At 53.4% G+C, this 64,768-nt stretch overlaps 18 protein-coding genes and 1 non-coding gene across 19 annotated transcripts; 8 read left to right on the forward strand and 11 right to left on the reverse strand.

Annotated features, from left to right (window-relative positions):
• Positions 1 to 1,578: 1,578 nt before the first annotated feature.
• Positions 1,579 to 2,906, forward strand: D7B24_002239 (uncharacterized protein; the record flags this gene model as incomplete). Its single annotated transcript, XM_028636452.1, has 2 exons — positions 1,579 to 2,026; positions 2,110 to 2,906. 2 exons carry the CDS (start codon positions 1,579 to 1,581, stop codon positions 2,904 to 2,906), a joined length of 1,245 nt encoding a protein of 414 aa, XP_028491354.1.
• Positions 2,907 to 8,381: 5,475 nt separating this feature from the next.
• D7B24_002240 (uncharacterized protein) lies at positions 8,382 to 9,446 on the reverse strand (the record flags this gene model as incomplete). The annotated part of the gene is made up of 1 exon (XM_028636453.1): positions 8,382 to 9,446. One exon carries the CDS (start codon positions 9,444 to 9,446, stop codon positions 8,382 to 8,384), a length of 1,065 nt encoding a protein of 354 aa, XP_028491355.1.
• Positions 9,447 to 10,238: 792 nt separating this feature from the next.
• Positions 10,239 to 11,005, forward strand: D7B24_002241 (uncharacterized protein; the record flags this gene model as incomplete). The annotated part of the gene is made up of 2 exons (XM_028636454.1): positions 10,239 to 10,629; positions 10,686 to 11,005. The coding sequence occupies 2 exons, from the start codon at positions 10,239 to 10,241 to the stop codon at positions 11,003 to 11,005; spliced, it is 711 nt and encodes a 236-aa protein (XP_028491356.1).
• A 383-nt stretch (positions 11,006 to 11,388) lies between these two features.
• Positions 11,389 to 12,876, reverse strand: D7B24_002242 (uncharacterized protein; the record flags this gene model as incomplete). The annotated part of the gene is made up of 5 exons (XM_028636455.1): positions 11,389 to 11,696; positions 11,771 to 12,052; positions 12,108 to 12,219; positions 12,275 to 12,504; positions 12,561 to 12,876. 5 exons carry the CDS (start codon positions 12,874 to 12,876, stop codon positions 11,389 to 11,391), a joined length of 1,248 nt encoding a protein of 415 aa, XP_028491357.1.
• A 1,759-nt stretch (positions 12,877 to 14,635) lies between these two features.
• On the forward strand, positions 14,636 to 14,929 carry D7B24_002243 (uncharacterized protein; the record flags this gene model as incomplete). The annotated part of the gene is made up of 1 exon (XM_028636456.1): positions 14,636 to 14,929. The coding sequence occupies one exon, from the start codon at positions 14,636 to 14,638 to the stop codon at positions 14,927 to 14,929; it is 294 nt and encodes a 97-aa protein (XP_028491358.1).
• Positions 14,930 to 14,991: 62 nt separating this feature from the next.
• On the forward strand, positions 14,992 to 15,681 carry D7B24_002244 (uncharacterized protein; the record flags this gene model as incomplete). Its single annotated transcript, XM_028636457.1, has 1 exon — positions 14,992 to 15,681. One exon carries the CDS (start codon positions 14,992 to 14,994, stop codon positions 15,679 to 15,681), a length of 690 nt encoding a protein of 229 aa, XP_028491359.1.
• A 263-nt stretch (positions 15,682 to 15,944) lies between these two features.
• On the reverse strand, positions 15,945 to 18,286 carry D7B24_002245 (uncharacterized protein; the record flags this gene model as incomplete). Its single annotated transcript, XM_028636458.1, has 4 exons — positions 15,945 to 16,298; positions 16,386 to 16,677; positions 16,732 to 17,149; positions 17,206 to 18,286. 4 exons carry the CDS (start codon positions 18,284 to 18,286, stop codon positions 15,945 to 15,947), a joined length of 2,145 nt encoding a protein of 714 aa, XP_028491360.1.
• A 676-nt stretch (positions 18,287 to 18,962) lies between these two features.
• On the reverse strand, positions 18,963 to 21,433 carry D7B24_002246 (uncharacterized protein; the record flags this gene model as incomplete). Its single annotated transcript, XM_028636459.1, has 4 exons — positions 18,963 to 19,758; positions 19,820 to 19,998; positions 20,028 to 20,379; positions 21,252 to 21,433. The coding sequence occupies 4 exons, from the start codon at positions 21,431 to 21,433 to the stop codon at positions 18,963 to 18,965; spliced, it is 1,509 nt and encodes a 502-aa protein (XP_028491361.1).
• A 68-nt stretch (positions 21,434 to 21,501) lies between these two features.
• D7B24_002247 (uncharacterized protein) lies at positions 21,502 to 22,810 on the reverse strand (the record flags this gene model as incomplete). Its single annotated transcript, XM_028636460.1, has 2 exons — positions 21,502 to 22,695; positions 22,757 to 22,810. 2 exons carry the CDS (start codon positions 22,808 to 22,810, stop codon positions 21,502 to 21,504), a joined length of 1,248 nt encoding a protein of 415 aa, XP_028491362.1.
• A 7,604-nt stretch (positions 22,811 to 30,414) lies between these two features.
• On the reverse strand, positions 30,415 to 31,333 carry D7B24_002248 (uncharacterized protein; the record flags this gene model as incomplete). Its single annotated transcript, XM_028636461.1, has 2 exons — positions 30,415 to 30,491; positions 30,751 to 31,333. 2 exons carry the CDS (start codon positions 31,331 to 31,333, stop codon positions 30,415 to 30,417), a joined length of 660 nt encoding a protein of 219 aa, XP_028491363.1.
• Positions 31,334 to 33,587: 2,254 nt separating this feature from the next.
• On the forward strand, positions 33,588 to 33,875 carry D7B24_002249 (uncharacterized protein; the record flags this gene model as incomplete). The annotated part of the gene is made up of 2 exons (XM_028636462.1): positions 33,588 to 33,676; positions 33,740 to 33,875. 2 exons carry the CDS (start codon positions 33,588 to 33,590, stop codon positions 33,873 to 33,875), a joined length of 225 nt encoding a protein of 74 aa, XP_028491364.1.
• A 1,098-nt stretch (positions 33,876 to 34,973) lies between these two features.
• On the reverse strand, positions 34,974 to 36,563 carry D7B24_002250 (uncharacterized protein; the record flags this gene model as incomplete). Its single annotated transcript, XM_028636463.1, has 3 exons — positions 34,974 to 35,957; positions 36,006 to 36,338; positions 36,402 to 36,563. The coding sequence occupies 3 exons, from the start codon at positions 36,561 to 36,563 to the stop codon at positions 34,974 to 34,976; spliced, it is 1,479 nt and encodes a 492-aa protein (XP_028491365.1).
• Positions 36,564 to 38,340: 1,777 nt separating this feature from the next.
• Positions 38,341 to 38,813, forward strand: D7B24_002251 (uncharacterized protein; the record flags this gene model as incomplete). Its single annotated transcript, XM_028636464.1, has 2 exons — positions 38,341 to 38,519; positions 38,588 to 38,813. The coding sequence occupies 2 exons, from the start codon at positions 38,341 to 38,343 to the stop codon at positions 38,811 to 38,813; spliced, it is 405 nt and encodes a 134-aa protein (XP_028491366.1).
• Positions 38,814 to 39,432: 619 nt separating this feature from the next.
• On the reverse strand, positions 39,433 to 40,472 carry D7B24_002252 (uncharacterized protein; the record flags this gene model as incomplete). The annotated part of the gene is made up of 2 exons (XM_028636465.1): positions 39,433 to 39,978; positions 40,098 to 40,472. 2 exons carry the CDS (start codon positions 40,470 to 40,472, stop codon positions 39,433 to 39,435), a joined length of 921 nt encoding a protein of 306 aa, XP_028491367.1.
• A 4,627-nt stretch (positions 40,473 to 45,099) lies between these two features.
• On the forward strand, positions 45,100 to 46,359 carry D7B24_002253 (uncharacterized protein; the record flags this gene model as incomplete). Its single annotated transcript, XM_028636466.1, has 1 exon — positions 45,100 to 46,359. The coding sequence occupies one exon, from the start codon at positions 45,100 to 45,102 to the stop codon at positions 46,357 to 46,359; it is 1,260 nt and encodes a 419-aa protein (XP_028491368.1).
• A 1,657-nt stretch (positions 46,360 to 48,016) lies between these two features.
• On the reverse strand, positions 48,017 to 49,208 carry D7B24_002254 (uncharacterized protein; the record flags this gene model as incomplete). Its single annotated transcript, XM_028636467.1, has 2 exons — positions 48,017 to 48,823; positions 48,894 to 49,208. 2 exons carry the CDS (start codon positions 49,206 to 49,208, stop codon positions 48,017 to 48,019), a joined length of 1,122 nt encoding a protein of 373 aa, XP_028491369.1.
• A 1,735-nt stretch (positions 49,209 to 50,943) lies between these two features.
• D7B24_002255 lies at positions 50,944 to 51,014 on the forward strand. The gene has a single exon. It is a non-coding gene; the product is annotated as a tRNA-Gly (tRNA).
• A 4,698-nt stretch (positions 51,015 to 55,712) lies between these two features.
• D7B24_002256 (uncharacterized protein) lies at positions 55,713 to 59,883 on the reverse strand (the record flags this gene model as incomplete). Its single annotated transcript, XM_028636468.1, has 5 exons — positions 55,713 to 56,009; positions 56,065 to 56,855; positions 56,913 to 59,504; positions 59,560 to 59,682; positions 59,838 to 59,883. 5 exons carry the CDS (start codon positions 59,881 to 59,883, stop codon positions 55,713 to 55,715), a joined length of 3,849 nt encoding a protein of 1,282 aa, XP_028491370.1.
• A 1,490-nt stretch (positions 59,884 to 61,373) lies between these two features.
• On the reverse strand, positions 61,374 to 62,729 carry D7B24_002257 (uncharacterized protein; the record flags this gene model as incomplete). The annotated part of the gene is made up of 1 exon (XM_028636469.1): positions 61,374 to 62,729. One exon carries the CDS (start codon positions 62,727 to 62,729, stop codon positions 61,374 to 61,376), a length of 1,356 nt encoding a protein of 451 aa, XP_028491371.1.
• Between the last annotated feature and the right edge of the window lie 2,039 nt (positions 62,730 to 64,768).

Below are 64,768 nucleotides of genomic sequence, written 5' to 3' on the forward strand. Positions count from 1 at the left end.
AGTGGTCTTAGCTTCTATATATTTCAGGAAAGAACCCCCGGGGTCAATATACTCACATTTGGGGTTTTAAGCCAGTTCGGCCTGCAGTCTTCCGTAGCATATCGCAAAGCACGTTATTAGATACGAGAGAGCCTGGTCGCGCCACACACCGAAGCCGTTGTTAGAGTTTGGTCTATGACCGTGCCGAAAAGCCGGCCCGGCTGACCGCGGCCAAAGAGGGCAATATCGTGCCAAAGCTGAGCAGCCTTTTCCTTCGGGACAGCTCGAGACCGAGCTGTCAACCTGTGATATTGACAGCGGCTCCCCCAGCAGATATAATGGGGGCCAAAATCAAAACAATGTCTGCATAATGGTAGCTGGTTATTTCAGATCTTTGATAGCTGTGATCAGCGCAACGTCGTGCTCACAAGCAAACCCATTCTTCGATTTGCCACTATGTCCCAGCAGGAATCCCAAATGGTGACTCAGTTCCACCCGTCGGGGACCCTATCCCGATGGTCACCTTACCGTCACAGTTGAATGCAAACGCATCTCCTAGTGATGTATCCCTGAACACAACCGGAGGAACTATCTGTCCATCAGCAACTCCGCAGGCACCTCCCACCGGGTCCCCCACGGATGTCTCTCAGGACGCTCCACAGGTTCCTGACTCAACCTCGCCGATTATTGACAACCCAGATGGTACTCTAGACTCTGCATTAATCGCGTGCCCTCCATCATTTGCAGCAAGCCCAATTACGGCTGCTCAGTCTCCAGCTGCTCTAGACACTCCGCAGACGACTGTGCCGCAGTTGGCTACCCAGACACCCGCCCCTCAACCAACTCCGCATTCACCTACCTCGAGTACCCACGACCAACCTCAAACGGCGCCGGCTTCCTCACCATCAACACCGACTACTTCGCATCCTTCAAACACTGTAACCCCTCCAATTTTTCCAGTTGCCTCTCCTCCTTCCAGTCCAACTATCTCAACAGCTCCTGCGCCAACAGAGCCGCCCGGAACCTTGACAGGTGCCCCTTTTACACCCAATGGCGCGCCTCTTCCGAGCAATGTACCAACAAAGGCTTCCCCAATCCACGCAGCCCTGACCGATGGCCTTCTTTGGTCCGTCCTGTGGGCTATGCTCTTGTTTATGTTTGTCTCATTACTCACATGGCAAGCCAAATCCCTTGACTGGCCGCTTGCCAACCTTTCAATTTCGACAGGTATCTTCCTCTTGACGATCCTCGCTAAGCTTACCGACTGGGCCCTTGACAGTTTGGGAAACCTTGGGTGGGAGAAATTGTACTGGGGACCCATCCTTCACCGGAACGCAACTCTCTTGACACATCTCGTCATGACTTCAGGTCTTGCTGGGTGGTGGGTTGCTTTGCGAAATCCGCCGAAAAACGGATCACCCTCGCCATCCCGACTCGTGAACCTACTTCGGCGAGGCCTTTCGGCGCGATGGCCCCAATTTTGGGCCTTCTGGAGGAGAGAAAAGTCTCGCATGGAAAAAGTTTCTGTATCATGTAAATTGACGGCTACGGTGCAGGATAGCTGTCTGGCTCTTGATACAATTTCCTGGCATAATCATCATGTCAGATGCAAGCCCTCGGACGTCCTACCGTCCTGCCGGCTGGTCGACAGTCAGCGGCGGCATGGGCATTTTCAACTCGAGTGATACATTTCAGGTGCCGGGAGATTATGTCACCAACAGTTACATTTTCAACATGCTGCAAGACACCAGAATGGCCAGCAGCACGGAAGCTATCAGCCATGAATGTCGGAATGATCTGACATGCGAGGCGACTCTCCTCGTTGGTGGGCTTAGGTGGATCGCACCGTGGCCTTATATCCAGCTGCCCAGCGATCTCACAGCGTTCTTGACTCGTGACATGCCTGTGTATCAGCTCGAAGGCAGAAACACTACCCTTGACAAGTCCATCTCCTGGGCGACCAGTGAATGTCGGGTCTACCAAGCCGTGGACAGTGCCCTTCAAATCTGCGCAAAGGACAGTAACAAGGGTGGCTCTATTCTTACCGGTGAGTTGAACCTAGCTCAGCATTGACCTCACCGTGCGGCTGACATGCCCATGTTGGGACATCATGAACTAATTCTCGCCCAGGTATTCGAGCCTGCGACCCAGGGAAGCTCGACGATGAAGGCGACTGCTCACTGAACCCTCAATGGCCAGGGTGGGACTCTTTCGTTGCTTTTTCGTCGACGCTGGATATCTACCGCCTGAATATCAGCATGGCCGCCGATCGCCGTAGCAGTGCCATTCTGGAGGTGACGGACAAAGGAAAGCCAACGAGGCAGGATATCCACCCGAGCGAATTCCTCGACGCATTTGACAACCTATTCTGCCCCTTTTCCTCGGACAACTCGACCATTTCAAGGTACTGTGAGACTGGACAGGTTAGGTCTGATGTTACACTTAACCTATGGATGTTTGTGTACTACAACTACCAATCCGAAGGCTTCGAGAACTCGATAGCCGTTGACACGCTGCGCAACATCTACGCCACGGCGCTATTCCTCTATAATCCTGTCTTCCGCGGTGCCGTCTTCGCTCCCAATGCCCCAGCCTTTCTGCGCACGGCGCAAGAGGGCCTTGCCGACGAGAATTACTTTCCGGGGACCCCCGCAAGGAGGTCGTCCCACCTCGCGCCAGCGCCGTGGACGGTGCTGGCCTTTACCGTCTCCGTCGGATTTCTCATTTCAGCCTCGCTTCTAGCGATTTTCTTCGCCCTGTGGTTTAAGCAGCCCCAGCTCTCGGCTTTTGGACCTCTGAACGCGTTCAAAGCCGATATTGTGCAATTCGGACAGGCAGGAAGCCTGGACTTGGATGCACTGGTGACAGGCAAGACGGACAAAGAAGTCGCTCTGGCGACAGATGGCATACGCATCAGGCTCAGGTAGTCTCTCCAGCAGCAGTTATTCTCAATACAGCACCACAATGAACGGCCAACACATTAATTGTAAATTACTACAACAAAAGCCTTCAACCTGGCTTCATGTTGTTTTCATGTTTGGGCCGGGGCTTTCGGCACCCGTCAAGTGCTGTCAACTGCAATCGTTAGAAGGTGGCTAGCGTCCATTTTACGGGACGTCGTGGTCACTTACAAGTGTGTATTTCTGTTTGAATGAAACTACCTCTACCGACAAGACTTACCATAATAATCCCACATCTCTGGCTGGATGTTTAGTTGATCATGTAGGCTGTAAATGTGTACACTTAAGTAATGTCAAACGCTCTGCCGAGCCGAATATCCGACGTCGTTTTTTGGGCACCAACAAGGCAGTTTTAGTTGCACAGTATCAAGTGTTGGAGGGGCCAAGTGCGGAAGAAAGGTGTGTGTATTGAGAAGCCATTCTGCAGGGCAGGAGGGTGCCTGGCACTTAGCCATGGGAGGCACCACAGCTCAGGCCGTCTGGCACCAGGTGGAGGGCACTGACGAAATGAATGCCACCACCAGCATCAACAAGACGTACGTAGCCTGATGGGAGGCAGTGCATACGTGCATGTGGTAAAACTATTGAACGTGATTGTAGAGGCGGGCCTCTTAGGTGGCTTTGGCCAGTGTGGCCGGCCTCCCGCATGACGCCGCGGCCTATCATGACCTTCTCCTTCGCGCCAACCGTGCTGTTGGCGTTCTGATGACACCCAACCAGTCCTGGCTTGAGGCTCCTCCCCTCTATAAACAGCACTGAGGGACTCTCCTGGACCTTCTGGACGGCGATCGAGATGTTTCCGTCAACATGTCAGATGCCTTGCTCGAAAAAATGGTCTCTGCGCAGAAGTCCCCAGCCATCATATGCGCTGAGAATATCGCTCTTTTGCAATTCCTCCACGATGTCCCAACCCAGCCATCCAACAGAAGTCTCCTTGAGCCCGTGAAAAGTGATGACCAATTGCCTCTTTCACTCGAGCACGAGCGGCAACTCACGGGTATCCTAGCGACACTCTCTTCGATTCGCGAAGACGTTGCCCTAATTACCGCCGTTGCCATCCGGCAGCTGAACACGCCTGGCAAACACCATCCGACCTCACTAGAAGTTCTTGTGGCAGTGAATAAATCGAAGCCCTCGGATGGAGAAGACTATCTGGGCTCAGTGTGTGATGGCTTTCGGCGTATATTTGACACACTCTCCCACGCCACCAGAGGTCAGTCAAGCTCCAGGCTCAACTGTTGACGTTTCTCACACACCGGTGAAAGAAAACGATAGCCAGCTAGAGTATCGCGTGTTCACCGACATCGTGTCCATCTGCAAGGAGCGTATCTTGTCACGCCTTCGCTTCGGCAAGCACAAACGGGGAAAGACGAAGGCGCCCCTCAAAAAGCTGCTGCACGACATGTGCGATGCAGTTGCCTCATATAGCTCAAGTAGCCATGGTCACAAACGAGCTTTCACAGATGGAACCCGACGACTCATAGCGGCTTTCAACCAGTTCGAGAAACACCAGACAGACGCAGAGCTTCTGTTACTTGTTGAGGAGGTGGACACCTGGACACGAATGGGAGACTTATTCGATGTGTTTCGCGGGGTCCCATCCTCAGCATTGAATGGTGCTTGCTGCGAAGATTACCGAAGGATTTTCAACAAGATTGGCCAGTACCGTACCGCCGCTCGCCGGCTATACCGTCTAACCCGAAAGGTCGACGCCTTGCGCAGTATTACGATCAAGCCCGTCCATCTCGGGCCTAGTGCTTTCATCCGTCCTGACACGACAGGATACATTCCATCTCTTGTTGACACACTAAGCAGACTATCGGCCAAGAAGACGAAAAAGGGCCTCGCTGCCACGTTGTGCAATTGTATGGGGAAAGCCACTCTCTCGGCAGAGCATGACTTTATGCAAAACACGTTCCGGATTCTCGCCGAATCTAGAATCCACGCTGAAGTCCAAATATTAGTGTATTTGAAGAACCTACCTCCCAATGAGCTCTTTACCACCAGAGTGATTCAGTCGATGAAGAAAGCCTGCTTTTTATGCAACGAAATATTGGCACTTAATAGGAGCCCCAGCGTTCCAAAGAGTCATGGACGCCTATATTCGGGATGGAGACTGCCCGCACTGCCGGGCTTGAAGCACCTTCAGCTCCAGCTCAATGAGTCACTCCAGCGACATGCTTGTAAAAGTATTGAGAGGGTGTTACAGAAGAAGCAGATGATGGCCCTAGTCCACCCTGTTGAGAGCACTGCCCTAACAGTATCGGAGGTCACAGTCGCAGAGGCAGAGACTTTAAGTGCTGTAGCGACATCCTCTGAGCCTGGGGCGCTGGCACAAGGTCAAGGCCGCAAAATTATGCTAGATCCTGCTGAAGATGATGCTACAGACGCATCATCTGCTTTATCTGAGGCGGGTTTGGTCACAATGGCGATGACAACTTCCCCCAGAGACAAACCAAGCAGCATTTCTCAAGACGAAACGAACAGGCGTCAGGATCAGCAGCCCTCGTTTTCTTTGTGCCCGGGAGATACGTCCTTGATCCACAAATTCGGGGAATCGGAAATGTCGATTGAGTATGCTGTGGCCCCAGATCATCCAAAATCAAGCATTCCACTGGTATATCACATCAGGCAACTAGACGAGAAAAACGTCGGCACATTGAAGAGCCAGAAGACGTGTTTCTTTGATGTCATGTCCCTTGACAAAGGTTCTGAAGCCACACTACCGGGACATTCACCTTTCTATATCGGTATGAACGATACTGTCGTCGAGTTGACTTTTCACGGTCGCGATAGGTAGTGTCTTGGTGCCAATCTTTCTTCCTCTGGCTGCAGGTGGGAATGTTACCTCTGTTTCGCTTTGCATATCGCGCATCGGCCAGTAGAAAGGGCTTTTCAAGATTGGGATCAAGCTGGCCTTTGTTACCTGCTAGAAATTATGCTCCTCTTAAGAATGTTGAGTGGTTGATTCTGCCCTTGGCGGAAGGAAGCGACCTACGCACGTTAAATTTCGTTGAACGAGTCTATGTCAACTTCCCCTTGACAAAGCTTCAAGGATTTGTTGACTTCTGCATAACACGTGATCGGGCCGCGTAACTGGTTTTGAGCTTGGGCTACGACATGCAGCAAATGGAAGGGATGAAAGCCCTTCAAGCCGTTATTTATGATGATTCGACCTGATTCAGGTAGATCATTGTCAAACCAGACCTTGGCTGTAGATGCTTTTGTAGCTATCAATGAAAAGCTCACTGCTTCATCACAGCTGAGTGTTACGTCTTTTGGGGTGTGTATGGTTATCTGGCTTGGTCTTCCGAGTAACAGTGTTTCTGGACGAGAGATTCTGGTTTTGACATGTCCTTGTGACTGTGTTATACTTAGCAAGTACAGGCTTTTGAAGTTAACGGAGTATGCCGAGTTCTCTTCGAAGTACTGCGGCTGGCGCAAATGCTGTGTTTATGACTCCCTGTCGGGAGATACTTCCGGAGCCAAGGAGCAGGGCGATGGAGAGGTAGTCTTGGAGTCTTCGAGAACCCAGGCCTTATAGATGAGGGCTACGAAGAGCCAGACTTCAAATGTATTCCAATCATCTGCTTGGTCAATACATAATTGGGGATAACACCTGTAGAGGACCCCTTCACACTGCGCATCCCGCTGCTGTGACACCAGGACCAATATTTGCCTTCCTGAAAGGATAAAATCAAGATCTCATTATTAAAGATATGCAGGAACTAGCCTGTTTCACTACTCACCGAATTCGACACTATTTAGTCTCCCTGTCCTTTGAGCTTTGATGGAAAAATGATCACAAACGCAGCCTTTGTGAATCTAAGAGGAAAGCATATTAGAATGGACTTTCAATCACATCCACTAGCAAGGCTGTCTTCTTTACTCTGACTTTCCCTTAGCGAAGACATGTTAAACTTTCAGCAAGGGCAAAAGGCTCCGACTACTACGCCAATGATGACCCTAGCCAGCACTTACGCATTAGGGGAAACAGATCGCAGGTCTCCGCAGTCGCTGTCATCGAGATTCGCACGGAACCTTCCGTGAGATCTGTTTCGAAAAAAGCCTTCGGCTCTGCTGCTTGACTCGAGGGTTGCATTGAACGAAGTCAGGTGATTGGACATCGTTTTCATTTTACCCGGCGTTTTAGGTTTCTCGTTCCCGGAAAGGATCAGCAGAGCAGCAGTGGCTCAGAAACACGACGCACGTGCTTGTCTAGACGCTACTGGACTCCAAGAATCGAGCCGCGATACACACTGTTCTTAAGACGGCCTACCTTCCAGTGGCTTGATCCAAGCCGAATCCTAGCAAACAGGTGGATAATGCCACAAATCCAGCCTGCCAAACTCTTCAAAATGAGCGGTTAAGCTGACATGAGCGATGTTACTCACAAGCTCGTAAGTTCAGAGTCGCCAGAGCAAGTTGATCATCGAGTCATTTCTGCTAGAAAGTAGAACTTAGTGTCTTTGATTGCGTTCGCGAGGATGGCATTGGGCTTTCAGGGACTCAGCCGGGGTCAAAGAGTGTGTATATATAGCCCTCCCACGGCGTGTAAACTCTTGTTCTACTTCCATCATTAAGAAAGTCGGATACACTAGAACCAGACACTAGCCTCTCCAGATTACTTGAACGTCATGCAAGGACCTTGGATACTACTGGCCCTGGTTGCCACCGCAATGGCTAGCCCAGCCCTTGATAAAGGTATGGTTATCCTCCAGCATATCATACATCGCTGTGCTAACTAGACAAGATCAGCGGGGAGATACCTGCAAGAAGTTTCAGATATGGGCTTCGCCCTTGGATCCCAGGTTTGCACCTCGATGGGCGGGCTCGGCAGTATGTTGTTGTGCATACGACAAGTGCAAGTTGACCGCCGGCTCGCTCATCGTTGCCAAGGCTACTCTGAACCGATTTGGGACGGGGACATTCGTCATGACCAATGGACAGGTTACACAAAACGACCGTGTGGAGCGGGGAAATGTCGAATACTCGGTGGGCGTTCAGGGTGCCTGCGACCCGGATCACTTCGGCTGAGGGCTGTCTACAAACAGTATGGCGGTGGTTGTATGAACGTGGCACAAGTCTCTATCGACGGGTATTTTACTTTCTCGGGAAATCCCTCGCTAAAGTGTGGGAAAAGACCATAAATCATTTTGGATATATAAATTAATCTTGATATATACCGACAAGCCCTGTATGGCTGATGGCGGTGTGACGAACAGAACATCGTGGTAAGGAGTTGGGGTGAATTCATTGCCTTACGACTATCCGTCGTAACGCAACGTCAAACTCTCGTCTAATGAGTTCATCATGATTCGATCATTCGAAATGTCCTTCCCAGTATTTTCGTTCCATTTCCCTTCGCTCCTGATGATGCTGTTGAAGAAATCCTGTGATCTGTACTTGAAGGCAGGGAACAAACACACAGTTGTCATGAGCTCACAGCCCCTCGGCCAGTTCACGAATAATCCTTCTTGCTCCTTCCCTTGCCTCGGCGACAACCTCACTCGCAGGCTTTATATCCTTGACGAGCCCGACGCCCGCGCCTGCCCATTTGCCAACCATGAATTTCGCATCCTCCTCGCTCCACCCAGTCTTGAGTCTCTCTCGGCTCTCTTCCACCGTCACGCCACCCTTCATGTGCTCCCGATGGATATCACCAACAATGGCACGCCCATCAAAGCCGGGCTTCCACAGACCATTCGCCGCCAGTCGGTCATGGAAGGGCGTCTTCCAGGTACTGACGCCCCCGTCCGTCGTCTTGACGACGAGCGCCTTGTACTCGTCAGCAAATCCGGCCTCAGGCGTCGCGATGAACCGCGTCCCCATGACGACGCCCTCGGCCCCCAGCGCCACGGCAGCCGCAACACCGCTCGCCTCGACGATACCGCCCGCCGCCACGACGGCGACGTGCCGGTCGGGGAACTCATTCGCCAGCAGGGCGCGCACCTCGGGCAGCAGCGCCACGACACCGCAGCCGCGCTCAAACTGGTGGCCGCCGGCATCCACACCCTGGGCAACCAGCACGTCAGCGCCATCCTGGACAGCCTCCCGCGCGGCAGCCACGTTGCCGACCTGGACAAAGACGCGGATCTCGGCCCCGTGCAGCGCGGCGATGATGGCCGCGTGCGGCTTCGTCTCGGGGTGGGGCGCGAACAGCCAGGCGGCGGCTACGCGGTGGCGCGTCAGGATGGGCAGTGCGTGGGCGGCAAACTGCGGCGCCGTCTCGTGGGCCGTGATGAAGCCGACGCCCAGCGGCAGGGGCACGGTCGGCGGCAGGTTCAGGCGGACGCGGGCTTCGGTGAGGCCGTTGGCGAGGTCTTTGAGCTGGCCCGTTTCGGCCGAGGCGGCGGACAGGTCGAAGCCTGCGCCGATGAAGCCTATGCCGCCGGCTTTTGTGACCTCGGTGGCGAGCGCGGCGTTAGCGGTGATCATCATGGGCGCGTTGATGATGATGGGAGACCTGGCGTGGGGGAACCAGGGGAAGAGCTTTGAGGGCGCCATGGTACGTTGATGCGATGGCAGATCTCTGTGCGCCTACGTCGGGGAGGAATGAGGTTGATGATTCTGGTTTGAACGTGATGACTTGGAAAGTTGTCTCTGGTCTTGGGACGGTCGAAGTCGAACTTCAGTAAGCTGATGGAAGCGGGGAAACAGAACCTCGGATATAAAGTGAAGAACCAAGGCGCTGAGTCAGGCTTCGTGGTTTGCCATGACGAATTCATGGCCAGTAACATGAGGGCACCTGGACCAAATCGGACATGCGGGGCCGATCGACATGAGACACCAGCATCTCTAGAGTTGCAGGGGGGATATGAAGTTCACCCATGTGGTGACCCCCAAATATTCAATCTTGAAGCATCTATGAGTGCATCTCTTGGCTTGTCAGGGAAGAAATGCTTTGGAATTTCATACCCAATCTTCCACGTCAGGCCTGTGTGTAATTCAAAGCTTCATAGGCAATCTTGTCCTGTGAACTGGTTTCATCAAACGTAGTACACAAAGAAGCTGTAGCCTTTCTTCAAGATGCCCATGCGGCAGATGTAGACCTTGTAACTCATTCTACAGCAGCACGCACATCCAAAGTAAGGTGGCCCTTTCTCACATCTTCTTTGAGCAAGGCAGCGATCTCTCACGACGACTAAGCGACGACTCAGCAAAACCTCTGCGCGGCTAATATCTATGTATTGCCCTTCTACAGATATTTCCTTCCCACGACCTTTATTTCCTCTCGTCGGCTCTTTCACCCCTTACTAAAAGCTAACACAACTCTCCTCACGACAGTACCCAGCAGCAATGGCTTCTCATCAGGCCACCGTCAGCGACGAGCTCGAGAACTCTTTTTGTCTTGCTGACTCTCCCGGACAACTTCCCAAGTCTCTCCAGCAGCTCATGGAGTCGTCCCACCCGCCCTTTGAGTCCCCTCAGCAGGCCCCCAAGTCTACCCAGCAGTTCCTTGATGCTCCCGAGCTTCCTGAGGCCGCCCAGTGCCCTGAGTCTCTCAAGCAACCTGCCGAGGTAGCCGAGCCCATCTGCATCATCACCAAAGCCGCCACCAAGACCTACCACAAGCGCCAGAAACCCGCTCGCCAGACCCGCAAGCAGAAATTCGTCGCCGCCAAGAATCGCCACGGCGAGGCCGCCCGCGAGCGCAAGAACGGCACTCGCTTCCACGTCACGCCCCTGAGTGAGTATCCCCACCATCCCTCCGAAGAATGCCCCAAGGTAGTCTCCTGCTTACAGTGACGTCCCCAACAGGCCTGAAGCAAAAGTTCCCGCCCACCTTCAACGAGGACTACGCCGTCGGTCTCTGGGACACTGACCGCAACCCCCGCAAGCTTGGCTTCAGCAACAAGAACTGGCGCGTCTATCTGTCCAGCATGCCCCTCATCAAGCTCCGCAAGGGTACGTTTGCACTTGACACGCCGCCTCCTTACTCCAAGTTAAGGTTAGCTAACCGTGCAAAAGAGAAGGAGGCCGAGGAGGAGGCCGAGAAGCAGTTGGAGGCGGCCGAGGAGGAGGCCAGAATGCATGAGTTCGCTGTCGCTCTTCTTGGTCTTTAGGCAGCGGCGTTCGTCCGTGTTTACGGAAGTCGAGCTACTAGTAGCTGCGCTGTTCTACCGTTCTTGAAGAAGCAGAGGGGATGCGGTTGCTCTTTCTGAACCCATCACTGCGCGTCCTAGGGAGAATAAATACATGGGAAGATGGCTTGCCCTTCGTCACCATGATTCTACGTTGCCTGCGTTCCGCACTGGTTGTACACACAGTCCTTGATTTACAAATGTTCATGCTAACCTTACCGTACTTAATACTCGGCTGCAGCATCGAACACAGTGGAGCAGATCATCACCTTTCGCATTCAGGGTCTTATTTTAGATGTTTTAAACAAACCCGATGACCCCCAAGTCCAACATGTTCGCGAAGCATAGACCGCCCTATACCATCATTAAGCAGCGCGCAGCATCGCAAGGACACCCGCCCAGGTCTCCCGAACGGTGGGCTGGATCTGGCTGGCAGGCAGAGAGAAGCCGTTGGTGCCCTTGTCGCGGAGCTCAAGCGTGTACGTGTAGGTCGACTTGGCGACACCGTGGAGGTAGTCGGTGCTGTCGCCAGTGGTGGCATACAGCGCACGGCAGGCGTTTCCGATGGTGTAGGCAGTTCCAGAGACGGCGCGGATGGCGCTGGCGCCGCGGGAGGCCATGGCGGAGAGGGCCGAGTCGTCGGGAGCGACAACGGAGCAGCTGTAACCGAAGGCTGTAGCACATGTCAGCAGTAGATCTCGACGTTTCGGGTGTGAGGCTCCAGCGCAGCTCGTGCACTACACTTACGCCAGAGGATGTACTGTCCGTACGAGTGGAAGTCGATGTAGAACCTGATGCCACGGCCGGCGGCGAGCGTGTCGACCTGGGCCTTGGCACCTCGAATCTCGGGGGCATCGGCGGCAGCGCGACCCTTGAACGTCTCGGAGCAGGGGTCGGTCGAGGCACCGCCGGTGACCTCCCACTTGTAGGGCCAGTTGCGGTTGGGGTCGCGGCCGACGCAGGAGGTTCCGCTCAGGGTCTGGCGGTTCTTGCGCCACAGGCGGTTGGTGGTCTGGGTGTAGACGAAACCTGCTTCGTATTAGACTGATTCTCTGCTGATCGCTTCTTGCTGCAGTAGACTGACCGTCGGGGTTCAGGACGGGGATGATGTAGTAGTCGAACTTGTCGACGGCGGCCTTGACGCCGGTGTCGGTGGCGTACTTGGTCAGCAGCTGGTAGGCCATATACTCGGTGGTCTAATGGAAACCAGTCAATAACGTGCAGGAGAACCCTTGGCATGGCAGAGCCTACCATCGTGCTGATCCACTCGCGAGCGTGAACGGTGCCGTGGAAGATGACGGCCGGCTTGGAGCCCTTGCCGCCGCTGCCCCAGATGTGAATGCCCGTGAGAGCGCGGCCCTGGAACGAGGAGCCGGTGGTGAAGATCTCCGACTGCGTGGGGAAGCTAGACTGGAGGTCGTTGAGGAAGGTCAGGTGGTCGGCGTAGCTGTGGTAGGTCGTGAACCACGTCTCGCTGGGGACTGTATCAAGCATCAGCAACCAGATCCATCGGGTGAATTGACCGACCGAGTCCTACCAGCATAGAGGGACGCCGTGTCCTCCTCGGCGAAAGCAGCGCCAATATCTTCGACGAGGATGGTGGTGTTGGTGGCGAGGCGCGAGACGGCGTCTACGTTTTCGGGCGACACGACAATGTCGAGGGCCTCGTGAGAGCCAGGGTTCAGGACGCTGGCAGCGAGCTTGCTGATCTGGTGCCTCGCCTCCTGATCATCTTCAGGCAGATTCACGCGAATGCCCTTGAAGCCGGTGTAGTCGACCTTCTTTGGCTTGGGGAGGGCTGCGCCGAAAGCCAGAGGCAGGAGGGCGAGGGCGGACAGGACAGAGGCCTTCATGGTGGCGACGAGACGAGACGAGACAGGACAAGATGGTTGATTTCTTGGTGGCGACAACTAGATCTGCTCTCGCTGTGAAGACGCCGAAGTCAGCTGCTTTATAGCGTTGAGAAGGGTGGCCGATGGCGTTCAGCTCAGATGTCGTGCCTCCAACGACAACCTAATCGTCGAGCGGGATATTTGGGTTCAGCATCCAGGTGCCGCGGGCATCACATCGCAATGCGGCAGGTGTTTAGAGCCAGGTCGGGAGCTAACCTGTGCGGTGCAACAGTGGTCGCAGGTGATCTTGCCAAGGGCGGAAGCTCCCTAGTCACACCATCGCGTCTTGCCCAAAGAGGCAGCTCACGAGCTTAATCGCCGGCAGTTCGCTGCCGGTCGATCCCCTGATTGTCGAGTGCCTGGAGCACCTGGAACACCCAGCGCCTATTGCTCCATCCTGTGGGGGAAGGCGCTACAGATGTTCTGGTCTTCTTCGATTGCATGGCATCATGAGGGGCCGTCCCTCGGCCTCTGGCGGTTGCATCGCGACATGTGCACCAGGCCGGGCCCTTGCTGCACGCTGCCTCTTATCTCTGAGTTGCATCAGATGCTGCTATCCGCCTCAAAGGACGTGGGAGATCTTTGGTTCGTCATGCGTGCGGCTGCAATGTGGATTGACTTGCCTTTTCAGGCCTCGGATCCTTTCCCTGGTTGAGGCCCTGAAGTTCGGTGATGCCCGCAATGATGCCCTCCATGATGATGCCCGCGATATGATGCCCGCAATGAGCAGATGCCCCAGTATCAGCGCAACGGCTTTGACGACCCTTTTAAGAGTACTGTTGATAATGTGTCCGATTTCAAGTTCTTAGATGTCTTGCCTTCAAATCAAAGGCCGCCGCTCAAATGCCCTGTCCAGATTGAAGCGCACCGGTAGAAGTGGGCAGAGGCGAGCCAGTCGCTGAAGATGTTGCGTGGGTTTTCTCCGTTTACACACTGGGACTCGTGAGTTTGAGCAAACTGGACTCTTTATCGTAGTATCAAGGCAACTCATTTCTCATCACCTCTCCAGATGTTTTCATGCTCTGGAATATGCTCGTGCATCCCCTAACAGTAGCTATCTTTGACAGGCATTTGGCTATTGAGCATCTGCCTGTTGAAGCCACGACGACTTGCTTTATTTAACGTGTATTCCCTTACATATTCATGCCAAAAGACACAATGGTTTATACCCAAAAAACATCCGAGCGAAGGCCGCGTGATCAAAGGTCATCCAACGGAAAGGTAGCATCCTGCCAAGCCGTGTCAGCTTCCCACCCCAGGTATCCGACAATCAAACGTGCCGCAATAATACGCGTGCATATGATTTGATCGTTCGCATTCATCACGCCTGCGGGAGCTACTCGTCAGATCTTCCACGTTTAGCCGGAATATGCGAGTAAGCTGCAGATTGTCTGACTTATTTGCTGTGTCCAGTCTCTTCGTATGAGATCCCAATCTTTGAGGTCATCTCCATGCACGTGATCCTTCCTCGCTTGGGTCGTTTGTCCAAGGTTGCAATTTTGTATTTATGTACATTAAGTGTCCTCAAGATGGCATTCGCGGAGTGTCGAGTACCGTCATGGTGGAAGTGATGATGGATTCAAGGTGTCTGCTTCCAGATGACGCGATCATCTTGATCTCTCCATACCACAGAGAGTTGTTAAAAGGCACGACTGCCAATCTCTGCAACTGACGAAAGCATCCATCACATCTAGCACCAGAGACAAGTACTGTTCAAAACATGAAGCCCCTCGGATTCATCGCTGCTCTTGCTGCGCTCGCATCGGCTGTGCCACAGCCCCTTCAATACAGCTCTGAAGCACCAAGTAGCGACCGCCTCAGCAAGCGGGCCACTCTCTGCGGACCGCAAGAGTACCTTGAAACATTCTGGTTTCTTGTCAAGAATGGAATCTCGGAAGCAGCCCCTGACGACGGCTCCCAGTGCATTACTGTCGTGGGTCAATTCGACTCGCTGCTAAGGTGGTCCACGTCCTTCACGTGGAGCGGCGCCTCATCGACGCCCAGGTCCTACTAGCGTGCCGATCGCTGGAGGTTCCAAGTAACCTCTTTGTTCGAATATCATTTCCTTGCGACCAAATGGAAGTGGAGGCAAGTGACGAGACGCGAAATGTACATCCTGGTCCCCTTGACTCACAGGCCTTTTGCAGTTACACGGGCTCCGATGTCAAAGCCACAGTTCTCTTCGATATCACTGGGGGTGGGAACGGCGCACCGCTGCCAGGCTCATTATGTCGAACCGCCACTCCAGACTGGAGTCTCCAGGTATGGCTCGGCAAGTACGGCGACGTTGCCCCTACCAGCACCACGGGCTCACCGATCATCATCGCCAATATTGGCAGCCGCACCTTCGACGTCTACAAGGGGACCAAGTCCAGCCTCACCGCGTACACCTTTGTAGCCAATACGGCAGCGACTGAATACAGCGGCGATGCCATCGACTTCGTCCGGTGGCTCGTCGCTAACGAGGGTTACACAAACAGCACTTGTGTCTTCTCCTTTTCCGCTGGCACGGAGATCTTTGAGGGGACGGATGCCACGTTCAACACAGCCCAGCTGTCTGCCGAGCAGTTCATCCGCCCAGTTGCTGAGCCGGTTCCCCCTATAGCGACGACGAGAACGACGACGTACGTCCCGACGCCGACACCGACTGCTACTTGTGTGCCAAAGTGGGGACAGTGTGGCGGTATTGGGTACGTTGGACCGACATGTTGTCAGGCTGGAAGCACCTGCACTTTCTATAACGACTGGGACTCGCTGTGTAACTGATGGTGGCATATGGTAAACGTGGTATCTATGCGTTCGACGTATTTGCAGTTCGCAGGTTCACGCCAGATGGGCATGACTAGAGACGCGACTGGTTCTTAGCTGCAGGAGACAACTCGGGCAGGTGTTCATAGAGCTTCGAGTCGAACTGTTCAGGCAGCTTCCAGCTAGTTCGACCATTCAAGTTCATCCCGGTAGATAGCCCCGGGCTTGTCTCGATGGTGCCGAAGTGGAAGAGTCTCGCAAGTCGCCGAATCGCTTGAACCCTATGCAGCGGGCATGTTTTCTGGCCTCAGCCAGTCAAATGTATCCAACAGCTCAAAGTTAAAGTCCGCCTGCGTCGAAAAGTCGAAATCGGCCATCTCGAGACCCGGCGCACCCTCGGGCGGGGGATTCAGCGTCTGGTCGAGCACGTGCTGCACGAGTGCCCTGCAGTGCGCGCAGAGGTTGCCATTGGGGGCCTCATCGCCAACCCATTCGAGGAAGCCAACGAGCAGGCTCAGTTTCTGGACGATGCGTGAGCGATCTATGGACGGGTTGCTGGGGTGGGTGCCGTGGAGAGTGGGCTTGAGGAGCTCGAGGCAGAGGATGCCACCTCCTGGCGCGGCGAAAGCCATGACCTGCCAGTGTCAATAAATAATCGTGTGATGATCAGAGCCTCCATGGTGTGTATGAGGAAGGAGCGTCATGGTATTGGGAAAGCTTACCAGCCACTTCAAATCTGACTGTACGATACCCAACCGATCCATGTTTGTCCATGTCATGAGCGTCGTGGTGACCATGTCGAAGCTGACCGAAAGGAGCTCGCCACTGCTGTTGTGCCCCCGACGAACAAGCAATCTCTCCAAAAAGAAGAGATTTTGCAGGTACTCGAGGCGGATGATGATGCGGCTGTACAGCGTGGCCATCTCGAGGGATGCATCCTTGATGTCGTCAGGTTTGAGGATCAGAACATCAGGGAAGCTGGCCCAGATCGCCAGATGCTGGGCCTTGATATTTCTGTGGCGGCCGGTTAGTTTGCATGTTTCACGGCGCGCAGGATTTTTGTCTTACAACAACGCCTCGATCGACGTAGTGCCATTTCCCATGGCAATCTCCATAATCTCATCGCGGATGCTCGCCATCTTCACGCGTGCTCTGATAATGGTCGTCGGATACAACGCGCCCTCGGTATTCCATCCGTTTGCGTCCAATGCTGACACGCCCTTCATCATGGTTGCCTCATCCGCCAGCAGGTACTCGTCTCGCAGGTCCAGAGGTGGCGGTGTGCTGAAGTATCTCCGACTGATCATGGGCGGCCTGCCGACAAAGGACGACACAACCTTGTCAATGTTGTAAACGCAGTAGAACAACCTCCTGCGGGTTTCAGACGCAAGCGATGGGATGTATGGCTCCGTGTTTGTCTCGGCATGCAAGCCAAGGAACGTCATGAGCGAGACGCTCTCGGCGTGGTATTGCCAGCAGGACAAGCCTGGAGGGTCATGTCATTACTTTCCCGAAACCCAGGGTGAAAGAATCGAAACTCACTTGCATCGCCCGCAGAGACGGATTCGAGAATCATCCTCTTGAAGAAGACATACAGAAGCATCGTGTTGCCCGACTCGGAATGCGCCCGCGCCAGCTCGGCGCAATTCTTCAGGCACTGCTGGTGCATCTCGTGCTTTCTCGTAAACCCACAGCTCATCGAGCCGACCGGGCCGAATGGTTGCTGGGTGTAGTCGTGGACGATGGCGCCCATTCTCCAGTACGTGAACAAGACGCCGAGCGTCTCCCACCGAGTATTATGACCAGAAAACTGGGCGGCCCATTTGACGGGATCGCGTTCGTTCTCGGAGAAGGGTCTCCTCGTGTTCTCGCAAATGATGTGGGCGAGCTTGGTGAGCTTGACATCGTCGCGGCTGTCGTCAAAATACTCTCCATACGCCTTGTACAGCGCGTTCAGGGTCTTCAGCGCCACAGGTTGGGTCCAGCCGTCGCAGAGGTTGTAATGGGCTTTGAACAGGGACCGACCTCGCCTCTCGTCGGGAATATGGCGCAGGACGACGAGGCACGTCTCCAAGACGGCAGGAGCCAGCATCTGGCTGCGCCGCGTCTCTTTCGGGTCTTTCCGCGCTTCAAAGTCCAGTGATACGGTGACCGTTTGCGGGTGAAGGAGTGAGAGGTTGCTGCGCGCTTCGTCGTAGATGCCGCTGAATGACGTGAAGCCGAGGAAGCCAGGCGCCGTGTTCACGGGCTGGGGGCTCGCATTGTCGGGTGTCTGAAAGCCGTAGACGGCGACGGCATCTTTCGGCACCGACACTGGGCGCGTGACGACTGCAATACCTGGTGTCGAAGTTGGCGATGGCAGCCGGGAACTGCGAGGTTCGGCTTGCGAGGTGCGATGCACTTTGACCAAGGACGCGACCGGGGGCGGCGATGAAGTTTCTCGAGAGCGCTTACGTGTTGGGCTCTCGATAATGTACTCGCACGCCTCTGGGTTCTTTCCCTTTCGACACCGGCTGCAGACGGGTTGGCCATGATCACATCCTACCTTGCGCTTTCGGCATGGCTCGCAAGCCTGGGCGCGACCGTTCTTCCGGTATAACAGCGAGCTCCCCAGAGGGTCCATCGAGATGCTTCGTCTCGGCTACAACGCCACGTGTTTCCGAGACCGAGAAGGCGACCTTCAGTGCAGCACGACTGCCACGAGCTTGTCAGTCGTGACTTTGGTGTGGTGGTGAGAGTTCCAGTGGGTGGTGGAGATCTCGGTGTAAGATTTGGCCAAGACGATTTTTGAGCCGAGCTCGGCTCGACCAGAGTCTCCACTCCCGAGTTTTCGCTTCCACGTGAAAAGGCCCCAATATTGATCTTCCATGTCACAATCCGAGAGCGTAGCGGAGGGTCCCTGATTCTTGCCAGGGAATCGAGAACTATTCAATCACATTATTTCTGGCTTGGGGGGTATGTGATTGACACTTCCTACTAGCGTGGTCGTCATTGATCATGGCATCATGATTTGGATGCCAATACCGTCGAATCCAGGGCCACTATCCAATCCATGGTCATATCAGCGTTGCCCGGCCTGATATCAGGTCAGCTGCTTCTCGAGATAGCCTGGGACGGACAAAAGAATAGAACAGAGTATTCCTAAACACTAACGAAACCTTGTCCAGACCCCTCCACAATTACTTCATAAACACGAACGAAACCTTGCCCAGACTCCTCCACAGTTACTTGGCCACTTCTTCAATTCAAACAAGCCTCCTCCTGAGGTGCCGCGGCGGCCAACATCCTTCCACCCACCTTCAACGGCTCAGGTTCACCTTGGCTCCATCCCGACCTTTTCTGAACCGCCAGTCCATCACAGCGACGTAGGGGGAATCTCTCTTGACAATTCCGCCGCGAACAAGCTGCTGCGACTCGAGGTCGAAGCAAGGACGGCCGTCAGCCGTTTTCTTGTCGTTGTCTGCGCAGAATGGGTGCAGCGTCTTGTCCGACATGAGGCAGAACATCTTCTCCTTGGCGTTGGCAAAGTCGGGCCCGCGCGACGAGTTGCTGCTGCAGAGATAAGCGGCGCTGTTGCCCGCGAAGGAGTCAACCACAAGCCAGTTGAACGGGTTCTCCGGTCCTAGGAGATTCTGGCTGGCTGAGGCAGGATCGCTGGCCGTCGATGTGCCATTCAGGACTGCGGCCTCATTTCCTCCGTCCTGTTGGCGTTTCGAGTGCCGTGGCCGCCCTTTACCTACGTCTAGGTATACTTCCTTTCCCCAGGGTCTTCTGAACAGGCTCTTCACTCGGCGACTTTGCGGGCAGCTGATCACGGATAGCCGTTGGTATTTGTACTTGTTACCTCTTGCCACAGATTTGGCTCGTTGGTGGTTCTGGTAACGAATGTTCCTCATCTCGCACTTTATCCAAGGCTTCTTCAGGGTGATCCGATCACCCGCGTTACGACGGGCTTTCTCCATAAACTTGGCAAGCGTCTTTTCGTACTCGGCTCGGGTAAAGTTAGATGCATGCTGGGGTGTTTCCGATTTCTCGGCGTCCTGTTCGAATTTAAGTTCGGGATTTTGCATGACACGTGGGTAATGTTTGATATGGCTGGTACCGGACGATCAGCAGTGATCAAAGACTTCGTTACCACAAGGGCTAGGAGACTTACTGCCGATAGCCCACAATATTCGCCGTGTAAATATCGGGGTACTTGTGCGTTCTGAACACGGCACTGTCGGGGTCGCACGTCCTGTGGAACGTCTCCCGGAAGGGTGGCATAAGGTAGCTCTCTTTGCCATCTCCCGTTGCGCCTGGACTCTTCTGCGGCTTGTAACTCGGCCAGTGCATCTGAACCCGCTATTAGGAGACTGTTTCACGTGAGAGCTGCTGATCCAGATGCATTTTGGCTCGTAACTGTCGATCCCTGCGAAGCCCGCGCCGTGAAGTCCGCTGAAGTACCAGTCCTCGCCGCAGAGCTCGCCGGTGTCTCCTGTCCACAGGTACCCGCCCCCTCCCGGCATCGTCAATGTCGCCCATGCCACGCAGACAGGGACCTCGCCGCCGTTGAAGACTGTATACATGGCTTGTTGGTCCCTGTACATGCGGGGCTGCGCAGAAGCGACTGTGCCTTCATGGTTGACCTTGAACTTGTCCAAACTCAATCTGGAGGCCAAATCACCTTTGAACTGATGGTAGCCGATGAAGTCGCCGTTGGTATTGAACAAGACACTTTGGTGACACGGTCAGCGCTGCTTCCACGAACAAGTCCGGTCCCCTTACATGTTTCCCAATACACCACTGGCCTTAGACTTGATGAATTTCCATCCCTGTCAGGCTGGCTCATGCCAAGGCCGATTTCCAAGACTGTCTTGGTGTCTCGTGGCGGCGGCTTGAAGAGAAAGTTTATTCCATCACCGCCAGGCCCGTAAAATGCAAACAAGCCCAACCAGGGCTAATAGTCACGAGGAATTGTGGCACCATGATCTGCGACTGGCCTTGGTCAATCCAAAGTTGGGATCACGCCTTGTGCTCGTGGGCGTTTTCTCCCAGTGCTGGGTGAATCAGAGACTTCGAGACAAACTTGAACGAGAATGAAGGCCAATCGCGGACGCGAAAAGTCAAACGATTCCTTATCTTTTATGTACTTCGCGCCCGAGAGAACCGCCAGTACTCGACTATCCGCTTGGTCGCTTTGAGGCAGCTCAAGCGCTGCTCCGTGCACACAAGATTTCGGACTTGGATGCAGAGTCGAAGTGTGGTCCCGTTGCTTTTCTTCAATTATGCATCCTGGTAGGCTCGCAGTGTTTAGACATGATCGACTTGTCCACCTGCCGTGTGCCATCCGGCGTACGCGATTTGGTCACATACATTCTCTGTCCATAGATTAATCGATATCATGACGAGCAGGTTCGCAAACAATACATCATGATAAAATCCTAAGCTACTCCCTGCCTAATCGAAAACAAGGGGAGACAGCGGTCGCGCAAACCAAGGCACGGGCAAGCCAAATTGTAAAACGCGTCAGCAAGAGTGTGCAACACCAAAAGCGCACCGTCGGCGCACATTACTCCAGCGTATGGGAAAGTAACTGCCTGATGTACATTAGGTTGCGGACTTTCTCAGCGTCAAGACTCGTTGTGTCTTTGACCTTAGGGAATTTGCCGATGGCGTCAACGCGGTGGCTTGCGGGGGCTCCAAGCATAAGAACAGGGCGTTGCGGTTGCAGGCTGTCCAGAGATTCAGCGGCTTTTCGTTCGGAAGAAGCTTGTTTATTGGAGAACATTCTAACTATAGCCGCGCATAATTCGTTTGAAAAGGCTCCGAGGGCTCTTAACTGACCCTTGCCAGGAATCAGTCTTCGAAATCGCCGTCCTCCAAGTCGCCGTCCTCCAAATCGCTGTCCTCCAAATCGCTGTCCTCCATGCCGTAACCAAAATAATCGTCATCTGGTTCGTCCCAAAGCCTGCGCGCTTCCTTCCTTCGCTGCTCGGAGGGTCGGTCGCACCACGGGCCGAGCCAATAGGCGTCGGCGTATGCGTCCTCGAGGTATCCCCACAACCGGTTGACGCCCACATCTTCGAGCAGCTCCTCTATCGTGCGATCGCGGCCCTCTCCCGACTGAAAGGTATCGGTATCCATCATGTCCTCCATCTCGGCTTCCGAATCGAGTTCGGCGCACAAGCATGCATCTCCGAGAAGGTCAAGAACACCCTCGGACCCTGACCACGCAGCATACGAGTTCTGCAAAGTCAGGGCCATTTCTTCCCACGATCCGAGCGAGTACGTTTCGACAACGCTGGACAGGGCCTCGTCTGGGTCGAAGAGGTCGAACATGAAAGAGGAGTTGGCCCTGTGGAGCTGAGAGCCGAGCTTCTTAGCATGCTCGAGATGAACCTCACCAGCAGTGGTCAGGTCGTCGGGCGGTAGTTGTTGGTACAAGGAGGACAGCGGGCTTCGGAGTGTGGCCAGCTCGATGGTGCGCCAAAGATGCTCTGGGAGTTTGCTGGCGGCAAGAACCTTGCGGCAAACTTTGAGGTTGCGAATGTCGACGACAAGTCTTAGTTCGAGAAGCAATAGAACATTTAAATGGTCCAGTGATGGAAAGCGCTCGCTGATGAAGTCGGGCTCGCTTAAGATGCTGGCCTCACTGGGAATCAAGTAAGGCGCGTCCGAGTCGGCCCATAGGTCGTCACCAGGGCTATCAAGGACTGACCACCACCTGATAAAGTCGTGGCACTCCCGATCTAGGTCGAGCCGGAGCATGATGGCTGGAATTATGTCTCTCAAGCCCATGTTGTCGCTGCGAGATAGCTTCAACATGTCCAGCAGATGCTCGAGAGCCTGCTGCACGCCATCAAGGGTGCCCGTCGCCAGAAGGCAAGGTCCTGCCAGCTCAAATCGAGCCCGCATGTAGGCGCGCGTGGAGTAGACCTGCCAGAACTGACCGGCATGCGTCTCGAAGGCATTGGCCGGAGTCACGATGTCCTCTGTGGCATTGCGAATGGCAAAAGCCTCTTTCTCCACTCTGGCGCGGGCTCGTTTGATCTTGTTGCAAAGCGCCTTGTGCTGGGTACGATCCACTAATTGGTGTTCGCGACTGCAGTACCTCACCGCTTGACAGCCACCACATCGAAGAAGACGAGGTCCGGTTGCCGGGCATTGTGGGCATCGATGACATAGAGAGCCGACAGGGCCCTTGAATCTGGCCTGATTGTTCATGATACTCGGGTTTGTGTGCGCTGTGCTGAATATGAAGTGTTCAGGTTGCTATGATGATGATGATGATGATGATATATTTAAACGCCTTGAAATCCCCTAGGGGCAAACGGGCGCCTGCGCGTCCCTATATACTGCTCATATAAATGAAATCCTGCATTCCAGCTGCCACTAGGATTAGAGACCCCTCGTGGCCGTGGTCGCTTAGGGACTCTAATAACTCTATATCGAGTTTTTCTATATTATGTATTGTATCGGGTGCTAGGTTGTCTATTATTATTAGGTCGGCTCCCTGCTAGGCGTTAGCGCCTCGGGAGAGCTATAGTAATAGCTAGGGGTCTAGTTAATAGTTATATCCTTATTTAGTATCTAGGGTAAATCGTGCTAAGAAATGTTTAGTATCTAGGGTAGATCGCACTAAAGAAATCCGAGTCTCTAGTTAACTTAATAAAGGATTCTTAGTTAGTACCGAGTATCGTATTAATATATTATCGTTAGCCTATCTATAGCGGGTTCGACCTAGGGCGGGTCTTCCTATAGAATAGTAGGTAGTTAGGGGTCTTATCTTTACTATAGGAGTAGGTCGTTTTAGCGTCGGTATATCCGAAGCGTGAATAGTATTTCTTAAAGTCCCTATAACCTATCCTAGCCATTAGGAGGTAGTATAGTTCCCCTCTCTTAAGGGTATCGAGTTCTTTTATAGGTTTTATTATAGCTTTTAGGTCGAGCTCTACGTAAGTAGCGGGTTATTCTTTTTCCTATTAGTATTCGTATTCTAGGCAGTACTACTTCTATAAGAGCCTCTTAACGTAATTAAAGGTTAGGGGGGGGTTTTCCTTTAAGGTTTCGTTAGCCCCTTTCTTCGTAAGGATATTAGCTAGTTCGTTACTACGTATTCCTATATATCCTAGGGACTATCTCGTATTAATTAGTATAGGGGAGCTAAATATAAGCTTCTTAAACTCGATAGCGGCTTTTTATAAGGATATTAAGGGTATTCCGTTTAAGTATTAGATTACTAACGTATTATCGAGGTATACTATTATAATAGTAGTAGAGTCGTCTATATATAATAAGAGGTACTCTTTTAAGCTTACTCTCGCTACTTTAATTTCTATATCGAATACCTCTACTTTAGGTAGCGGTTAGCTTCCTTCGTATATATATTATTCGTAATTACCTTTAAAGATCGTATAGCCGAAGCCCGATAATCTCGCGAACTAGGAACCGTCTATAAAGACGAGGAGGTATATTACGGGTAAGGACTCGACTTAATAGTTAAAATACTTAGCTATTTCTTCCTTAATATTAAGTATCGGAGCTTTTATATATTCTCTAGGGAATAGAATTAATCTTAGGAATTAGGGGATTATACTTATAGTAATAGTAAGAATAGTAGGCTATAGGGAGTTTCCTCTATTACGGAGGGTTTTATATTAGGAGACGTAGGGGATTAATAGGTATATTACATCTAAGGAGCCGATCCTAAGGGCGTACTAAGTATAGGCTATATCTAGTAGTATATAAACTAGAGGAGTACTTAACTCTCTTAGTAATATTAATACTAGGGTAGTCTTCTATATAGGTAGTACGCTTCTAATTATTAGATTAACTACTATTTATATCTTATTAATTTCCTTTACTAAGCTATTCTAGATAAATAGGAACTCTCTATTCTTCTTAAAGGCAGCGGGCTAATAGGGCCCTAGATATTAGATTTCTAATCTATATAGTACTTTAGGTAGTATTATAATATATATAGCTTTACGTATAGCTTTAAGTAAAGCGCTACGTATTACTTTATTTAGCCTACGGATATATCCTACTATAGATCGCGCTAAGGTTACCCTTTTCTCGATATAGTACTTAAAGGATAGGGCCTTATTAAGCTATATACTTAGTTATTTTATAGATATCTAGGTTAGTATTATTCTATTATTATAATTAATTATTAGTAGGTTAGAGAGTCGGCCTTTAGTAAAGTATATAATTTCTATTTTATTTAGGTCGAAGTTTACCCTATTATCTTAGCCCTATTAGAGTATCTTATTAAGGATTCTCTAAGCTTCTTTCGTTATATCTTTTAATATCTTATTTATATAGAGTATTACGTAGTCGTTAGCGTATTTAAACCTATAGGCCCTTATATTTATATTATATATCGGCTCTATATATAATAGGAATAGGATCGGGGAAGCTAGGGATCCCTATAATAAACTATATTATAAAGGGAGTATTTCTATCGTAAATCTTTCATAGCGTACTTAGGCCGTTCTATAACTAGTAAAGTAGGATACTTATTATATTAGGTTATTAAGCTAGCTTTATTCTCTAAGGTAGTAATAGAGTCTATTCTTAAAGACTATATTAAACGCTCTTTTAATATCTATAGTAATTAATATTATTACTTATTTTCTCGGGAAAGCGGCTTCGATATCGTATATTAGCGAGGCTATAATATCGTTAGTTAATCTTTTAAGGAGTACTCTAGTAACTTAAGGGTTAAGTATACCCTAGCTTATAATAGCCTAGGCGATTTTTCTAGTTAGTAAGCGTTTAAGGCCTTTACTTATTATTAATAGGAGGGAGATTAGGCGCTATCCTTTATAGCTATTAGCGTCTTTATTTAGTTTTAGGATTATTATTATATCGGCTTACCTATATCGTAAAGGGTAGTACCCTAGATCGAGGTATACTTAGTAGAGCTTATAAATAAATTCTTATATAGCTAGCTAAGCTATTTATAGTATATTAATCGTAATAGTATCGTACCTTAGGGATATATTACTAACCCCTATAAAGGCCGCTTTCGCTTCTTCCTCTATTATAGTATTATCCTAGGCTAATATTCGCTCTAGGTATATAGTAGTATTAGGGCTAATATTAGTTTATATATCGACCCTCTCTATTAGCTTCTTATATAGGAATCTAGCTTTATTAGCTAATATTAATACGAATATATCTCTATTTTATAAAGGGGGGGAACTAAATTAGGTCCTTAGTTTCTCTTAGCTTATTACTTTATAGAGGTCTTAGTCTATCTCGATCCCTTCTACTTAGGTCGACTAAAAGGCTACTTTAGCCTCTTTAATTACTCTATAGAACGCCTTCTTAATAGTAACTAACTCTTCGAATAATACCTTCTCTTTCTAGAAAATAGTAAAGACTTTATAACTCGTAGTATATTTATTATTCTATTATTACTTATATTATAAGGGCTTATTATTAATTAATAAAGTATTAATAGCGGCCTATAATAAAGTATTTAATATATTTACTATTATATTTAGCGCTTAATAGGTTAAGAAATCGATTAGAAAGGTCTAAGTATTCTTTATAATAAATTCTATAAAAATAGGGGTATTAATTATTATAAGTCTTCCTTTAAGGAATTATCTATAATCTTTATCGTAAAGTATTATAGTAATAAGTATTACGTAATTAGATAAAGTATAAAAGTATAGTACTATTTACGTCCTAGCCCTCGGGATATTAATAATATATAGGTCTATTATTAACCCTTTTAGGTTTATATTATCGTCGTCGTAATCTAGGTTTTAGTCTTCTCTAGGACTATTATAGTATCGTATAGTAACTCCGAGGGTATTTAATACTTATAGTAGATAGAGGTCTATCTAATTCGCGATAGAGGTAGCTACTAAGTATAGGGATACCCTTAATTATTAGTTAATATACTATATATTAAAGTCGCTTAGTATAAGGTAGCGGTCGGGTAGGCTCTATATCTCTAGGAAGTTAATAATATCGCTCTTTCTCGTATCTCTATAGATATATAGGAGCGTAATACCTTAAACTTTAATATAGTAGATATCTTAGTATAGGGGGTCTATAAAGTATAGGGGTTTAGGGGTATTAAGAGTTTTCTTAACGTAGGTAATAATGCGAGGTCGAGTATTAAGAGAATTCTAATTAGTGATTAGGGAATATATATTATAGTTAGGGTTAGTCTTCGTTATATACTTAGTAATTAAGGTCTAGGGTTTTTAAATTACGACGATATTAGCTTTTTCCGCCTTAGCGAGGCCTAGGGCGATATCGTAGCTCTCGTTACTTTTATTAGTATTTACTTAGAAGATCTTAAGTTATTATTTATTTATAGATAGGTAAGGTAATTAGTAGGGTACTTAGGAGTATCTCGTAAATAGCTTCTAAGTTATAGGGGATATCGCCTAGAATTATAATAGCTTTATCTTTATCGATCCTAAGGTATATCTCCTTCTTAGGTACTAGCGTTATTAGGGTCGTAATTAACGTAGTCCGGTTATATACGTAGGCTATATAGGTAATCTCGATACCCTATTATTAGATCTATCGTCTCTTAGCTCTCGATAATCTAGAGAGCCTTCCGTTCTTAATACTTAGTTTAACGGGGTACTTATCGTAATTACTCTCATATAAGCCTAAGTAGTTAATATATTACAGTAGCTCTATATATCCTTCTATAGGGTATTTCCCTCTATATCTTATATATAGCTATTATCTATTATAGGTTCTAGCGTACTAATTATAATAGTTATTATAGTATAGGGGTAGCTTATTCCTACTAAGCTATCGTAAAATTAAGCTATTAAAGAGTCGGAAAGGGTTTATAAACGTATTACTATCTAGGAAAGATATTATCTATATCTACTTATCCTCTAATATCATCGCTTACGTTACCCGGTATTATATAAGTTCTCTTAAAGTAGCTATCTTTACCTCCTCCCTTATAAGCGAGTTAGTATCGATATCCTAATTATTATAATCGGTTAGTATTCTAAGGACGTTCCGAACTATATATATAGCCTAAATCTTAGGTCTCTTAATACTTATTATATTAAACTATTTAAATAGCTTAGTATTATTAATAAGTATAGTCTCTCTAATTCTATTAGTTCTCGAAGTAATCGTAATACTAATCGGAATCCTAGTTACTTAGATAATATCCGTAACCTAGAGCGAATAAGACTAGATAATATAGCAACGGATAATTACTAAGTCGATACTTCTAATAGCCTCTAGGAGTCGGATAAGGATCCTATCGTTATAGGGTTAATAAGGGGAGGGTTCTATATTATCGGTATTCTTATTAAGTTTAAGTAGCGTATTTCTACCTCGTATATCTCCTTTACCTATTATAGTCTTCTAAGGGCCCTTAATCGTTATACTTTATTTTAGGGCTACGGGGGCTCTATATAGGATACCTAAGATACCTCGGTTCTTATCGAGTTAATTCTTCCTAGCGATATTAGCGTAGGTCAGTCTAGTAGGGGGGGGGGGTTATTATTTATAGCGTTAGAGTTTATTATACTTTCTAGTAATAATATCCTCTAACGTTATCGCTAGTAATCTACTATAGTATCCGATTATAGTACTATTTATCTCATCGTAATTAAGGTCTTCTAGGGTCCTTTCGATATTATCGATAAGAGCCTTACCGATACGTATATATACTAATTATACCTTCCGGAGCTTTATAATTTCGCTTATTATAGAGTTTTCAGGTAGTTACCTTAAGGCCTAAGGCTAGCTACTAGTTACGTTAATAGCGGTTCTTCTCTACGTAATAAGAGGTATAGGAGAGCTCTCCGCGACGCATTTTCTCGGGGATCTAAAGGGTATTAAAGGAGGGCCTTTAGAAGTAGTCTAATTAGGGATTCTGAACTATAAGGTCCTCTACGCAGCGCTAAGGGCGCCTACGCGCCTCGTAGGAGTCTCTAGAGGAGACTCCCCGAGTTCAGAGGATATACTAATAAGGGGAGATAGCGGTTACTAGCTAATAGATAGGTCTAGATAAGGGGTTTAACCCACTTTTCCAGAAATTGAGAAGTATAAAGGAAGGAAGGTTGTTCAGGTTGCTATGGGAGTGTGGAGTGATGCATAGGGGGGGTAAGGTTTTGGGTGGCCATACGATTTTGTATCGCCTGAGGTTATCACGATTACCTAAGAAAACCAGGAGGCAGGAGGGCCCGGGGACATGGGCCATGGGGTGCAACTGCCGGGCAGTGTGACGCTGGTGCCGAATATTCCTCTGTTTAAGGTACGTACCTCAAGGTGGTATCTAGGTAGGTAGGTAGCTACTGATATTCTTTACACCAAACTCCATGAATGCCTTGTCAAGGGTCAGTGCGTTTATATAATAAAACCCCCTCCCTCTTCCATGATCCTTTTCAAAACCCTTCAGTTAGCAGCATCAAAGAGACAGCTGTCCACGCGAGTTCGCAGACTTCAATGGACCCCCACATCGGGCGCTCCGGCACCTTGCACCTCATCTGCACCACGCCACGCACCACTGCAGGGGACGAATGGCTGCAGGAATGACGGGCCGACATTGGTGCGGGACAAGGTTCATACTTCGCAGAAGCCATTCCTATCCGTTGCTGTCATGGGAAAACAGTACCCCCTACGCGGCCAGACAGCAAATCAGCAAGAAGGCAGCCGAGGTTGCGCGGTGGGTGCCCGATGCGCCTGCTGGTCAAATTAAACGAACTGGGCGAGTCGACGGTATTTGATGCTCATGCGGGTCACGGCGCCACGAGGCCAGGTCTGGAAGGGGCGAGGTCGGCCTGTGAACAGGAATTGATTGTCGCGTGTATTATAGGAAACACCCCCAATGGAAATCCCCTCCAACAGCGTCTTTGACACTATTTCGTCCGCTCTGTTCGTACAGGTGGTTGTGAAAACACATCTGAGCACAAACTTCAACCCCTTCGTGGCCACACCGTCAAGCAATGCCGGCCTTGTCCTTCAAAAAGGTTCCTTCTCTTTCCCCTTGGGTTCTGCTTCTTCGACTTCTGAAAATAGAATGTTCTGTTGCAAGTCTACGCCATGGGCTAGCGTGCACAGGTCGGGGTTGAAAGCAAATCCCTCCAGGCACTCTGCTTCTAAATTCATTAAGACAGCACTGGACTCATCCTGGCCGTAACCATGGGAGTCCAGAAACTGACTTGGTGTGTTTTCACCGCCGTCATTGACGTGGATAGACTCGCCAGCAGCGAATCGCGTGTTCTCAGCGGTTGTGCTGGGGGGTCCCACTTGTGAGAACAGATCAGGGGATGTGGTTTGCGGGACCCCTCCGGTTTCCTCAAGTGATTTGATGAATACAGAGAATTTTTCTTTCATGACTGCCCTGCTGACGTCCTTGATGATTTTCCGAACAGAGAGGCTCATTCTCAGGCTCGCTTGGTAGTCTGAGAGCTTTCGGTCGATTTCATAGGGGACTGATTCAGAGAGATGACCGTGCAGCAACTTGAGGAGATCATCGTTGGGTAATGTGCTGGTCACTGGCACGTCGCAATCTATATCAAAGTCAGTAGGGTTTTTGTTACCACCTTTCGTTGCCAAGCGAGGTAGGTGTCGTACATGGTGACGGTACCTCGGCTGAGTTGGGGAATAGCAACTTCCACAAATTCGTCCAGAGCTCATCGTCTGGCTTTTTTTGGTTCCCAACTCTGCGTTTGACCTTTCTCTCGGTATCCCTACTGATGCCAATCGATGTGCCAGGATCAGGCACTTTTTCGCATAACGGCTCGTGACAGAGATGTTGGTCTAACTCCTCTGCGAATTTGAAAGTTTCAAAACACCGCGGGCAGCGCTCATGCACATGGTGGGCATAAATGTGTTCCCTGTATTCTGTCAGTACCCCGTCTCGAAGTTGGCAGGTAAGTCTGTGGAGTGGAGACTCGCGGCAACATGGGATTGCATACTTGACCCGCCGCACGTTTGGCCAACTATTTTTGCAGGCTTTCGGCAGCAGGTTAGGAGGGTATCGTTTCGAAAATGGGCAAGCATAGATTGCATTGCCTTCGCCCTTTTCGTACAACTTCGGACGTTTGCCATGTCCGTTATCCCGCCCCTTATCGATGTCCCGACCATCGGCCCCACCATGGCGCCGTTTTCCGTTGTCGGCTCCGCCAGCACCGGAGCCGCTCGAGAGCCCCGCGCACTGGAAATTTCCACTGCTATTTCCTGCAGGCGTGTTGCTGCCGGTGGTGTCGCTCGCCACGGACTTGACCCAGGCGTCCACTCCGGACGGGGTCACCGACGTCTGCTCTTTGGCCAAATCGAAGGGGTCGGGCTCGGATTCATTTGATTTGACTTCGTCTCCGTACATGTAGTCGTCATCCGACTCATCTGTTGTATCAGACATGATTTCGTCGTGGAAAGCTTCTTCTTCAGAATCTATCTCCATGGGGGCAGGAACAGACGATGCACGGGTTGCCGGGGAGTGTTCACGGGACGTTGCCACTGGGTCGCTTGCAGATGCCGTCTCAGACGTGCGCTCGGAGCTCGTGAGAGACGCTCCAAGTAAGTCATGATTCCGTGCATCTGTTTCGAAAAGCATCGGCACCCGATCGGCGGTGGGCCGCGGGTCGCTGGAACTACCACTGGGCTCCACACGGGCTTCCTCAATGATGCTGAGGGTTCGGCGTCTTTTGGGCTCAGAGCTAGGCGATCGATCGCTCATTTGCCCTTCAGTTCGACTTCTGGTTGGCATGGACCTCGTAGCCACAAGAGTACGGCCTGTCCGCCCGAAAGCTCTCACGACAAGCCCTGCCTCAACGGGTCTGCCCTGGATGGCGGAAACTTTGATGATCGGAGAAACAATTTCCATGGCTGGAGTGCTGGTTTTGCGCTTAACAGGAAGGCTCAAAGATGAGACTACATTGAAAGTTTGCTCTGTTGACTGATTTTCAACGGTCACGCCAAGAGTGGCTAAAGCGTCCGGAACGTCACTCATATTGACGTGTTGATCCAGTTGACTACGTCTCCCCCGAGCCTGCGACGAAGCAAGACTAGGTGGTCGAGGCCTTCGAGAACCCTCGTTCTCCTCTTGCAGATGCTGTTGATCGCATCGACCATGAGGCTTGGCCCGTGCAAGACGGTACAGGAGCTTTTGCGCCATGCTGTTCGACGTAAGTGGAGTGTCATTGTCTCTGACATGATGTTGATCTGCAAGAACAACCAGCTCCGATATTGGCTGTATGCCGTTCGCGAACGGAACAACGTGACAGCTGCAATCAGAAGATGCTGCAGAGGCCATGGTTGAAGCTCGCGATGGGGAGGTAAAGACTTCGGAGACGTCGGTCTTGTCTGTGCAGTGTGTCGACCGTCGTGTGACCTGGCTAAAAGTTGACATGTAAGACGACAGGCTGAGGACTGAATCGTTACGACAAGAAAGCGAAGCTGCCATCTTCGACGTTGCAATGATCACAGGCCCGATGCCGGCGTTGACCATATCACTGCGAGGGGCTTGATCGGTCTCGATTCTGAGCCTATATCCTAGTCTGCTCAGAACATATCCTGGAAGACGATGAGCAAGGAATCATGGCAACAGGACGAGAAAAATACCTTTGATCCTCAGTGAATCGGAATCACGAAACATATCTTCTGGCCCGGCAATGATCGTTGTAGAATGAGACAGGTCGACACACGGTCTCGAGATATCAACCGCGACAACTTCGGGCGAGACAGGGAGAGCTTGGGCGGCCTCACCTTCGCCGTCCGTCCTGCCCTCAGTACAAGTATCCCTCATTGGAAGGTCGAACGAGGTAGCGGCTGATGGACGCCTTTCGGATGAAGTCGATTCCAGGTGCTGGGTGTCTTCCTTTGGAAGTCTCGGGGTTTTCTGTTGGCTTTCGGAGTGGTTTCTGAGTGAAGAGCTTGGGTTGCTCTCCTCAAGCGCTTTTGGCGACTTGGCCGAGATGGTACGGTCTTGGGTAGTAGTCATTTCCACTGGGGGCGATGGGGCAGATCCTCCTGTCGCAGAACGCTTTTTGATGCTTCCCCAAAGAGATCGTTTGTATTTAGACGTCTTAGATTTGAAACGGTGTCGGAATCCTTGATTCCGGGTTGACAAGCCCTTTTGATGCCTTCGGGGTTGTTGTGGATCGGCAGGACTGGTGGCGGTGTCCATCATGGCAGACCTCTGTGCAAGGTGACCATAAGAGTGTAAGCGAAGAGCCAAAACAAGGAACGTACACGCTAGAGCTCACTGGTATTTTTAGCTTGCCAGATGTGTTATTATACTTAATTGATTCGGTGAGCGCTGATGGTTCTCTGACAACGGGAGGTTTGTGGCGCCCCGAAATTGATGGATGTGAAGGTTGACAACTTAGTGAAGAAAAGACGAGGAAGATAAATGAAGACACGGGCCATCGAGAAGAGCCATATGTGGTTCGCGCACCATTCTGTGCCAGGCTGCATGGAATGCGCGATAGACTGGGCGGAGGAGCCTGGCCAACAGGCCCAGGGTGCCTTGCTGCACAATCAGTGAGATCTACTACACATCCTGCTAAACCTGCAGAGCCAAGACTTTTGTTTTGCAGGAGGTGCGAATCTGGCAAAGAGTTGTGGGAGACTCGCAAAAAATCGGCGTGGCATAACGGTGCTGCCTTTTGCTGTGCTGTCTTTTCCTCGACCCGGCACTAGTACTCGACTAGCTTTGCAACACGCTGCCATGGTGCCATTCCCACGATCGCAAATCTCACTGTGCTTCAATGACTCTGCAAAACCGCCTTCAAAAGATCAAATGGACCTCATAATCAGGCATAAAAGAAAATTATCATGGTGTCCAGTGTCATGTTCGGTTTCTCTCCTGATCATAAACCATCATCATCACCATCTGCACAAGCATCACCATCAGAGCCGGCAGCTTTTGCACAGGCATCCTCCCCGACAGACCACCACGCCCACACATACACCCATTTTCTACTTTCAACATGCCGCACAAGACTCCGCGCAAGTCCGCCCGCAAGTCCTCGCACAAGGCTTCCAGCCACACCGAACTCAACCTCGACGCCGTGAGCGAGTAAGCCCCCTTCTTGCGTGCCGGGGAAAGGCAGGGCTCCCTCTCTGACAAAGCGTGATGCAGCCAAGGTGTGGGTGACGCCCAGGTTGCCCAAGAGGCTCCCCCCAACAGTGCATCTATGGAGCGCTACCTACAAGAGCCGAACCCAGTAACTGCCAGAATCGCCCTCGGTGGTGGTGAAGAGGTGGAGTGGCGTTAATATAGGTACTTGATTGGCGTCTGGTGCACAGATGGGGCGGCTAGAATGAGCCAGCTCATGAAAGACGGCACACAGGGTGCTGGATGGTGAGGTCGGGTTCAACGGAGGCCTCATCGCCTCGTCGCCTTGACAGCTCGGTCGAGGTAGATCCCAGGGGATATCACGGCGTTGACTCAAGACGGGGGTGGGCGCACGATGACGATTGTGAGTTAGAATGAGGTATCGGTATGCACCGCCATTGAGATCAAATCGATACCTTTCGTTCCTTTCTTGTGCATCTTCACTGCAAGCGTCAAAGATGTACTTATTAGCAAAAGGCTTTCTTTCTTTCTTGGGAATCAATTGGACATTATGTATCCCCACTTGTCCCAGGACACCTGACATTGCCGTACGGCCGAACCTCCTGCCTGCATGCCCCCAATTGGACGGTTCTCGCTGGTCTGGCTTGTCTGTAATAGACCTAAATGGCCGTCTTAGCAGCTTTAAGGACGTGCCGTCGTGGGTAGAGAAGCCAACACAGAGTTGCTTTCAAAGGACTTTATGGTGATCAATCAATTTCCTGTCTATGTTAGAGTTGTATTAGATAGACTTCACTTCTTACGTAGGCCCTACCCAGAACTTTGGCTTTGCCTAAGTGCCCGACATGGTGATGTTAGTGCTTGATTTAGAGCAGAGTGACGAGGTCTTCCACACGTAATCCACAGGCAATAGGATATAGATAAGGGGCCGGAATCCATTTAAGTTCTGGCCCTCTGCAATCCTTATATAAGAGTTCTCATAGTCCTTGGCTCCCAATCTGCCCCCTTGCTAGGTGGCACCACAGAGCCACATGACAGGTAGATCCAGTCGTGTCCGCGATGCGAGCTGATTGTGGAGTACTCCAGCCTACGTGCTCTCTGTGATCGGTGGGTCCCCGTTCACTGGTAGCTCGATCACATGGCCCATATGCAACATCAATGCAACATTTGTTTATCCAAGATGGTGGTCAATATATACAGGTGAATCCTAAGAACAGGCATAACGTTCCTATGTACACGCGTCTCAGCCCGCGCCGGGGATCATCACACCAAGGCACGGCCATACCAATCCGCCTAGCATTTAAAGGCACTGCGAGTACCAAGCGTTCTGCGCCTGGCACGTGTACGGCGCAGCGCAGACCTTGGGGCCGGTCCAGCCCTGGCCGCCGCACTGGCCCCAGCGGACCTGGGTCGGGCCGGCGGGCGCCGTGGTGGTGGTGGGCGGGGCGACGGTGCTGGTCGTGGTAGCAGGCCTGGAGGTGCTGGTGGTAGCGGGCCTCGAGGTGCTGGTGGTAGCGGGCCGGCTCGTGGTCGTGGGCGCCGGCGGGGCGACGGTGGTCGTGGGCTGGGGGCTGCCGTAGAGGGCGTTGACGCGGGCGGCGTGCTGGAAGACGAGGGGCTGGGCCTCGGCGTCCTCGAGGTAGATGGTGAAGCCGTCGTCGTGGTTCTTGCCGTACGAGTAGCCGCCAAAGCCAAACTGCCAGTAGAGGTCGGGCATCTCCTCGCGCAGGGAAATGTCCTGCCAGCGCGAGAGGACCTCGACGCGGCCGAAGGGGCTGGTCTGGCCGAGGTACTCCTGGCGCTTCGAGGGCGTGAGCCAGCCGTACTCCTCGTGGATGACGGGCTTGCCGGCGGCGCGGGCGGCGACGGCGTGGTCGACGATCCAGGTATCGGTCCAGGCGGGCGTCTTGGACCACCAGTCGGGGTACGAGTGGAAGGTGCCAAAGTCGACGTTGGGGAGCTCGAGCTCGGCGTCAAAGTCGTTGCCGTCGGAGCCGTTGTACGCCCAGTCGGAGGAGGCGCGGTTGAAGTGGCCCTCGGTACCAGTGGTCACGAGATGGTTGGCGTCAATGGACTTGATGTACGTCGACATCTCGTCGAGCCAGTCGATGATCAGGTCGGTCGTGCAGGCCGGGCCGCGGGGCAGGTTGCGGGTGCCATCGGCGCCGCAGCGGGCCTCGTTGGCCACCTCCCAGGCAAAGATGGCCGGGGAGTTCTTGTAGCGGCCGACGACGGTGGAGACGTAGTTCTTGAAGGCCGTCTTGATGGCGGGCAGACGGTAGAACTGGGGAGATTAGTATGGAACCACAGAGAACCTGAGGGCAGCACTCACATCGTCGTGGTAGCGGCCGCCGCGGTTGACGGTGTAAACATCCATGCCGCCGTAGTCGGCCCAGTTGTTGGTGAGGGCCAGGATCAGCTTGATGCCAGTGTCCTCGGCAGCCTTGACGACAATGTCGAGAAGCTTGAGGTCGATGGTGACGGTTCCATCGGCGTTGAACTTCTGGAAGATGGTCGCCTCACCTCCGGTGCCGTAGCGGGGCAGGCCACCAGAGATGGTCGTGGCGTTCTGGTCGTGGAAGGCCCAGGTTCGGATGACCTTGAGGCCAGCGTCGAGAGCGGCGTCCATGCCGACGACGACGTCCGAGTAGTGGTCGGTGCCCCACTAGTGATGCTCATTAGTACCTTACAAAGCCATGGATCAAGTCTAGCTTGGAGGCTTGCATACCACATTGAAGGGCCAGTAGTAGGCGTTGCTACCGGCGAAGATGAAATCCTTGCCGTCGACCTGGAACTTGTTGCCCTTGGTCGTGGCGAAGCCGGCAGGCACCTGCGCAGCGACCTGCTGGCCGGCGAGGGCCAGGGCCAGAGCGAGAATGGAGGAACGCATTTCGACGGTGAGAAGGATGTCTCGAAGAGTGGTGGCTGTTCTCCTGGCTACGAAGATGCAGTAAAGAGATGCTCGCTACCAGTCGACGCCCATGCTGGACGGTATTTAACATGGCCTTTGCCCACTCTTCGTGAGGGCATTCAGACCAGAAGGGGCAAGCCCGGAGACGGATGAGCCGGACCCCTCGAGCGTGGCCGATCGCCAAGCCGAGCGGCGATGGGCCGTCATCCTGCTTTCGGGGGGCACGGAGGAGGGCGGCCGGCTTTGGTAGACTGATGGTGGCGGAGTATGAACTCAACGGGGACTGGCGAGCGACTGGGGCTATCGCTTGGTCCCGGATCTGCAGGGTTGGCGCAGGCTCCATGCTCTCGGTGGGGATGAGGCCATGAGGGGGCGGTCTTGGCGCATCACGGTGGTGTGGTGGCTGCTATGGGGTTGGGCGATGTTGGTAGGACAGTCATTTGGGCGTCGACTCCACCAGGGATCGGGGATGTTTGGTCGAGAAGGTTCAGATGAACGGGTTTCTTATGGGCGGCTTGGTGTCGATCTTGCGATTTGTCTGATCGTCTGTTTCCAGACAGATGGGAGTGTCCATTTCGTAACCGTTTTAGTTTTCCATCCTTGAATGCGAACATTCAAGGCTCGCATCGGTATTCGTAGCAGGAGGTAGGTAGCTAGTCCACGATAACCTTGGCGACGATTGGACATCGTGACAAGTTTGCAGGGGTATTGACTCATGTCGGGCAAGGCCCAGAAGGGACAGCGGGAGAGGCCGAATTGGCGAGTGAAGCCGATTTGCGCTTGGTACAGGCAGTACTTGCGAGATGAGGCAGTTTGCGCTCAAAAGCAGGCTGACGTCGCTGAAGCAGAGAGGCGTCTTGGGAATGGAGGGCGTTGATGAAGTATTAGTAGCCGGGTGCCCCCCCAGGGGCCTGACATGCCAACCTCGAACCATCCCACCTCGGATGCCCATCAGACACGATCCAGATCGGTGTAGCCCAGGGTCCTTGAGCTTATCGTTGGTAGCGAAGTTTGACGGAGCAGATGACGCTGCATTGGCTTGCCATTGGGCCGGGACACCTAGAGCATCTGGGATCATCATGCTCGTTATCGTCGGCGGCAGGATCCGTCGGACAGGTGGATAGGCCGTCGGTTAGGCAAAGGGACCGTCGGACAGTAGTCGAGAGGACGGGAGTCTGGACCCTGGATCCGATGCGTCTGGGGAAGGATGGAGCGGAGAAAAATGCTGGCGTGTGACCTGGTGCCTGGCGGCCGCCCGGTGAGGTTCGGTCTGTGTCTGGTTGGGCGGGTTGGCGGGACGTTCAGGGCATCGTGGGCAGCCCCAGCAGGCCTCTCGACAGCCCAGGCAGGCCCTCGAAGCTGTATCCGGCTTAGTGGGTTCGGCTCAAGAGGCCCGCGTCCCCTTCTGGGTTAGCGCTGCCCTGTCAAGATTGCGCTCCCCGCTTCGATAAGAACACGTGGAGATGTTTGGCGATGCGATAAGAGAATAGCGCGATCCGCGAGGCTCCAGATGCTGAAGAATAAAAGTGCCACGCCGCGCTGACGCCTCGGCGTGGAAGGGCTGGCGTGTTCTGGAGCTCTGCGACTTCGACTCAGACTGCGACTGAGACTTGCGACCGTGCACCATCTGCCAAATTGATCGTCGCCATCGCATAACGACCCCTCATTTGCGCCAATCTACCACCGACACTCTCGATAGTACCTCCTTTTACTACCCTCATTGCAACCCTTCCCCGCCCCCGGTGCCACAGTCAAAATGGTCGTCGCCCTCCTCACGAACGCGGCCAACCGCGCCATCGACATCGCCAACACGCTCGAGCCCCTGCAGCGCATGGGATTCCTCTGGACCTGGTGCCTCGGCGGAATCCTCTTCGCTGTGCAAATGTCCCAGATTGGCGAGACGACCCAGTGGACCAAGCTGACCCGTGAACAAACGTGCGTGCTTCTTCTTTCTGTCCTGCCAGCCCCGGTCCAGCGCGAGAAACCAGACTGACAGTTCGCAGACCCTACTGGCTCACCTTCTACGGCTTCCAATTCGTCATGCTCACCTTTGGCGCCTTCCCCGTCTTCCGCGACCGCCTCGACGGTCTCTGCTTCGGCTACGAGGAGAACGTTCTCAACGGCATCCTCATCGGCTTCATCACGCTCGAGGCTGCCCTCGTCTTCTACGCCACCTTGCACTTCCTCACCCGCGGCGGCCGTGTCGCCGCGCAGCCGAAGAAGGCCTAGTCGGTGGACGATGATGACGATGCATGCGATGGTCACGACCATGACACCGGATGGGTAGACGGACAAGTGTGACTAGATGGAGGGTTGCTGTGGTCGACGAAGATCGATGCACTCCCTGATCTGGGCCTGTTCATAATTGGAGATGACTGAATATACAGATCTCATACTACATGGTACCTTGACGTCTGCGAGCCTGGATGCGTCGTGTGCGCCAATCCTCTAGTACTTTGGTTGGTCGACAATCTCTATTGTGCGTCCATTGACATGGTTACTGCTACATGACCGACTGCGACTGACTCGCCTGTTGGGCGTGCAAGTTCATCCAATGGAAGCGTGGAAATACATGGCGCTATCGTACCAGAACCCCAGCCAGCATCGTACTCCCATCAACGGCTCATCAGAACTTGAACGAGTCGCAATGATCCATTTGGAACACCATGTATGCTTAAAAGGCTCTGCAACCAGACCGCCAGACGTTATCAATATACGCAATGGGGCGGCCTGATATTTCCTCTTCTCAAGATTCGACATACTAGCGAACAGCTATTAGATAGAAGACAGCCAGATACATCATGAATTCCGTGTCTTTGAGTTCAGCCTACCCAACCCTTTATTGCGGCTACTGGCAACCGGGGAGGTTGCTGAGAAGGACAGCAATATCGCGGTTCCTGCCCACATTCCTCAGCGGCGCACTTCGGTTATTAAACAGCAATTCAACCAGCCCGACCGTGATATCGTTCATCGCACCCTCAACCCTCCTGCCGTCCAGCGTGCCAAATATGGCGTCCACCCGAGGCTGCGACGCCGCCGGGACCCGATACGCCGTCAGGAGCAGCGGTATGTCGGAAAAGGCGTAGTGTTTGGTGCCCCTCATCGCCGACTGCATCTTGGCGCCCTCGAGGTTGCCGTAAAAATCCTCCCAGAACGGCACCGGCGCCGAGTCGTTGCCGATGGATTGGGACACGAGCACGAACGGTTTGCCCTCGAAGCCTTCCGCGTCCACCGGGGGGAGGATCGGGCCGTCGAAATTGATGCCGCCGACGACGCGGGCGTCGCGGTGCGCGGCGGCCGCGGCGGTGGCACCACCGAACGAGTGCCCCGAGACGACGATTCTGTGGGGGTCAAAGGTGCCGGGAAATCTTCCAAAGAGGAAGTCCGTGAGCGTCTTGTTGGAGAGTTGGGAGATGAGGAAAGCTCATCAGCAGTTCGGACCTGGGTACATCAACCTTTGTGTTCCTCTTGTGTCTGCTCGCTGTAGCAGTGGTCTTTTGGGCTGCGGATGACCTCGAGTCCTTCCAAAGTGACTGTAGAATTTGCTAGCTCCGGATCAGATGAGAATGCAGCGCTTCCGTCCGGGAACTCTACCACCGCGGTCTCGTAGGTGTGGTCGAGCACTAAAATAATATGACCCAGGCTCGACAGCAACCTCGCCATCGCACTATACATGAACCTTGTACCGCCCAGACCAGGCGAGAACACAACCAAAGGGAATTCCTCTTTTTCGGCGGTTGCATCCAGGTCTACTGTCGAGATGTTGCAGAATGCCATCTCAAAAGACGAGACCATCGCTTGCGGTAAGCCGAGCAGCTCCGCAGGCCTCGCAAAGACGCTGGCCGTCAGAGGAGGCATGTATGGCACTACCTGCGACTCGCAAGCCATACTTTGATTCGATTGGGAGAAACACTGAGGCCATGAACCGGCGCGTTGTATTGGCCTCGGGCGCGAACGGGTCAATGCGATTTTGGTCAACGAGCTCGATATGCTCGATGGCAACGCCGTAAGGACTGGGTGGCTGGGGAACTTGAACGGCCCTTGCAACCTCGAAGACGAATATAAAGCTTAAAAGAAGCATTCTGATTTTGTAGTGAGAGTTGATTTTCATTTAGTTGTCAAGGGTGTTGTTGTTGGTATTGGTCCCACTGGTGCTGTTCGAGCTCGTGCTTCTCAAGCCATCAATGTCGTTGACCTTGTGTTCATCCATCTTTCCAGCAATATATCGCACAACATGATGTGATTGTTGAGCTTTCGCAATTCATTCGGTGTCAAGAGTTTCAGGCTGGCATGTCGCAACATTGAGAAGCTAGTGGTTGATTCGTAATGCTCAGCCACTGAAGGATCACGGCGCCGAGAATGACGCCCTCGTTGAAATGACCTTTTGGCAAAACCTGAACCCCCCAACCCGTTCACCTGCTTCATTCGGCATTCTGTTGCCTGATTTCCTTCATCATGATATCATGTGCGCACCACCGGTGGTTTGCAGCGAGGGCGTAGCAACAACACGTCACTGCTTCTCAGCACGGAGGGCCGCGCAAGCTCCCACGACTTCTTGCTGGAGAAAGCGCACTCAGATACCAAAACCCTTTACGGAGAATCGTTAGGGTCAGGCACGCGTGGCGGTAGACGCGCAACCCGAGAGTGTGAGATCATATGTCAGATCACGGCGTAGGCAAGTTGTGATAAGCCAACACGTCACTAAATGAGTTCTTGCAATCAACAAAACTGCAGACTTGAAAGAGTAGGCCATTTCTTGTCCTGCCTACGATTGGTGGGATGCAGGTTCCCAGGGATGAACATGATCAACGCAGGCACCAGACTATCTTGTGCAAGGGAAGGCAGGAAAGACAAGGTTTTGCAAGCCCAACGACATCTTGATGAGAAGTCAATTTTCATAGGAGCGGGGTTGTAACAGCAAGTCCCTAGAGATCAGTCCAATCCAGTGGCTTCTTTAGCCTTCCGTCGTGGACTTTCACGTTTGTCACTGTTACGGGCTAAACTCGTTGACGTTGTAGAAGCCTGGAGCCTACGCCGTTCCCCTATGAATGCAGCCCATTGAATCAACGATGTTGGTCCAACAAGTATCTTTTTGACTCGATTGAATAGCTGCCGTAAGGCACTTATGACTGTTTGAGGGCTGCTACCGGTCTCTTCGGGGCCGACGTAACAGTCATCGACGATCGACTTGACCATACTACTACTGTGAGATCCCAAAACCGAAATTGAATATCAAATTTGACCACCCGGCATCAGTAATCAAAATCGCACGGCTTCATTTCTTCGAATCTTTAGCCCAATAACGCGCCCATTCGAGACACTTCACTCGCTTCATCACTCCTGTCATGCAGATTTCGGGACTCGCATTCAGTTGGCTTAGAAAATCCAGACTTACAATTTCTCTTTCTCATGTAGCTTTGTAGCTATGTCCTTTGCCCGACTCTTAATCGTCGTCGTACATGTATATTCTCTGAATGACGCAGCGCTCTACGTTCAGTGAACTTTTTTCCAAGGTCTGAAGTAACCAAAAGAGAGGACTGAGCCCAGCGTGGAAGAATTTATATGGTAGTCTAATGGATCAAGTCTCAGGGAAAGGCGCCGACTGCCTATCGAGAGACCCTGAATAGACAAACAATTGATCCCTCACTTGGGGTGCGAAGCTTCTTTGACACTCTTGAATCTCTTAGCAAGGTCCTTCTGGAGGGCCGGTCGAGTAATAGTTCCGTTTATGGTGGCTTTATCCTTTCAGTCGCCGAACATGTCTTCTAAGTCCAGCCTCTTTTAGTTTCTGGCAGAACTTCAAATCCCTGCAACCTTCATGGCCTAAAGCTGGATTCACAGTACAACCAATTTCGAACTGTGCACAGAAAAGGCATCGTGAAATGGGGCATCTTCTCAACTGTTTCACAGTAGCTTTCGATTTTTACACCGCATGGTCAGTGCTCCAAGTCCTACGATGATTATCCCACAGTACCAGCTCCTACTCATCGGCAGGGCTGCAGAGTCACTCTTGGCGCCATCTGCCGAGCTTTGGTCCGTCCAATTGCTTGAATCGACCATGTGAATGAGACTAAAATAGATGGACGCTCAGAATGAGGGCAGCAGCATGAAGGTCGTGGTGCGCCACCTTGATCGCCCTGTCCACTCGTATCTGCATGTGCGTGAACAGACAGGAAACAATGGTGCATATTGCGCATCCCCTTGCTGATCATGCGGCGGCTTGCTCATGTACTCCGCGATGCTGCTCTTCGCATGCATCTTGGGTGTGGCATCCATGATCCGGCAGAGACGAGGATATATCGCGACAGCGGAGTTCAACTGCATCGGTGCAAACATCGGCTGATGTCGAACACCAGCCCTTTTCAGCCTCGGGTCATTGCTGCGCATCTAGCCATGTGTCTTGCGAAGCATATTACAGGTCTCCCAAGTGGCGGCAGTTGAGGCGACTGTCATGAGAAACGCACTTCTCACTGTGTACCAGATTGCTAGCCTCCCTCAGAAGCAGCGTCTTGGCTGCTGCACAGCAATCGCGTCTCCGAGAAACCGCCTGATCGAGCCAGCGCAGCACGGCGAAAACAGGGGGACACGGCTGGTGCTGCTTGCGGTGTTCCTAGAGTGGGTGGGCGCATGACACAAGCGTTGACACAGGCTCACACAGGCGTCGACACGGGAGCGCAGAGTTCAGGTCCGTGGGACGACGGCGGTCGTTGAGTGGACCAGACGCCGCGGAACACACGGGTACGCGTGTCGGGTTCCTCGTGTGACGTTGATTCTCGCGATCGGCCATTTGTCCCTTCTTCCTTCGCGACACGTCATTTTCGAGGGTCTAGGGAGCCCCCTCCCCCTCCGCCGTATGTTGTCAGTGCCTATTCGCGTATGGTGGGGGCGCAGTCGCAGGCGCAGAGGCCTAGATGGAGCTGAAAAGCGGAAGACGGAGGTTATGAGCGAATAGAATGGCTAGAGATGGCAAAGTGCCGAACAGGCGACAGGGGGCGCTGTTGTGGTCATTGCACATGTAGCAAACTGGAGGAGCCGCATCCATGAGTGAGACGACGGCGTGCGATGAGACTTTCCGTCGAGGTCTCTCGAAGCTTTATGCCTTGGCACTTTACTTGCACTTTGCCATGGGCTTCTTCTGTCATGCCGAGATGGACAACCGTGGCAGTGCGTATCCCTGTGCTCGCAGGCTGGACTGCCGATTGGGTTGCAATTGATCTTCGTTTCCAAGGGGGGCCAAGCCAGCGTCCCATTTGCAATCTCTCCCTTGTCTCCTCCACTTTAGGCCCCCAAATGCCAGGAGGATCCTATGGATCACTCTCCATTTAGAGTGCGAACGGAGTGGGCCATGACTGTTGTTAGTGAATGTTTTCGTTCAGGCTTGGCGGGTCATAATCTGGCCACTCTGCCGAAGCCTTTGACCCAAGGAGCCCAGGAGTTGGGATGCATGTCAGATTTTCCGCACACGGCCCCAGCCAGGCGGGAAATGTGATAGGGGCCACGCAAACCTGCCGGAGATGCTGAGCTGGACCGAATTGAGTTGACGGACATCATGCTAGACGGACGTTTGCCAAGTGATGCGGGCCGCGCTCACGCCTGGACAAGGCTGTCCTGGGATCTATTCTATATGGAGTCCTGGACTTAAGTTTAGGCTCCAGCGATTCGACCAGGACGCCAGATGGAGGCGAAAGCAGGGAGCCATACAGACTCGGAGCAAAACAGCATGCCGAAGCCGTTCCTAGTACACATGTGCGACCACACGGGCTGTACTTGGTACGGACAGAGGCATTGATTGACAGCCGTCGCGACACCGGATCTGTCTGATCGGCGTCAACATCTGCCCTTCGAGCAGCATAGCCTAGGCTGACTTGTTTCGTCGAGCCCAAGCCGACATCACTCCGGCCCAGAGCTGACGACAACAAAACTCCCCCAACCCACGACAAGAGAAACTCAAATCGCATGCATCCACCTCTCTCGCAACGTCCCCCTAAACGGCAGCCTGGAGTACCGGTGGAGCACTGCCGTGTTTTCCACATGGCGGAGCCTGTTGTTGGTCGTTGTTTGCGTGGCCGAGCCTCCCATTCCGCAGTGCGAAGCATGTTTCTTCGTCTGTAGCCCGCTTTCCACTGGCCGCCTCGCCCGCACCATGCCCGAAATCCTGCTGCCTGTCAGGTGAGACGACCATAAGTGATACACTGCGGTACTCACAGTGTGACCACAACTGTTGACAGGAGCTGGTTCTACGCCTGTAGCTGAGCTGGCTCCACGCCTGTCCTCTTGCCGGCTGCCATGGACGGTCTGTTGGGCACATGGCAGACCGTGCCATGACGGAGGCTTTGTTACGTCTTTTGATGTCGATGTCCCCCCCCCCCCCTTCCCAGCTGTCTGGTCTTTCTTCCTGTGCTACACATTTCCCTCTGTTTAGGTGCTCGTCTGTTCCGAGGACGGCTCGTATGTATTGCCCTGACTTCTTGCGGCCCATGACCCTTGCGAGCCTGCTACGCCCCCTGGCATCGACATGTCACCGAGCCTCCAACTGCCATTGCTAGATGGTGACGAGCCCCGCGGCGAGTACGAGCCACTACACCTCAAAGGCCGCCCCAGCAGACCCCGCGAGAGGAGCCTTCTCTGGCTCAAGGCCATTACGACCGCCGTCCTCGTTCTCATCGCCATCTTGGTCTTCTTCTTCCCAGACGACGCCCGACACTACCTTCACCTCCCGCCTCCCTCCTCAGGCCATCACACGCCAACCCGCGACCGCATCCAGGACATTGTCACGTCCATCATCGGCAGCGCGCCCTCGCCACCGCACAACACGACGGCGGAGACCATCCCCAACACGGCCCATTTCGTCTACATCCTCCAAGACCCCGACGCCGACTTCCACTTTGAGTTCAGCCACTACCTCGCCATCTACGCCGCCGCGCACCACTGGCGCCCCGACACGCTCTACTTCCACACCAACGCCCGGCCGGCCGCCCTCGACCGCGCCCGCGCCGGCACGTCCGGCCGCTGGAACGCCCTGATCCTGAACCTGCCGCGCCTCACCGTCCGCGCCGTCACCGTCCCGACGCACGCCGGCAACGGCGTCGCGCTGACGGGCATGGAGCACAAGTCAGATTTTGTGCGCGTCAAGGCCGTGCACGAGCTCGGCGGCGTCTACGTCGACTGGGACGTCCACGCGCTGCGCGACCTGGCGCCGCTGCGCGGCGCCGGCTTCCGGGCCGTCGCGGGCCGGCAGAAGGAGGGCGACCTCAACAGCGGCACGTTCCTCGCCGCCAGGGGGAGCAGGCTGACGCAGCTGTGGATCGAGGGCATGAACGCCGCGTACGACGGCCAGTGGGAGACGCACAGCAACGGCGTGCTGACGGCTGTTGCGGAGCGGCTGGTGCGGGAGGAGGGCGAGGTGCTCATCGTCGAGCGGGAGGCGTTTGCGCCGGGCGGGTGGGGGACCGGGGATGTCGCGGAGCTGTTTGCGCCGCATTTCGGCGAAAAGTCGAATCTCGACGGGAAGAGGCAGGGGGACGAGCTGGGGGTGTTTGACGAGGGGCCCGGCGTTGTGGGGAACAACCCGTTGTGGGCGCGCGACTGGTCTTTTACGTATCTGCTGCATGCGTTCCGCCCGGGCAGGGCGAGCAAGAACCCGTGGGGGTTTGAGGCTATAACGCCGAGATATGTGTTCGAGAGGCAGAGCAACTTTGCGAGGGCTGTGTATCCCGTGGCGAAGGACATGTATGATCGGAAGATCATCCAGCTGGATGACTCTCACGAAGGGTGAGTGTCGAGGGGCAGTGTATGAGCGTGCACAGATTGACTTATATACCCTCTTTGAATCAAGCGTGTTCTTTCAATTACTTTTGGCTTTATTTCGAGTCTTATGCTATGGTGATGAAACCTCACAGGCGATGACACGATGGTCTTGAAAGCTTCATCCTGATCCAGACCGCCCAGACATCCTCACTCAACGCCAACGCCGCAACAAATCTCCATTGTGTTTCTTGAAGTAGAGGAAGAAGCATAGTCCATCGAACAGATTCGTTGGGGAAAACGGCAGACAAGCACACGTCGGTTCAACATCCATCTCAGCCCGCACACATGAAGTACCTGCCCACGCCATTGTAATGTCATCACTCGCATAAATCGTGTCTGGAAATCAACTGCATGCGTGGCTGGGCAGGTATCGAGCTCGCAAATTCTCCCATGCCCTCCCCAGCAACGGCGTGCGCCATATCGTGAATCGCCATGGCAAGCTGTGCCGCGTCGCATCAGTCTGACTGCTCGAGCTATGGCGCCACATAGCTCAAAAGGAACGCAGACCGAAGAACCAGCTTGGGGGACGGGTCGAGGCTCGTGAAAAAGAGGGCCGTGGGGTGAATCCCCCACGCTGCGTCTTGTTGTCTGCGTCCGCTGCCCAATGTGCGCTGACAGAGGGTCGAGAGCCAGGAGACGCCGTCTGTGGGCTTTGCGGTGTGCTTGAGGGCGTCTGGCTTGTGATTTCGTTGCCGACGACAAACGGCAAATCACCAGGCTTGTGGTCTTACTTGAGACGCTATTATGTCTCGTTTCTTTAACGATTGGTTTATTTGCGCTTTCGCTCGCATACAATGTTCACCTGCAGCGTGGTTGTCTCTGGTGTTGTGTTGTTTTTGAGGGTGTGCTCAGAGGTTGAGGAGCCGCTTGTTCGAAATGAAGCGTGTCAATCTAGTCTTCCATCATGTATTGCAGACTATGTGGCTAGCAACGAGACTTCTCCTTCTAGAAGGGTGGTGACATCTATTGGGTTGGTGGTGTTCCGCCGAATGACGACAATGAAGCGTTGCCGCGACTTCAACTGAAGGCTGAGGTGGGGACATGGAACCAACAACAGAGCGACACTCCGCTTGCGGCGCTCAGTCTTGACGGGCGTGGATGCGCTGTGGATTTGTATAGCCGTATTGCGCCGGCCGGATGAGCGAGGACATGTGGTCCAAGAGGCCGAAAAAGAAGGGGAACGGGAGAGAGGAGATGCTGTTGTTGTTTGCATGGCGAACGACATGCGATGCGTCACCTGGATAGAGTTCTTCACCATGTTACTCAAACGTCAATACGGTGCATCTGGTGAATCTGGTGAATCTGGTGAATCTGAGTTGTCGTCTCATTAATTTAATCAAGCGCAATGCAGCAAGATATGACCATAGCCTTCGGCAGGAAAAGTCATGCTCGTGCTACGCTCGAATGGTTGCTCCCCTGCGTCACAAGAATGGCATGAGGCACACTGCATCGCACGAATCTCACGAAATTGAGCAGCGGGCAACGGTAGCAAAGGCAACTTCAATAGTATCATCGCAACGCGAGCGTCTCGCGCTCTTCGTCATAAGGTCATGATAAACACCAAACGCCATGCCAACCCCGTTGTCCGACCATGTGAGTGACGCAGTTCAGAGGGCGCGCACTACTCAAACGCCCTGAGCCAGCCCCGCGTTCGAAGCGCTCTCGCCCACCTTGACCTCCTCCTCGGGCACGCCGACGCCCACGCTGCCGGCGATGCTCTGCGCGCCCATCGACGCAGCCGTCATGCTCCGCTCCCTGTCGCCGCCGGGCCTCTGCGGCGCGGGGCCCGCGCTCGTGGTGCCCCCCGTGGTGCTGACGTTCTCGCTGCGGCGGCGCTCGCGCACCAGCCGCTCGAGCTCGCGGATGCGGCGTCTCAGCGCTTCGTTCTCCTGCAGCGCCGTCTCGAGCTGCTCGCGGTGCAGCAGCGTCTCTTCGTAACGCACGGTGCCAGGAACGTGGCTCGGCGACAGCGGCTGCTGCTGTTGCTGCTGTTGCTCCTGTCCAGCCAGGGTCGCGAGGCTGCCTGCGCTCGTGGCGACCTGCGGCGGGACGCGCTGCGAGGAGGGAAAGTACCCCGGGCCTGCGATGACGTCGGCTGCCGCCGGCGAGGTGCCGGCGAGGCTTGGGTGCGAGGCAGAGCTGTTCTGGCGCGAGAGCGAGACACCGGGGGCTGACCGTATGGGGATCGAGGTTGTCGAGGCGTTGGCGGAGCCCATGGTTGCCATGAGGCTGCGGGCGCTCGTGCTTGACGAGGTTCGGTTGTGGCGGCGGCCGGCCGTCGAGAAGCTGGCGCCGGAGAGGAGGCCCGCGTCGACGGGGGGTGTGGGTTGTTCGGTGGCGGTGTTGCCTGTGGAGGTTGACGACGCGTTCGAGACGGTCGAGGCATTATGGGCGGCCCGGAGTAGCTGCAGTTCGCGCGTCAAACGATTGACCTGGGAGCATGATGGTTAGCGGCATGATGCTCGTGACAACAGACATGGTCTGGGGGACGGTGGAGCGTACAACGGCCTCCTGCTCTTTTTCCAGCTGAATGTGCAGATCAGCGGCTGTCAACGGCCGTGGATGACGCATGGGTCCAGGACCCGACACGACACCAATGTCGGATGGAGCTGAGACATTGGCCGTTGTCGGTTGTGGTTGGCCTGGGGGAAGGTGCGGTGATGGGAGCGAGGCATTGGAAGCGCGGCGAGGCTGGTTGACGGTTGTCTGGTTCGAGGGCAGAATGTCTAGGGTGTGAGCGGGTAACTGATTTGATGACGGTCTTCGGGAGCTGGTCAGCGCGTGTGGCGACGCGGGTACCGAGTTGAGGTCAGGCATCGTGAGGCAAGGCCGGCGATTGATCAAGGTGGCGTGCTATGCGGGGAGAGCAGTCGCGGGGGTCGGCGATGTCGTGCTGAGTGATTCGGCTTGTCGAGTTGCTCTCTCTTCTGCTATGATGCGAAGTCACAGACAAGGGACGCGGTCTGAAAAGGCAATGACGACGCCAAATGGGCACGAAGCGGGAAATGGATGGTTGGTGAAAGCAAAGGTTGTTGCAAGCAAAGGTTGTTGCAACCAAGTCAGTCGGTCGTTGGTCATTCACGAGTCGAAGCTCTTTCCCCACCTCGAGCTCGGGTCCCACCACGGCACTGGCACTGGCACGGGGCAATGACACCCCGCCATGGCCGTCCTGATCCTTCCTCCCCTTGACCCCTTGACCCCTTGACCCTCACCAACCACCTCACTGGAAATGATGAATGGCGGTGTTTTTGCTCTGCTTCCTGCTCTATTCAACCTGCCCCTATCCCCCCACCCCAAATTCCCGTGTGCGACCCTTGGCCCGACGGACGACCCTACTATGATCACAACGCTCCTCTCTTCACAAAGCCACAGCCCGACCACCCTGACCACTCTTTTACCCTCGAAACCCTACCGTTGCCTTTTCGCGATCGCCTCTTGTGCCATGTTCTGTCCCCAGATGGATGGACGGAACTGTGTCTCGCGAACCAGACCATATCAAACGGGAGCTGGACTTGGCCAGGGGCACGCATGATAGTTTTGGAAACACGGCGCATATGCGCGAGAGAGAACACACGCAAGAAATCACCTAACTTGAAGAGCCTCCTCGACGAAACCGTTGGGCAGATTGCTCGGCGCAAGCTTCAGCTCACGGAGGCCCGTTGCATCCGTTTTCCTGGTCTTGAGGTAAGCATGTTGATCGGTCTTGGCTGTCCATGACATGACATAGCACCATGGTACATTTTCTGCACCAGCCCGGCGGACATGGCAATACAGAAAACACCCATCAAGCATGAAGTCTTCCCACGTGGTAACGTTGCTCATGCTCTGCATCCGACCTCCTTCGACAACTTCTTTGAACGAAATGGCTTAAAGTATCATCGTCATGACGAGAACATTCAAGCTGGAGAATTGGCCAGCGATGGCCATAAAGGCTCAAACTACACCCCTCATTTCTGTATATGAAATGAATGTCATTTCCTTCAGGCATCATGAAGGCCCGGCCGACGTTGACAAGCCTGCGTACGCCTTCTCTGTATCGCATCGTAAGGGCTGGTGTATTGAAAACAGGCGTAGCTCATGATGATAACCACACCTGACCTGTTCAACCGGCGCCCATCCTACCGTCATGCGAGACCGGCTTGGACAGAACCATGAGTGCAGCCATCGTACACAAAACGTGGCCGACTTAATTCTTGTAGGCGTTTTCCATGATCCGCACACTGGAAACTACAGTGTGAAGAGTGCTGTCATCGGTGTAGTGCAAGCCTGACACTGGAAGAAATCCTCATGTCCCGCAGGACATCCACGCCGCCGGTGTCATCTTTCATCAATGGTACTGGCTCCGGTGCTAGGTAGAGGACCATCCGGAGCGTGCCACGGTACGAGAAAGCCATTGAAGATGAAGCGAGCGACTTTGTGCAATGGAGCCCGTTCACTGTCCGCTGCAGAATACTTGCATGTATGGATGCAGGCACCGAGGAGAGTGGTGCCTAGAATGTGGAGCCTGAATATCAAGCTCATAGAGCACAGTCAGAAACACCTCTACAACCAAGCGTGAATGGTTTAGTGGTAAAATTCTCCGTTGCCATCGGGGAGCCCTGGGTTCGATTCCCAGTTCACGCACAGCATTAATCTTTTGCTTTTCCTGGATATGCATTCCGGGAGACCTTTTTGTCGTCATGTCTCAATGCTGTTAAGACACATCCAATTGACAGGAACTCCAGCGCACATCTTGGAGTGCCAGTCTGATGCATTTACATTATGACGTCAGCTGACACGCCTTTGTTCCTGTTGACCGCACGCGTCAGGTCTCTTGGCGTACCTAGGTATGGTAGCAGGTAGCCGGCCGGTGGTTGGTAAGTCTACATGTCACATTATCCTACACGCAGATTTATGACGTCCCCCCCTGGTGCACCATGGCTCTGACGTCCCTCTGGCTGCGCTGTTCAGTTGAACCCTTCTCTTCTCCAACAAAACTTGCCGCGCCCACTTTACAAGCTCATCTTGGATCATCCATCTCCACCCCAAGCATTTTGTCATAGACAGCCGCTTGCTCTTTTCTTCGCGCATCCACTCATGGCTAAGCCAAAGACGTCCGATTGGATCAAGTACTATGGAAAATACGGTAACGTCGTGTCTTGCCTCGTGTGTTCATGCGAGGCGCCTACTGAATATTTCGCTGTCTCGTAGCCCATGTCAAGTTGAAGAGGGCTGGCCTATGGACGCTGGTTTATCTGTGTCTACCGTGTACCCTCGGCCTGTCTGCGATGTGGACGGATAACGCGCCATGGTGGGACTTGCCGAAGAGGCCTGATGCCGGTGAGAGGGAGCACGCTCCGGCAGGGTCTACGAGGGAGGCGTAGGGCGGTCATTCGCGAGGCGGTCACCTGAGAACTCGGTCACGCAAGGCAGATACAGATCGCCCGCGCCGTTGACAGCGTCCTTGAGCAGAGACTTCCATATGCAATCTCGCGCAATGTGCCAATCGACGTTGCAGAGAAGCTGGTCATGGCGATTGTGGTTAGCCACTGCTTTCATGTGGCCGACCGAGATGGGCACCCGGGCGGAAGGGCGACGACTGCTGTGTTGTTTGACATCTCGGCTTTGACATCTTCTTATGAGATTTCGCCATGTCATGACACTCCAAGTCACGATCACGATGCGAGACGTACATGTCACAAGTATTAATATGTGTGCTACTGAGAAAACGAGTCTGTTAGTAGATGTCGCTCGACATAACACCGTCGACGATGACTGCCAAAATACATCCCTAATTGAAGCCATCAAGTCCTAGAAAACGTCTCTTGCCGGCTGCATCATCTCAAAGCTGGTGATAGGTTGTGGAGGCGCATGTCGATGTCTGATGCCATTCCAAGGCGTGGGTGGTCGATCGTGACCTGAGAAGGTCGCAAAGGAACACAAGTCATTCGACCGTAGAAGTGATAAGAATTGGGCCAACGTTCCAACACTCTTCGACCTTATCAGATGTTGCGCAACGATTTTCATGACAATTTCGTCGATACTGATCTCGAGGAGGTGCGACTGCTGCAGCTCCGTCTCCATGAAACGACAACGGTCAGAAGTCGAAGATGCCATCAAACTCGATCAAGGGATTGTTTGTTCGCGGGATACTGGGGGCAACCTGCTGACTCCGAGCATCGAGTGACTTGAGGATGTCGACAGTAATAAGTCTCTGGAAGGGTGACAGGCGCTTGCTGACAGAATAAATGGGCCACGTTGTCTGGCAGTGAGGCCGTCGATCGAAGTCCGGCTGGCCAGGAGGTACTCTACGACGACGCATTCGAGGACACTCAAGGAAGCAGACAAAGATCCGCACGGGGTTTCGCGATGGAGTGCGTTGTGGCAATAAAGTTGATTGATGACACCATCCGACTTGAGGAGTATGCTAAGCCTGTGACAGGTCTGGCGTGTGTCGTCCAATTCGATGGACTCAATGACTCGGTGTTTTAGGTTCAGGCACCAGCTGTGGCCACACAAGTAAGATTGAACACTGCACTTTCCCTCATCTCGCAACTCTTCAAGAGACTTCAGGGTGAGTACCTTGTCGAACCGCATGTGAAAGTGGTGTGACCTGTCTCCACATACAGCACCGTCACCAATCCTTCCTGAGGAGGACTCAAGCCGCAGGACGTGGTATTTTCGGGACGAAAGTCAAGAGAGAAACGGCCGGGCTTTTCCTCAGACGGGATGCCGGTGTCTCTGGGAGATCTAGCCGACCCACTGGCGTTTCGATAGGACTCCTTGTTGGGGTCCGTGGGTGCCATCGACGCTTGAATCAGCCTCGACAGAGGCATATGGGGATAGAAGAACGAGTATCCACTGATGCAACATTCGCTGAACGTATTTGCAATTTCTTGCCAGATGGATTGAAACTGCCTCTGAAACTCAATCAGGAACCTTCCGCCATTTGCATTCCTGCCAAGACAAGTCACAGTGAGGGGCATCGGGTTTGGGGTGAAGTGGAACCACGCGTCCTGATCTGGGTATTCGGTCGAGGCATATGCCGTGTCGCAGACGAGGACAAGATGAGGACAGGAGAAGATAGGAGGGGATAAGACGAGGCCTGGCTAGGGAAAAGACGAGAGGCCGTGGCAAAGAGATGTTAGCGAGGGCTTGCAGCGACAGAGGAACGATGAGAGGCCGTGGCGAAAAACACGTTCTCCAGAACTTGATGAGGACGATCGGAAAGTCGTGGTGATCGGAGCTCTGACCGTGGAATTGTGGGAGACCAAAAGAAGAAATAGCGTCTGGGGGGTTTTGTGTGCAGGATCGAGGAAAGTGAAGGAGGGATGGGCGAGACTGGGAAGGTTCGAGTCTGAAGGAGCTGTGCTTGGCTGTGTCGGTGCCTCATGGCCAGCGGTCGATATAGAGAAGGAGAGATAGACAACCCGCTTGGAAATTGCGATCCTGAACAAGCTGCTCATCGCTGGGTGGGTGATGGAGCAGAGGGGAAGGCACGACCGTGATGACCGACGCAATTTAGAAATTGCGTTGCTGTGGGATCAAGGTGATGTAAGTAAGGAGCTCCTGGGAGATGCAAAACTCGACCCGAAATGCGTTCCTGCCGTTTGCGAGTCGAGGACGAGCTTTGAGAAGGAAATGTCTTGTCGCTCCTAGGAGAAAAGGGCGGGCGAGGAAGGAGGGGGAGGGAAATGGGCTGTGAGGCTTTCCACATTGTCTGGTGACATACAGTGCTGCCGAGCTCATTGCTAGCCGCACGGGCGTCTCCTCTCGCACAAGGACTCTTTTATGGTTTGTCGGTTTGAAATAAAAAGAAAAAAGCTGAGCGATCATGGTTCATCATCCGCCTGGCACATTGCACGCTGCGAATGAATCCCCATGATGGCTAGCCTCCCACCAGCAGACCTCATTCGGAACAGCAGACCGCGACAGTTTCGGGTCATGCGGAGGACCAGGCCGCTCCAATCTATGGCGAGCAGCACGACTGTCCTGATCGAATGAGAGTATCTGTGACCAAATCAGTTCACTCCAGTCGGCATTGCTCGTTTGTATCACGACCAGCTGTAGGTGTAGGGGACGAGGGAGGGAGCCAGTCTTCAAATGAATGTGGTATTGACTAGTAAACATCACTAGCCCAGTGACATACTCCATCCATATGCCAATTTATCATAAGTCGCACAACAAAGTCATGCCAGTTGCTGTTTTCTCTTCGTATTCGGATTCGTCCAGGTACCTGTAGCATAGTCACCGGGGGAGGGGGGAGGGGGGAGACAGCATACTGCTAGAGAGTATTACTCCACGAAACCGCAGTGTGCCTACCTTAGGCTTGAAGTGCTTAGATCCATGGAGAACACCTGATGTATTTCGTGGTTTGCTGGACTTGAAACTGGGCAGGACCTCGCGGTAGTGAAGATGCGTCTTGCTTAGGCAGGGGAACTGGATGTAGGGGCATCAGTCATAGCTGACTGCTCGTCTGGAATGGTTTAGTGAGATATTGGAATTTTGGCTTGTGGGGAGAATGAGGGTACGCGGCAAGAATTTGCTTCTTGCCCGGCTGAATCTGATCACTTTACCTGGAACTTTTGGACCTGCGCGATGTTGTAGTAACCTTGTTATTGTTGGAAAAGGTTAAGTGTGGAAGAAAGGTGTGTGTATTGAGAAGCTGTTCTGCAGGGCAGGAGGGTGTCTGGAACTAGGTGAGCTGCAAACGCATATATCAAAGCACTCCTGGACCTTGATGGGCTTTGACGCGGCTTCCTCGCTGCCCAAAAGCTCGAACGCGCGGAAGTATCCCTCGAAGGACGAGAAGTAGTCCTCACACCGTAGCGGGCTGATGTTTTCTTGGTAAGATGCAGTATGCTTCAATGCTCTGTGGCTTTTAAGGAGATGTGCAATGTAGAACGCGGAAGTGCCGTCAGTGGTTGTCGGGATGAAGGGTTGACGAAGCCTAAGGGGAATCATCCTAGGGATTTTGGTGCGGCGACTGTGGGCAGGAGGATGTCTGTCTCTCGGATTCGGTGCGACCTTTGGCGAGTCCTAAATCTTTGCGTGAGATTACCGCTAGGCTGCCGTGGACCAGCCATGGCCACTGAAAAAAAAAATCCCGTCACTCAGCGCTTTGAGAAGACAAGCGACGAAGGTTGTAGTGAAGGCAGCTTATCGCGCAAAGGCACCGAAGAAGTTCATGGGGCTAATAAATTGATTTCATGTCATTAAGAGCGACAAACCCACAACAGCTATCCAAAAACCCATACAGTACGATAGAAACCCACAAGCCAGTGACAAAATCCTAAACCTTATCCTCCATCTCGAAAAAAAGGCATCTTACTTCCACCATGTTTATTTGTTCTTTCCCGTGAGAGCACCTGTGATGCTGCTGAGCCCGAGGCCATCAAGCACGCGGTTAAGGCCTAGGGTACCGAGGAGGCCATCGATGATGCCACCGAGTCCAAGGCCGGAAAGAAGACGACCGACGAGGTTGAGCACACCTGCAAGCAACAGTCCAACGGCGGCCAGAATCTGGCCCAGAGGCTCGGTCAGCAATCCCCAAAGTGGGTTCAGATGCTTCTTGGCGTGAGGCATATCGGCAATCTTCTTCTTGGCGTTCTCAACGCAGGTGACGACGGAGCCAGACAGCTGATGTTATGTTAGAATCGAATAAAGACTGAAATGGTTAACGGCATAAACTTACCTCCTTGAGCAAGTCTGCGAGATGATGCTCCGCAGGTGAAGCCTCGCTGGTGCTCGACTTGTGCTTAGCGTTGCGCTGGATACGGCCGTCGGGATCCATCGCACGGATGGTACCGTTCAGCTCGCTGAGAATGTTGCCACCCTCCTCGATCAGCGGCTTGACCTCCTTGACGAGGGCATCTTCGTCAAGTTCGTCCTTGGGTGTTCGCTCCGCCTTGTCAATCTTGTCGGTGATCATCTTGCAGATTGGGCGAATCTTGTCAAGACTCTGTTCGACTTGGCTAGCCAGGTTCTTGGCAAGCTTCTCATCCTGCTCAGCCTCCTCGCGAGCCTTCTTGTCCTCCTCGGACTCCTTTGGCTCCTCAGGCTCGGGCTCAGGAATATCCGCAATGGCGGTGATGTGTCCTATGGACGTGCCCTTGTGGTTGATAACGTCGTTGTCGTCGTCAATTTCGGCTCCGGAGCATACGCTGAGCTCGCCTGAGGTCAGGCGGGCGACAAGCTCCCCGTCGCGGTACACATCGCCTTGCTTGTTCACCTTGAGGCCGGCGAAAGGTCCCTTCTCCTTCTCAGGTTCCGGTTCCGGCTCCCAACGCTCCGCGCGGCCGATAACGTTCCCTTGGTGAAGAATTTCACCATCTGCATCAACCTCGCGTCCGAACAATTTTTTCCCGTCTCCCTCGATCAGGCGTCCAACAATATCACCACTTGGGGTGACTACGGTACCATCCTTGGCTACAGTGCACCCTGGCAGTTCGGCGAATGGGCCTTCTTTTTTGAGCTCACGCTCGCCTATTTGAGTGTCAGTACGTTGTTTTCAAGATGTCTCAGGGTTGAAAGAAGACTTACCCTCCGGAAGCACCTCTGCAACACCCAGCTTGTCGCCACTTTCGGACAGTACGTTACCCTGCTTGTCGCACATTCGGTTGACCAATCTTGAAATGTCTCCTTCAATCACGCGTCCGTAAGGCACGCCATTTGAATCCACGACAAAACCGGCTTTGTTGACACGCTTGCCGCCCAAAATACTCTTGTCCTGTTCAGGCTCGGCCTCCGGCTCCTCCGGCGTGTAACGCTCGGCCTTTCCGATGACATTTCCGTCGCGGACAACATCACCGTCGGCGTCGACCTTGCTGTTTTGAAGCTTCTTCGCGTCGCCCTCAATCAGGCGTCCAACAATCTCGCCGTTGTTGGTTACGTCACCGTTGGCCTGGACCACGGCGTCGGGGAAGTTCTCGAAGGGCTGGTCCTTCTTCTCGTGGCGTTCATGTTCCGGAATCAGCTCAGCTCGTCCGATAACCTCACCCGATTCGGAAAGAACCTCGCCCTTCTTATTGCACATTCGGTTGATCAATTTGGCGACGTCTCCTTCGACAACGCGTCCAAAAGCGGTGCCGTGAGAATCAACGACCAGGCCGGCCTTGTTGACACGCTTCTCAGCAAGTAGAGAGTTGTCAACCTCCGGAGCAGCCTCCTCCTCTTCAGGCTCCCAACGCTCAGCGCGTCCGAGTACGTTCCCCTGCCTGTCTTGTACCTCGCCGTCCTCGTCGATTTTCTTCCCCTTCAATTTCTTAGCGTCACCCTCGATCAGCACACCAATCTTCTCTCCCTCAAAGGTGACGTCACCGTTGGACTGAACAACAGCATCAGGGAAGTCCTCAAAGGGCGAAGGTTCCTTGAACTCCTCACGTTCCTTGTCGGCCAGAGGCTCGGCGAGGCCAATCTGCTCACCCGAGTCGTTCCAGATGCGTCCTTCAGCATCAGCCTTGCGGCCGATCAAGTTTTTGAGGGTGCCCTCGACGATACGGCCAATGACGGCATCATCTTTGACCAGATTACCGGCCTTGTTGACCTTGGCGCCCTTAAGGGCAGCCAGTGCCTCGGCCTGCTTTTGCAGATCCTCAGCAATTTCCGACTTGAGCTCAACGCGACCGATTTCGCTGCCGTCATCGTTGAGAATGGCCCCATCGGGAGCTATCTCCTTGTTGGCGAGCTCGAGCGGATCGCCTTCAACGACCTTGCCGATGGACTGGTTGTCGAAGATAACCTTGCCTTCGTCGTCAAGCTGAGCACCCTCGAACTTTTGGAAGGGGTTCTCCACCTGGACATCGGCGACCGTCTCCATCTCGTCGAGCTGGCTCTGGGCCTGCTCGCTGAGACCCTTGGGGGCCTCGGAGGCGGCGTCCTTGGCATCTTCGGCCGTCTCCTCCGCAGTGTCCTTGGCACCCTCGGCAGTCTCCTCCGCGGAGTCCTTGACGCCTTCGGCAGCGGCCTTGGTATCCTCGACCTTGTCGTCAGATGCAGTCTTGTCGGCGCTGTCCTTGGCGTCGGAAGTGGTCTGTTCTGCAGTGTCGAGAGCGTCGTCCGCTGTGTCGTCGAGGCCCTTGGCAGAATCAGTGTCCTTGGGCACGTCCTTGGTCGTGTCATCGACGGTGGTCTGTGCAGTTTCGGCGGTCTCTTCTGCCGTGTCCTTGACATCGTCTGCCGTCTTTTCGACAGCGTCGGTCTTCTTGGACGTGGTATCCTCAGCAGCGTCGGTAGCCTTGGACGTGGTGTCCTCAGCAGCGTCGGTAGCCTTGGACGTGGTGTCCTCAGCAGCGTCGGTGGCCTTGGACGTGGTGTCCTCAGCAGCGTCGGTGGCCTTGGCAGTGGTGTCCTCGGTCGTGTCGTTGGCCTTGGACGTCGTATCCTCTACGGTATCAGTGGCCTTAGACGTTGTGTCTTCCGCAGCATCCGTGGCCTTGGACGTTGTGTCCTCCACGGCGTCAGTGGCCTTTGATGTGGTGTCTTCCGCAGTGTCGGTCGTCTTCTGAGTAGTGTCTTCGACAGTGTCCTTGGCCCCGGATGCGGTGCTCTCAACGGCATCCTTGGCGCCACCAACAGCACCAGACACGGTATCGGTCAGGCCCTTGCCGGACTGCTTGACAGTCTCGTTGTCATCGGTGCTGGCTTCAGTGGTGGCTTCGGTAGCCTCGTCCTTAGACTCGCTGGCCTCGCTCTGTGGTGGTTGGCTCTTGGTCTCGACCTCGGTCTTTGCGTTGTCGACAGCCTCCTGATCCTTAAGATCAATCGGCGCCGCCTCGACAGCCTTGTCTGAGTTGTCGAAGAGCTCCTTCTTGGCCTGCTCAGTGGTCGCCGCCTTGTCCTCGGCGCTGCGATCTTCCTGCTTCTTCCCGAGGAGGCCGCCGAAGCCGCCGCCGCCGTTGCCGAGACCAAGGCCCTTTGTGAGGTTGCCGACGAGAGGAAGGCCCTTCTCGACCGTCTGGACGGTGCCATCTACTGTGTCGACGACACCCTTGACGCCCTTTGTTGCGCCCATCAAGGTGCCGAAAATGCCCTTCTTGGAGCCGCCTGCGGAGGCATTGTCGAGCGGGAGAGCCTTGCCTACGATACCGCCGTCTTTTCCTACTATGTCTCCCGTTGCTGTGACGACATTTCCGACTTGAGAGCGTTAGTGGAGGCCTGTTTGGATCTGATAAGATGGGTCGGGACGTACCAAGGTCGCCTGGGTCGCCCTCTGTGATCTTTCCTACGGTCTCGCCCTGCTCATTGACGATTTCTCCTGACTTTCCTACGACGCCTGCTGCGAGGTTGCTTTCTGAGATCTCATTCTGTCCAACTGGAGGTGGGTTAGCAAGATAACACGCGAAAGTGACTATAGTTGTGGCTGAACGTTGAGGCGGTATAGCTTCACGAGGTTGGATTACAGGTGTGGCTTCGAGGTGAGACATGGTGGCTGTGCTTGCGGGGGACGTTGCATCGGGATGAGCTTACCACTCTGCTTGGTGTCCTCCGCCTTCTTCGTAGTAGTGTCGCCCATGATGATTGGATCGTGGTTCGGCTTATGGGTATCTTGGAATAGGTAGTTGAGGGAATGGGTATCAGGTGATGTTGTACAAGGTGATTATTGTTCAGGTATTTGGTTTTGGGGGTTTTTCAGTTCGTGAAAACTGCTGTGATATCAAGAGAAGGCTACACACCATCTCAGCAGCATGCTCTGTCGAGGTCTTATACCAACTGCCAAATGGTGCTGTCCGCGCCTGGAATCAGGTTTCGAAGCCCCCCCCCCTGGACACCAGCAGGAAAGCTACGTCAAGCCAGCAACGGCACCAGGAAGGTGAGCTCCTCGTCCACCCCCCTCCCCCTCCCCTTCCCCTCCTCTGATGCTAATGCCAGGCAGTCAACTCACAAGCCTGGCAGAGGAGCGCCGCTTTCGAGACCCTGGCACTCGCCACAACCCATGACTTCATGTGGAAGGCGCTACGCTTACATGACGCAAAGCCACACATCAACCAACAGAACAGCCTCACCGAGAGGACGGCGCGCACTTTGCATGACGCAACTTAGCTTCTGCCAGGTGAAAGTGGGATGGGGCTTGATAGGAAGGTGGATGGTGCGACAGCATCTAGGAAAGCAACCAGTCCCTGGTGCGGGAATCATTGGCTCGTGAAGGGATCGACACGAGCGGGAGGGGGGCGTGAACATCAACATGGGGCGGAGGGGAGGGGTGTCTCTCCTCTCTCTGCTGCCGCCCACTTGTTTTTTCGAGGTGTGGCTGGAGACCTCCAGGTTTTTCTCCAAGGGGTGTCCTGGACGGTCCCGTCAACCATTCGTCAGAGTCGGTCGAGAACGTCTGGTCTGCCAAGTCTCTGTCTGCTGCCTCACCTTTCAAACTTCCGACCCTCCCAGTGCATCGTGGCCCATCGAGATCGGTGGGTGGAGGCATTTCGGCTCTTCCACGTCATGGGCGCGAAAAGGTCAAACGCCACATGCAGTCGATCCCTGGAGAACGCGCATACTGCGTGCCGCATGGCCCGCATGTGTTCAGCTTGGAGCTCTCTGACAGAAAACACAGGAGCTGATCACCGAGTGCTGCCTTCGGTGTGTACATGGCGTTTTCACATTGCGAATTCATATTCTGACGCCCAGCGTACACATGCTCGACACAAGTCCGGTTTTCTGGGTCAAAACTGGGGTCGCCAACGGCGCCCGCCAAACCATGTGCTCTTTCATTAGTAGCGGCGGAGCTAACACTGCGCGCTTGCAGGATACGGGATTCTCTAGCCTCCCACGTTTCTTTTCCTGGCGTTTTGGCCTCGCAACCGAATTCCAGCGCAAGCCCACCACACCAGCGTGTGCGCCAAGCCCGTCGCCCATTGTTGTCTGCGATCATCCTATGTGTTTGTTTGCCTACGAACAATCCAGAACGCCTACGCTACTTTCGTAATTCCCATACCCAAATGCACCTATTCCCGCCGAGTTGCACTGAGCCATGCCAATTCGCAGAACGCCTTCTAAGCTTCCCGCATCTCACGAACTCGTACCAATATGAATGTTTGGCGTCCCCCCGCCATTAAACACAGTCGGAATCTTGATGATCAGCTGCACGCCGTCGTTCGTCGACTTGACATCGAGGTAGATCTCCGACGGACTCGGCGCCGCCGAAGGCTTCGCTCGGCCGTGGCCACAGTTGCAGCCACAGCCACCTCCGCCACTTCCGCCGCCGCTGCCACCGCCACCGCCGTTGCGCGCCCTCCGGATCGGCTCCGGCGCGTCGACCAGCTCCTCCGCGTTCAAGTGTCCCACAATCTTGTTATGCCTATTGAGTATGTTCCCCATGTGGTCAAGCTTCATCCCTTCGCCCATGCCGTGGATGGGCTTTGGCGACGGCGGCCGCGGCGCAATCGTATCGTTCTCGGCAACGTAGCCTACAACCTGGCCCTCGGCCGATATGACCTCCCCCGTCGCCGACACGGGCCTGCCGATCATGGAAGGGAGGTCGCCCTCAACGCGACCTAGAACGCGGCCGTCCCATTCGAGTACGTTGCCGAATTCGTCGATATATTTGTCTTCGAGATTTTCGGCCAGCTCAGCCAAGTTGGGCGGCAGCGTGAGGCCTGAGGCGAGGGGCGTGACTTTGGGGATCTGAATCGTCGGATTCTCTTCGTCGTCTGACTTGTTCTTGAGTGTGGAGCGCGTCACCGGTGTTGGCGAGTGCTGGGGAGGCTGGTGATGGTCGTAGTAATGGGCGCGGTTGCCAATGCTCTCTGTTGAGGACGACGACACTGACGAGGCATCATCATCGTCATCTTCGTCTGTAGTGATGGAGTGACGCCTGGCCTCCTGTTTGCGAATAGGGATCGGGATTTCGCGCGATGTGTTGATGTGGGATGGGCCTCCTTCGTCCTGACTGGCCTGAGAGGTACTTTGCGACTGGCTGTGGTCCTGTGATGTTGCCTTCGGGCGGGTATTGTTCTGTGCGCCTCCTTGAGACGACTTTTGCTGAGACGCAGAGGCTACGTCTGGCTGAGCTGGGCGGCTTGATTGCTGTTCAGGCTGCGGCCTTGGGGCTTCAGCATGATCTTGCGTATCTGTCTCGCTCCCGACGAATGACGACGAGGCTCTCGACTGGGAGTTCAACCTGGGCAGCTTTGGTCGCGCAGCCTGCTCAGGCTTGGGCGTGCTCTGATCATCGCGCCCTGCATCTTCCTCTGAGTCGTTGACGTCGACGACTTCATACCCATCGCTCTTGGCTGTCGTATCTGCCTCGATGCCAGTGCGAGAGGGGTCGCGACGCGCCTCGCTGTCGGCGCGGGACCGCGCCGTGTGCATGGATTCAGACTCGGACTCGGAGCCGTCGCGGCCTGCAGGAGCGGGTGTCTGCATGGATGGGTCTGTTCTTTGGGGGACTGGGGATCGATAGTGGAAGAGGAAAAGGGGCAACGGGAATGCGATCTTCCCGAAATCGATGTGTCGGGGTGCAGCAGGAGTGCGCGTTGCGTCAGGAACACAATACTGTGGGCTGATGAAAGGAGAGCTCCTTTGAGAGACTTGGTCGTTTGGTGTAAGGGTAGGGGTACGCAGCAGTCTGTGATCGACAGAGACTGATGTCTTTTGCCCTACGTGGTTCTCCCACCACACTCCGATGGCAGGTGGATATCCTGGTGGATACCTAACCACTTGTGCAAGGGATCAGGGGTGGTGGGTGATGGAGCAAGATGGAGGTCCGTGACGTAGCAGTCCGTATGGATGGTCTTGGCCTTGGTCTGATCCTCGCATCTCGAACCCAAACATCGGGTCTCGAGCAGGGATGAACAGAACAGTACGGAAAGAGGCGCTTCAGAGCTGGGGACGCACAACAGAAAGGCAGCATCGGACGAAATCTCCGTTGACAACAGTCTGGGGGCGTGTGAGAGCAGTAGTTGGACCGCCACAATGGCGAAAGCATGTTGTCATTCGCAGCTCAGTTGACACATCAGCAACTGCTGACCTTCCCAAAGGATGTTACCCAGGCTCAACTCCCAGGCGCCAGGAGGAACGGGAACCTGGTGTGCTCTGCTTTCGCCAATGAGACGCGGGTGTCAAGCAGGTTTTCTAGCAGGTTAGGGAGGCAGGAGGCGTCTTGAGAGGGCATCCTCCGGGGCTTCAGGTCCAGTCTTCCTCAAGCTCGTCGATGTGCCTCGATGCAGTGTCTCGCCAACTGTGGCTTCGTCTGGCGGTCTAGACTCGGCCGTGCGTGGATGTGTACATGTCCATGTCCATGTCCTCTGGATCTCCACTGACCTGAATGGGACCGGGGCAAGCACCGAATAAGAACCCCCATCTGTCACTGGGCCGTCATCTCAGTCCACATCAAAAGAAGAAACGGAGTGAGTGACCTCAAGCCGTGAAGCCAACGTGGTCAAGCAGAATGTGGGCCGTTGTGGGTGAGCATGGAAGTCGGAACAGCCTAAACGCCTAACAATCATTCGGGGCGGTAGCAGACGCAGCACGACAGGGCAGCTAGGGTAGCCAGGCAAGCCACAATTGGCCAGACCGAACAAGACATCCCTCGTCAGTGTGATGCTGGGGCGGGGGGCGAGAGGACGCCTCATCAGAAACGGGGATCGACATTGGGTCGAGTGGCTGGGCAGCCCGTTTTCGCTCTTCACCTGTCAAACCTGGGATAAGCTTCGAACCGTCAAAGTTGATGAGACAACGGGAGGAAAGGGCCTCGTGTGTTGTCGACTTGACTAGCAAGCATCAAGCCCCTACAAATGTCGACGGACTAGTGGTGAAGCAGGGCAGACGTGAGACTTTTTTCGTCAGTCTCACCAGCCACGATCGCGATCTCTAAATCGGAACTCGGCCAAGCCTCGACGGAGGTCCAGAACGTTCAAGTCGACTACGCTTCATCTCCACCGCCAACGCGACGCTGGGGGTGCAGCCAAGGCTGAGCGAAGCAACATGCTGAAACAGGTCAAGGAGCGGGTACCGAAGGGACCGTCGATACGCTAAAGGCTGCTGGGCCGCCGTTACATCGACCTGGGGTAATTAGTGAATCCCCTGTGCCAGGTTTTTCCTCGTGGCATACGGAAGCTGCTTTTTCTGCCCATGAGGGGGGACACTAGGGATCAGAAGAGGCGTCGACCAACCCGCACGGGGAACTCCAGAATACAGCATTGTTGAATTTTCCCCGATGAACGAACGATGAGATTGTGCTCATACCCGCCGCTGACCCTCGGAGGACGGTTATTTGTTCGGCCCTTGTTGGTTATTTGTTCTGCCTAACAGGGGCAAAGCCACAGAAGACAGGGGACAAGCCACAAACACAGCTCCACTACTAAAATTAGCTGTGGCTGCTATGTACCTCTGCTCGTCTCTTGTATATTCGAGTCTCTCGATTAATTCCGAGCTATGACTAAGGTAGCTGACAAAGCAACGCA

The sequence above is a fragment of the Verticillium nonalfalfae genome (genome assembly GCF_003724135.2).
Source record: "Verticillium nonalfalfae strain VnAa140/NRRL 66861 chromosome Unknown scaffold_151, whole genome shotgun sequence".
NCBI classification, from domain to species: domain Eukaryota; kingdom Fungi; phylum Ascomycota; class Sordariomycetes; order Glomerellales; family Plectosphaerellaceae; genus Verticillium; species Verticillium nonalfalfae.